The sequence below is a fragment of the Podarcis raffonei genome, chromosome 3, assembly GCF_027172205.1.
Source record: "Podarcis raffonei isolate rPodRaf1 chromosome 3, rPodRaf1.pri, whole genome shotgun sequence".
Taxonomy (NCBI): domain Eukaryota; kingdom Metazoa; phylum Chordata; class Lepidosauria; order Squamata; family Lacertidae; genus Podarcis; species Podarcis raffonei.
The window spans coordinates 30,508,965-30,581,053 of NC_070604.1; the positions used below are offsets into that span (position 1 = coordinate 30,508,965).

Here is a 72,089-nt window from a genome sequence, read left to right on the forward strand (position 1 = left end):
TTACCTTCCTGCCAGAGCGATACGTATTTATCTACTTGCACTTTGACGTGCTTTCAAACTGCTAGGTGGGCAGGAGCTGGGACCAAACAACGGGAGTTCACCCCATTGCAGGGATTCGAACCGCCGACCTTCTGATCGGCAAGCCCTAGGCTCTATGGTTTAGACCACAGCACCACTCACATCCCCTGAACCCCCAGCCTACCTGGCGGCAAGTCAGTATGTCAAATCCTCAGTCCTGGCTCAATCCACATGCCCAAAGTCCAAACCGAAGCAGTCCCACAGAGATCCTGAAGCATCCAAGCTGAGGCCCACCAACATGGGCAGTTGAGCATACACAGCCCCTCAGCTCTGCTTCCCTTTTGTTCTTTGAATGCTGATTGCAGCATCTGGGCTTGATGAGTCAGGTGACCCTCACCTGTCCTGAGCCTACTCCAGCTGAGGAATCACACCCCTCCTCCCTGTTGTCATGCTAGTTCATGACACAACAGAGCTGAAACAGAATCACAGCCCAAAAGTACTGCTAAGGCTGGATCTAGACGCATCAAAGAAGCGTTTCAATTTAAAGCGTTCTAAGTTTAAACATGGAAAACAGGTAGAGAAAAACAGGACTCCATGTCGCCACCTGGTGGGTGGCACAATGTTATATCACACATAAGGTAAAGGGACCCCTGACCATTAGGTCCAGTTGTGACCGACTCTGGGGTTGACGCTCATCTAGCTTTATTGGCCGAGGGAGCCGGCGTTTGTCCGCAGACAGCTTCCTGGTCACATGGCCAGCATGACTAAGCCACTTCTGGCGAACCAGAATAGCGCACGGAAACACCGTTTACCTTCCCGCCAGAGTGGTACCTATTTATCTACTTGCACTTTGACATGCTTTCAAACTGCTAGGTTGGCAGGAGCAGGGACCAAGCAACGGGAGCTCACCCCGTCGTGGGGATTCGAACCGCCAACCTTCTGATCGGCAAGTCCTAGGCTCTGTGGTTTAACCCACAGCGCCACCCGCGTCCCTATATCACACATACAGTGCCTATAAATAGCTTTTTCTTTACCAGTCTAGCTGACTCCTAAGTCTCAGTACTGTTAGCTCTGTCTCTCTCCCTCCCTATGTTCACTAGCCAGACTGGTTGGGCCTAAATATTCTGCACCTTTTTTTCACTTGAGCTAAAGCATGTAATGGTCCAAGTGTGTTCTCCTCCCTGTTCCTCTCCCTGCCAAGGGTTTTCAAAACACATTGTTCTGCTTTTAGGGGGTGAAAGACATATTCTATAGCATGAAGAGATGTTAACATTATAATCCTATATGCTTCTACTCAGAAGTAAGTCCTGTTGGGTTTGGTGGGCCTCACTCCTAAGTGAGTGTATATAGGATTTCAGTCAAAGGCTGTGCAAACCTATGCCAACTTACTTGGAGGTAAGTCCTATTAAACTCGGTGAGATTTACGTCTGAGTAAACATACATTGAATTAGGCTGAATGGCAAGTAATGAAACTAGAAGAATTCAACTGCAGCCACATTCTAGGAGCCAATACAGCATTTTCCCAAAGAGGTGTGATGTATATAAGCCATTTCCTTTTCCTATCTTGAGTTAATGTAATTTCACACTAATTTAATATGGCTTTATTTCATTTTATTTTACTTAAAAACAGGCACCAAAGTTGCTTATTGTCTTGATAGGAAACCTTTCAAAATGCTCCCTTTGTCCCACAAATCCACACTTATTTTTGTGAGCTCTTTCTATAGGATCAGTTGAATTAGGCAGACATTCAATTATTTCTAGAAATATTTGATTTTCAGTCTTCAACGTTCATTGTTTCAACATGATGAAAGCGGGAAGGGGAGAATGACAGCAACTAAGAAAAAAAATGTTTGCACCGTTTTGAGCTTCTCTGTTATGATGAACAGAGAAAGAAATTAGTGCAATTATATACATGTCCGTGCACACAGATCTTGACATATTTATGTCTCAAACATTCCTCCAACACACACACAGACAGAGAGAGAGAGAGAGAGAGACAGACAGACAGACAGACAGACAGACAGAAAGACACACACACACACACACACACACACACACACTTTTTTCACATTGAGGAGTGGAATATTGTCAAGCACAGTGCTGAGGCTACTTGGCTTGTTCCCATACAGAAAGAACCTTTGGCGTTCCCATATTCCAATGGGCAATTCAGTCTTGGCAGAAATGTGCCAATGGATGCTATAAAGCAGCAGGCAGTGGGTGTGGGGTGTGTGCAAGCATTTCAAAACTGCTAACAGCAGCTCCGTTGTGATCCAAACAGCTGTGAGCAAAGACACAGGTGTGCTAACCCAACAAGGCCTGCTTGTGCCTTCGCAGTATCGTGTTGGCCAGGTTTGCAAAGTTGCAGCTGACCACATAACAAACAAGGCTGCCTGAGAAACATCTGCTTGGAGTAAACATTGGGTATGCTTAGTGTTATGTTCAACTCTCCATAACTCTAAAGAGCAAAACACAACAACAGCAAATCGCATTGTCCTAAGCACTGGCTATTATGCTGAGAAGGTCCCTCATCTTGGTTTGTGGACAAGTTGGGGTTTTCCTATAGGTGCAAATGTACCTGTCCAATATTGCTGGTCCGTCATGCCAAGCTGAAGTGTTCATCTGCCATTTTTATTGACACTTCCATTCTCGTGCCCATTCTCAGACATCAGCACAGTTAAACAAACTTCAGAGTAGGGCCTTTGGATATTTGCATAAACAATGCAATCCCTTGCCATTTAGAAAAGAAAAAAGATGTCTTGGCAGTGTAGATTAGTTGGAATTCAACCAGCTTACACTCCACAATAAGAGTTCAAATTGGGTTCCCGCACTCACCCTCTGCAACAATTATCACCACGTTATAAGAGCCTGCTGGATTTGAAGTGGATTGCAGAGCTAAGACTGCATGCCTAATGAAAACGAAAATTTATTTGACTTGATGTGGGCTAGCTATGGCCCTCCAGCTCTTCTTGGGACTACAGCTCCCATCATCCCTAACCACAGGCCATGTTGGCTGGGGCTGATGGGAAGTGGAGCCAAAACAAAACTCCAGAGGGCCGCAGGTTCCCCATACCAAATGTCCAAAGAAGACGCTTTAAGAATTCGTGCTGGTGCAAGCAGAGTGCCAACCTAGCATTCGTTCCTCTCCTTCATGTCATATTCCCCCTTTTTTGTGACATGCCATAAAGCACAATGTACACTGAGGTAATAAAAAATATAATCATTTGTCCATCATCATTCTGCTACCCTTGAGAGATCCATGTCAAGAAAATTATTCTGCCCTGACTAATAGGCACACACACACTCCTTCAACTCTGCAGACAAAAGCCCTTGCACATAAGTTTTGAGGAGATGCAATGACTCTCCATCAACAAACTGGAACTTGACTAGTTTATGCACACAGTTCTCTGCAGCTAGGACCTAGATTAGTCCCTGCAGAGAGTATTGAGTGCAGCAGTTCTGTCTAGGAATTCAGTTCACTTTTACCTAGGAATAACTAATGGCACCCCCTCACAAATGTTACAGGAACAGCTTTTACATTCTTACAAGCATCTGAAGCCAGAAACACACCTCCGCAAATTCACTAAAATTAAATCAATCCAGTTACCAAAAGTAATAGGACCAATCAGACTTGCTTCACAAGAAACAGAGATTTTTAATAATGGTTTTCTGTGCTTATTTTTTGAACAACTGCCTTGAAGAAAATCAGATTTCTAGTTGTGATTTCTTTTCGAAATGTAATTATTGCATATAATAAACCCTTTGTCTCTCACACACACCATTTTTCAACTAGTCAACAGTAATATGATCATAATGTGCCATTAATTATTTTTTTCAGAACAACCTAGAAAACTTGACATTATTTTATCATGAAAGGATATGTCCCAAAATTTGATGGAACTTTTCTCCATCGTGACCCCAATAATTTCATAGATTTCCTTCCATTTACAGATATCTATTCCTGTCCACCCTGCTCTACACTAATAAGCCAGTTCATAGACCTAAATATATATTATTATTATTATTATTATTATTATTATTATTATTATTATTATTATTATTTTGTATACCCGCAGGCCTCAGGGAGGTTTACAACATAAAAACACAATACAAAAACACAAAATACATAATAAAAATAAGAACAAGAACAACCTAGCACATTTTAAAAGTTACTGATTTTAAAATAAAAATAACGAGCAGCACAAACTTCTTCACATTTGCTCAGAACTAGGTCCTACTGTTTTCAGTGGGTCTTACTTTTAGGTAAGCACGCATGGGATTGCAACCTAAGGTTGTCTTGCGAGTAAATTCTGCTGAAGATGGTAGTACTCATGTTTTTTAGTGAGAATTCATAGGACTGAGTGATAGCTGAGCATGGCCAATGGCCAGCGACAATGGGAGCTGGACTTCAGCTCCCTCTGAAGGGCCAAAGGTTCCCCAACACCTGGGTTGGGGGGAAAGAGATTTAGCATCCTGCTAGCCATAGATCTAATTGCCTGTTGAACCTCTTCTTACTGCTTGATGCTTCATAGAGCCTAGAATTTCACTTCAATATAGGAAAACTTGTCTGGATCCCCATGTATTCTACTTGTGTAGAGTCATACTGCTTGTTCCTATTTTCATCAAAACATTTGGTTTCCTTTCCCTATCTTGCATCACAGCCAAGTTCTCTTGCTCTTTAACTTCTCTGTCACATGTCAGAGGGATTTACGTCTATGGATCCAAGATCAAAAGATGCAGAATACAATAACTACAGCAGAAATAGAGAAAGGGGTGGTCAGTTGTGGGGGAAAAGAAGCCCGTTTTTTTTTCTTCCATTCGTGAAGCATGATTTCTTTTTTTCTTTTCTTTTTTAAAATTCCATTATTATTATTATTATTATTATTATTATTATTATTATTATTATTTTGTACCATTTCTGCAAAGCAGACCGCAGAAATTAAAATCAATTCACTGTTATAGCAATTCATGCTAGCATAGTCAAAAAGCATACACAAATCGGCCTCATGTCAGCCTTTCATCATTCAGAGCAGTGAGCTCAGTGGCGACAATAGAGCTCACGCTATTGCATAGAAATGTGAAGCCCAATTAACATCAGAACACACGCTAATGTTCTAATGAAGTAAATGGACTTCAGATGAGGAGGGGAAAAATGCCTATGCACCAATTAGCTGACACCGAAGGCATGTGAAGAAATAGCACGAATAGGAACGAAACAAAAGAGAGGTAAAAGTCACAATTTAAAGTAATTACACACAGGGGCTTATGCCAAGATGTTGCAGTGCCCTTCATCACAGTGAGAGGCCGGCAATTCTTGTTCGTAGGATGTGGGCAATTCACATTTCACATTGTCTTTACGTGGTGCCCACATGCTCAATTTTACAGAACAACAGGCCCCACTGTAGTTTATTTACCTACTGAAGCGAAAACCCACTTTAATGTAAGAACGTACGCCGAGGTGTCGGCTTGAGCAGAAACCAAGCACAAAAGAACTCCTCCAACTTCATTTGAACAGCTGGGGAGAGTCTGTTATGTATCAGGGGAAAAAATTAACAAAGGCCAAAAAGGAAAGAAAGAAGGGAGGTGGGGGGGGGGGGACAACCCAGCAGCTCAGCATAGAACTAGAGAGCTAGCACTGCCCTCGCCCAGCTGTTGCACAATATGGAAGCGTCAGAAGAGGTGGGGAAATGGAAAAGCTGCAGCACATCTGAGCAAAAAGGATGCTTCCTCCTCCCCCGCATGAAGATAGTAATATTATATAAAACGAAAAGCAAAGTCAACTCTGTTTCGATCTAAAAGCGGCCTCGGAAGACTGCGAAGGCAGTAGCTCTAAACAGATTGTGCACCAGAGGAGAGGAGTATTTTGTGGTTGTTGTTGTTGTTTAGTAGTTTAGTCGTGTCCGACTCTTCGTGACCCCATGGACTAGAGCACGCCAGGCACTCCTGTCTTCCACTGCCTCCCCCAGTTTGGTCAAACTCATGCTGGTAGCTTCGAGAACACTGTCCAACCATCTCGTCCTCTGTCGTCCCCTTCTCCTTGTGCCCTCCATCTTTCCCAGCATCAGGGTCTTTTCCAGGGAGCCTTCTCTTCTCATGAGGTGGCCAAAGTATTGGAGTCTCAGCTTCACGATCTGTCCTTTCAGTGAGCACTCAGGGCTGATTTCCTTCAGAATGGATAGGTTTGATCTTCTTGCAGTCCGTGGGACTCTCAAGAGTCTCCTCCAGCACCATAATTCAAAAGCATCAATCAGCCTTCTTTATGGTCCAGCTCTCACTTCCATACATCACTACTGGGAAAACCATAGCTTTTTCTATACAGACCTTTGTTGGCAAGGTGATGTCTCTACTTTTTAAGATGCTGCCTAGGTTTGTCATTTTGTGGTAGAAAGGCTATATAACAAGGCTGACCTGTTTCCTGTCCATGGGCCGTATCTCCCCTACACACACACACACACACACACACACACACACACACACACTGGTGTACTCTTTAGGCAGGAAGCTGGTTTATAGCAAGTCAAACGAAGAGTCCATCTCAATCAGTATTGTCAACCCTGACTGGCAGCAGCTCTCCAGGGTTTCAGGTAAGGGTCTCTCCCAACCTTACCTTGAGATGCTGCCATGGATCAAACCTGCCATGCTCTGTCCCCGGACTATGTATCTTATATGTTTAATATAATTATATGTGCAGTGTGGCTTTGCATTGAACTGGCCATAACTCTTTAGTTGAATCCAGCCCATAAATACTTGGACACGCAGATTCAAATTCACATTTAAGTACAGTGATACCTCGGGTTACATATGCTTCAGGTTACATACGCTTCAGGTTACAGTCTCCGCTAACCCAGAAATATTACCTCAGAACTTTGCTTCAGGATAAGAACAGAAATCGTGCTCTGGCGGCGCGGCGGCACCGGGAGGCCCCATTAGCTAAAGTGGTGCTTCAGGTAAAGAACAGTTTCAGGTTAAGAACGGACCTCTGGAACGAATTAAGTACTTAATCCGAGGTACCACTGTACACTACTGAAATACTAGATTACTTGAAGTCAGGGTGTACAAGAAATATTTAGAACATGGATGGGGAAATCGTGGCCCTCCAGATATTGTTAGAGTCCAATTTCCATCAGCCTGCCTCATCTCTCCCTCTTGGCCCCCCTCCTCTGCAGCCTCCGCTTCTGCCTCTGATTCTGGACTGCTCTCTGCCACAGACTCTTCCTTCTCACAAAACCCTGTTACGTCTTCAGCTTCCAACACCGACTCCTCCCAGTCTGTTCCCTCTTCTCCCTCTGACCACTCCTTGTCGTCCCACTACCAATAACCCGGCTCTGAGCCTTCTTCCCTTGGTGCCTCCCACCACTCCTCTGCATAACAACAAATTTAAGAAGGAAGTCATAAGAACTATTGACAGGGAATCCTATGCATGTCTACTCAGAAGTAAAACTCACTGAGTTCAATCGAAACTCCTCCCAGGTAAATTTGGAAAGGGCTGAAGCTTGAATGCCTGCAGTCCTATAATCCTATAGACACTTTTTGGTGTCATAAAACTCAGAGGGGCTTACTTCCTCCTGGCTAATGTGGTACAAGTGGTTAAAAAAATAATAATCTGAAAACAGTCTTCTTTGAAAATCTGGGACCAGGCTCACTGGTTTCAAGACAGGGTTGGTTTTAAAAAACAAAAAACAACCACCACCAAATATTTAATATAATGAATTCATCCTGTAGATATCTGATCAAATCAAATGTTTAATTAAATAACTGACAGAATATGCTTTTGCACATTAGGTTTCTTATGTATCTTATTCCAGTATTCAATAAGGGGTTTCCTGTTATCTCGAAAAGTCCTGGCCTTTTGTTTCCCTTAATATAATCAAATGAAACTTGACAGTGTATCCATTATATGCTTTGCTGAACCCATTACAAAGATCAGGTGCCTTTTTATTTTGCCAGTTTTAGTCAATATTACCTTCAGCATGATTAATGAATTTCTTACCAGTCCTGCTGTTTTGCAATATCTTTAATTAATCCAAGTAGTAATACCTTGAGATCCAAAAGGTAAGCTATAACTAATAATTTCTTTTAAAAGAAAGTATTGAAATAAGTCTGTAACTCAGCCAAACACATGTGTATTTGTATTTTGTATTTCAAACATGTATTCTATTTTGTATCTCAAACAGCTTAACAGATACTTTCTGACATGCATGCACAAAATGTACCATTAATATACCATTCTATGGGGGAGAAGTTCCCAAAAGTGGAAATCTAATATTCAGACATACTATGGACCATCTCATGAAGGCCCTCCATCTAGTCAAAATAGATTAAAATGGCTGTGAAACAGAACAAGAATTATCCTGATTAGTTAGGAGGATCATCAAATATCAGTTCAGAAATGGTGTACCTTCATTAGCTCAAAGCAATGAGAAAGTGCAAAGCTGTTGAAACCAAGAGTCCTTTTCGTTGGAAATTCCCAGGTGTCAAAAAAGGTTATTTATGTATGCCACCACTGCGGTCCATGTTTTGTTAGCCCAAAAATTGAAAACGAGCAGGTCCCAACTAAAGAAGAATGGCAACTTAAACTGATGGAATACGCGCAGCTTGCGGACCTAACATATAGAATAAGAGAACAAGAAGAACATACATTTAAAGAAGATTGGAAAATGTTTATTCAATAGATGGGGGGTGGGTTGTATACATTTGGAAACGTTGGCAGCGTTGAGATAAATTCAACAGTGTAAACAAGTTTTGTTGTCTAAATGAATATTCTAAAGTGTAAAACAGAAAATTTAATAAAAATGTGTGTGTGTGTGTGTGTGTGTGTGTGTGTGTGTGTAAGTGCACAGCTGTTGCTCATCCTCCAATTCCTTCCCCACCTGCTACATAGCAGGTGAGGGAGGAAAGTGAGTGGACAAATGGAACAGGAAACAACTATAGCACCTCAAATTGTAGTGGTCACAGTGGTTGCCTGTCTTTCAGGCTGCAGCTCAGTGAAATAACCCCTGTTTTGCATGCAGAAGGTCAATCTCAGGCATCTCCAAACCAGAGTTAGGAGGGACTCCCGATCTGAAATCCTAGAAAACTGCTAACAGTCACAGTAGACAACGCTGAACTAAATGGACCAATGGTCTGATTCAGTCTATGGCAGCTTCCAATGTTGCTATCTGGGAGACTTCTTCCAATCACAAGGCCCACTTTACGGCACTATTGTGAACCCAATCCAAACCCACAAATTATGTTTCTACGAGGCTTTGGCCTAGACCTGGTATCGGTATTCTCTCAGGCTTAGTGTTAACATCACACTCACCTCATGATGTAGGGAGTTCTCATGTGATGTCTTTGCTCATTGGCATTGTATATCATGTGCAGGTGACATTCTCTTGCTTTCCACCTCAGGAATCTAGCCCAGTAATTTCATGATCACTCAGTTTGCCATCTTGCTCACATAGTAACTGCAATATTTACCTTATGTTTGTATGGAGAAACTTTCAGGATCAGGAGTGCCAGCTTGGCCCTGCAACCGTGAGTGCCTGGGGCTGTGGGTGCCACACAGCATGGATGGCCCTGGCACCAAAATTTGTGGGTGCCCAGCCCCTTCATGGGGAATTTTGTCCCTTCTCAGGCACCCAGAACCCCATGGAGTTGGCACCTATGTTCAGGAGAAAGATATTTCTCCATCAGAACAGAATACGCAGCACACAGATGGCCAGTAAAGTGCAGGGGCGGAGGAAGGGGGTGTGGTGGCTGCGGGCTGCCCCAGGTTTCACCACTGAGGGGGGTGACAAAATGCCAGGCAGCACTCGCGGGGCCTGCAGCGCACCCGAGCCACACGTCTCTCCTGGGAGAGACGCAGTGGCTTGGGCACTCACAGGCTCCACACTGCACAAACAGTCTGCCCACTGCCTTCCCTCCCTCCAGCTGTAGGGCGGCTGAGTGGAAGGAGGCAGGCAGACTCTGGAGGCCCTGTGGTGTGCACCGCCCCTATGGGCAGCTTGCCCTGTCCCTGGGCGCGCTGCCCCAGGCACCCGAGCAGCTTCCTCCACCGCTGGTAATGTGGAGACAGTCTAGCTTTCTTCTTCTCTGTGGTTTCAGTCAAGGTACTGTCACAGAGGGACTCTGCCAGAACAGAGTGGTCGTATTTGTAAAAGGCAGACACTACGGCCGGGGTAACCAATATGGGACCTTTTGGATGTCGTTGGACAACAATTACCATTGTCTCTGTCCATGACCAATGGCCATGCAGACTGAGGCTGATGGGAGTTGGAGTCCAACAATATCTGGACCATACCTTTGCTCTACAGAAACAGAAGTCTTGACTTCCACTTTATTGCTAACTATTGTTGATGTGATATCTATCCCAGGGGGTTTTCTAAAGAAAGTCACTAACAACAGGGAAGGAAAGTACATTACAGAAGACTCACCTAGGTAGGGCAAACAAAACTGTAATGTTGTGCCAACCCACATTACAGCTCATTTCCTATACCAGCACATCACAATGTGGTAAGGATAACTTTTAAACTTCACCTCAGTATCCAAAGCTGGTAGTTAGCTTCAGTTTTTCACACCGTGTAGTGTTGTTCTAAAGGGATGTCTATTTACAACCTTAACTGTACCCAAAGAAGGTGGTGGTGCTTGTTTTTGTCTGATATTTATAGGCTATACTTTATAGTTAAAATATATAATTACTGAAGAAGGCATAATGAAATCTTCTATTGTTAGACAACACACAGCAATTCTAATTAACAGGGGAACTGATAAAAGAATTTACAGTGGCACTGCTGCAGGAAAATGCAATTTCTTAGTATGGCTCTTGCCGTTTGTTTTACGGCACCGCGGTTCTTTTTGCATTCATGGTTGATTTGGGGAACTCATCTACAGCAAAACATTTTAGGTACCACCAACCGTGTCAAAAATACTACAGTGTCACAAGCAACAGAATTTCTGGTATGACACCACAGCTAGTAGCAGACAGGATGGTGGGACGGAGGCACTTACCTGACCTCCTGGTGGGTGAATTGTTGCTGCTTACCATGAGGACAAGGCGTGACGCAGTGCAAACACACAGGCAGGAACCAGATTGGTTCAGCTGATTCATTTTATGTTATGAACCGCCCTGTGGTCCTTGGATGAAGACATATAGACATTTAATAAAGAAAATAAAAAATAATTTGCACCACATTCCCATTAGCCACATTCCCATGTTGTGAAGTGTGAAAGCACTCCTTTTTTAAAAGTGTCAAGTGTGTTTTGAGTTGTTGTTTTTTGCTCCACTACATCTGCAAGAACAAATCCTTCCAGCTCTACAATTCTACGACTCTATGATTCTGTGAAAATAAAGAGTATGTAAAAATTAATTTCATGATCACCCCATGGTAAGGTTTTGTCTGTAAAAGCTGATTGCACGAACTTACCTTCAATGCAAGGTACTGACAGCAATATCATCCTTTAAATGTTTGTATATTCACCATCAACACAAACTTCTGGATTAAATGAGAATAACCCATCACACCACATTAGATGTCAGAGTGTTGGGTTAGGACTGGCAAGAGCTAGCTTCCAGTTCCCACTTAGCCATAAAGCTCTCTGGAAGGGATGTGCAAATCTTGTCACTTTGGTTTTTCTTTCAAATCTTAAGTTCGGTTTTCTACACTTCCACATCAATTTGCAGCTTTTTTTTTTTTAAGACAGTCCACATAAAAATCCATCAGCATGTTATTGCGACTTTCTCCCAATATGCACAAATGCAATTTTGCCTTATACCCATGTTTTTGCAATTCTTCTCCAAATATTTACATTTTTTACACACATTTCACCCAAGCGTATATGCATTTATTTATTTTTAACATATTACTTGTCTGGAGATCTGCATTGCAGAATTTGGAGAAGTGCAAATTCTGAAGGATATCTATTTTGGTTTATTTTATGTCTTGTTTCCAAAAAGAGGAAATAAGGCAAGTTTGCCTTGGAATGCAAATTGAATCCAATTTCTTCCCCATCCCTGCTCTCTGGTGATATGGGCCCAGTCACTATCTCTTTCCTTTACCCACCTTGACAGGGTTGCGATGAGAATAAAAGTGTGGCATGTACCTTGAGATCCTCAAAGCAAAGGCTGGATATAGCTGAATAAAATTAATAAATAGTGTGAGAATTGGGGTGAGTTTTTCCAGGGCTCTGTTAATAACTCAAGAAACATGATGATGATGATGATGATGATGATGATGATGATGATAAATTTGTATCCCGTCCATCTGACTAGGTTGCCCCCGCCACTCTGGGTAGCTTCCAGCATATATAAAAGCATAATACAGTGGTACCTAGGGTTAAGAACTTAATTTGTTCTGGAGGTCTGTTCTTAACCTGAAACTGTTCTTAACCTGAGGTACTTTAGCTAATGGGGCCTCCCGCTGCCACCGCACCGCCGCCACTTGATTTCTGCTCTCATCCTGAAGCAAAGTTCTTAACCTGAGGTACTATTTCTGGGTTAGCAGAGTCTGTAACCTGAACTATGTGTAACCTGAAGCGTCTGTAACCCAAGGTACCACGGTAAAACATGAAACCTTAAAAGGCTTCCCTATACAGGACTGCCTTCAGATGTCTTCTGAAGGTTATAGAGTTGTTCATCTCCTTGACATCTGATGGGAGGGCGTTCCACAGGGCGGGCACCACTACCAAGAAGGCCCTTTCTGCCTGGTTCCCTGTAGCTTCACTTCTCACAGTGAGGGAACCGCCAGAAGGCCCTCGGTGTTGGATCTCAGTGTCCGGGCTGAATGACAGGAGAATACAAGTGTGCAGTACTGAGGCCCATGCATCAAGCAGCAGTCAAGAGCATCCAGATCTTATTAAAACAAAGAATGCCTACATCTGTTACTCAAGTTATTACAAAGCCACCAGTGTCATACTTAATAAATAACGAGGCAGGCTTTTTAAACAGAAACCTGATGTAAACTTAACACTCACCGGGGGGGGGGGGAATGTAACGTTAAAAGCGAGCTGCCTATGTAGAAGGACTCCAACTATTTTCCACGCAGAGGAGGAAAGTGGAGCAGCCTGTGCCAAAACCTGGCTCTTTTTGCCATAATCGCTGTGCTGGGATAACTGTGCTTTAGTACTATTTGTGTAAAACAGCATCCCAGTGAAATGTGGGCCAGGAGGGAAGGAGGGGAAAAAACGCAGAGAGAGAGAGAGCAGCCCAGACACTGCTGGTTTATTAAAGTGCCCTTCATTCACCTGCTCCATCCAAATCAAACAGCTCTGATTGGCGTTCCGTCTTGTAAAACGGGTATTGTGTGAGCAGTGGGCAGCTGGAGTCCTCTGAGAATCTTCACTTGTCAGAGATGAATCAATCATCTAGAAAGATGTCAGCATCTGCCCAAACCATTTTATATTAGAATAAATGGCAGATGGTGGTGTTTTTATATTTAATCAGTTCCACCAAATGCAGTTTCATCTCTTATAAAACTAAACCATCTGCAGCGTGTAGGTGTACAGATCTAGCTAAATGCCCGCTGCAGAACCCTCTTCTCTTAAAGGTAAACGGTACAAGCTAGTGGCAGCATTTTGGCACCATAAACTACAGGAGGAAGGGGAGGGGGGGAGAGATTTGACTTTTGCTTTTTAAATATCAGTGTGTTCTTGCAAAGGCTTTCAGTGTAATCATGCCAATAATTTATGTGTAGTATCAAGGCCCGTGCTTAATTCATAATTTAGATGGCACATATCTGCGTCAGCCTGCCCTGGATTGCATGAAAAAAATCACCTCCCCCACTATGTATGTATGAACATACTTCTTTTTTTTTTTTTTTTTTTTTTGCAAAGGCCTTTGGCTATGTGCAATGAAGTTTATTTACTTCGCTCTGGGTGTAATATTTGTCCATCTGCAGGCCGGTGTGATAAATCTTTTACTTGGAGGGAAGTCCTGCCAACGTGACAGGTTGCAATGCACACTTACCTGGGAGTGAGCTAGATTGACTAAAACAGGACTTACTTCTGAGTAAAGATATATAAACTAGCACTTACCTTTAAAAGGTTGTACTGTTATTCCCCGATAAGTGAGCACAGAATGAATTTCGAAATGTGTTTTTTTTATCATTGCTTTAATCTATTGATTTTACTTAGCATTTTATTGATCAAATATTGATAAATAGTTTTATCATTTTTCGTCGTGAGCATTTTTCCTCATTGTTTTCAGGGCAGGGCGATGCTCGAATCCTCTACTTCAGGGATAAGGAAACCTGTGGCTGCCAGCTCAACAACTTTGTCTGGATTTTCATGGCAGCCCTACCTAGACTACAACTTTCATTAAGAAGAAGAAGAAGAGTTTGGATTTGATATCCCGCCTTTCACTCCCCTTCAGGAGTCTCAAAGCGGCTAACATTCTCCTTTCCCTTCCTCCCTCACAACAAACACTCTGTGAGGTGAGTGGGGCTGAGAGACTTCAGAGAAGTGTGACTGGCCCAAGGTCACCCAGCAGCTGCATGTGGAGGAGCGGAGACGTGAACCCGGTTCCCCAGATTACGAGACTACCGCTTTTAACCAATACACCACACTGGCTTAATCCTTCCCAGGGGTGCCAACTTGAATAAACTATTGGGGAGGGCCCTAGGTAAGCCCTGCCCTGCATAATTGATTACATGATGCAGTGCATGCACACCATTTGAATGGCAATGCCCATCAACTTGGGGGCCCAGTCCCCTCAAATATTTTATTCGGGGACCCGAAGGGACCTTGGCCCCAGGAGTTGGCTCCTATGTCCCTTCCCATTGGCACAGCTGGCTGGGGCCAGGAAGTTGCCTTATATCAAGTGAGGCTGCTGGTCCATTTAATCCAGTATTGTCTACAGTCTCCCGGGTTCCAGGCAGAAGTCTCTCCCGGCCCTACATGGAAACGCCAGGAATTGAACCTGAGACCTTCTGAATACAAGGCAAATGTGCTACCACTGAGCTACAACCCATCTGCAAAACCGATGGGAGTCTGGAGGGCTACAGATTCCACCCCCCTGCTCTCACCATATACTACAGTGGTACCTTGGGTTACATACGCTTCAGGTTACAGACTCCGCTAATCCAGAAATAGTACCTCGGGTTAAGAACTTTGCTTCAGGATGAGAACAGAAATCGTGCTTTGGCAGCTAAAGTGATACCTCAGGTTAGAACAGTTTCAGGTTAAGAACGGACCTTCAGAACGAATTAAGTTCTTAACCCGAGGTACCAATGTATATGTTTAGCTGCAGAAAGGCACGGTTTCTACCACTCCCAGTTAATCTCTCTTTCTTCCTTTCTTTTTTTGGTCACGATTTCTGAGTAGAGCAGGTTGGGTACGTTGGCTGCATGGTATTTAACCAAGATGAAAAATAAAAATAGACACCCACAACTTTAACGTAGATTATCTTTTGAGCGCATACGTCTGAGTAGCACCATCTGGGTGGGGTTTGACCAACAGCAGGTTAGAGAGCTGATTTCAAATACAAGCAGATGGATTTCCCCTTACTTTTGGCTGTATGAAGCAAGTACACATCTTACCACCAACTGGACTATTTGTGAGCAAGTAGCATCGTGGAGAGATCAACTATTTCAATATATTGGACTGTGTTCCAGCGTATGCTTCGACTGCAGCATTTTTGATGCTTCTCAATTCTTGGCAATCAACTTTTTGAATTGGAGTGTTTAGTATGTTCCAAGTCCAGTATCTTAAAAGTGCCTACAACATGTCAGAGGACATTTCCCCCTTCTTGTTGGTGAACTAAAGTATATGTGCAATAACATAACTAAGTTGCTAAGAAAAGTCTGGATTTCTTTAAGCATGAACAAACACACAAACAAACACACACAGAGAGAGAGACCTTTTTTGGAATACCATCTTAGCTAGAACTAAGCATCACTGAACCCAGTGGGACCTTTTAAGACGGTCAAAAACTAAGGATGCTTCTAGGCCACTACTATTTTTGCTTGGGATTCAATCACATGGCGACAAATTCAGCTTGTACAAATATAGTGGATTTCACAGTCCTGTGCAAAAAGAAAAATCCTGCTTATTGGATCAAAAGATCAGGAAAGAAGAAGAAGAGTTTGGATTTGATATCCCGCCTTTCACTCCCTTTAAGGAGTCTCAAAGCGGCTAACATTCTCCTTTCCCTTCCTCCCCCACAACAAACACTCTGTGAGGTGAGTGGGGCTGAGAGACTTCAGAGAAGTGTGACTGGCCCAAGGTCACCCAGCAGCTGCATGTGGAGGAGCGGGGACGCGAACCCGGTTCCCCAGATTACGAGACAACCGCTCTTAACCACTACACCACACTGGGCCAGGAAAATGCACTGGGAAGTAGGAATGTGGGTTACCATCTATTCAATTTGCATTTAAAGGCAGACATTCATAATTTGCATTTTCCAAAACAATATGTGGCAGGTCATACTCTGGACTTTGTTTTCTCAGCTGGGTGGGAACAGCGTGATCTGAAAGTGGGGGATCAGCCCCTTGTCATGGTCAGATCACTTTCTGCTAAGCTTTAGGCTTTCAGCACCTTTTCCCCTCAGCAGAGGTGGGGGACCTGTGAGATCATCATCTGAGGCCTTCTCCGTGTGCCTCATCCACGAGGGGTCCAGAAGGTGGCAACACAAGAACGGGCCTTTTCTGTGGTGGTTCCCTGTTTATGGAATGCTCTCCCCAGGGAAGTTCATCTAGTGCCTTCATTATACAGGTGGCAGGCGAAATCATTCCTCTTCAACCAGGACTTTGGCTGATTAACATCCAATACCCTTTTAAAAGTGTTGTGGGATTATTGGTGTTATGTACTGAGTTGAATAGGATCCAAAATGCAGAGTCTGATTGGTCCTAGAACAATAGGATTCAGAATGCAACAGTCTGATTGGTCCTAGAACAATAGGAGTCAGGGACTTCCGGGTCAGCGCCATCGATTAATGGCGGATTCCCTCTGAGTCTCGGAGGGACTAGCTCCGCGGGATCGGGTCTTGCCGCTGCGGCAAAGTGGGGACCCTTTAAAAATCACAGGCGGGGGAAGCCTGTGAACGTGGGGACTCGGCGGGCACCATTTGCGCTCCCCCAATCTGCAAAGGGACCCTTTTAAGGGCTCTGGAGCGGGACGGGGAGTGGCGCGGTGCTGAGAGTCGACTGCTTCTTCCGCAGAGCGAAGCCGCACAGCCGTGATCGGAGAGCGCTGACTTTTTCCTGGGACAATTGGATTCTAAAGTAACTACTCGTGAGTAGGATTAAAAATTGGATTGAAAAGGACTAAAACAAGCTAATTTGATACCGAAGCAGGAAGGTATAAACAGGAAGTCTGCCTTCCTTTCTTGTAAATGGATCAAAGCAAAGAGACTGTAAAGCGGAAACTTGGAAAGACATTTTAAAAAGGCTTAAATCCTAACATCAAGAAAGCGGTCTCCCCTCCAAATTGCAGGAGTGGAGGGGGGAAAGTTTGTGGCTTAATTACCTGCAAAATAAGAGGAAAAGGAAGCTAAAATCTGCTGCCTAAAACCTGGGAACAGACTGCCCCCAGGTAAGGAAGCCGTTCAGTGGAAAGCCTATCGGTAAGCAGAGGATTTTTGACTTAGCCCTGCAAAAAAAGATACAGTGTTTCTGGACTTCTCCTGGTTTTAAAGTAACTCTTTAAGTGGACTGTAACTGTTGTCTTCTTTTTAAGTGAATTGGGGGACTTATTAGGACTATATTTGTACTTTAAAAGTTGCAAGTTCTGGCTGCTATTGTGTTTTAAAGTAACTCTTTAAGTGGACTGTAACTGTTGTCTTCTTTTTAAGTGAATTGGGGGACTTATTAGGACTATATTTGTACTTTAAAAGTTGCAAGTTCTGGCTGCTATTGTGTCCCCCTAGAGGAGGCTTGATATTGTTACAATAACAACTGGTTTGGAAAATTCCTTTTCAATGGGAACTTATTTAAAGATAATTATGAAAAATGTTGGACGGAAGTGAAAAAAGATTTAGAAATTTGGTCAAATTTGAAGCTCTCCTTGTTGGGTTGAATTGCAGCTATAAAGATGAATGTTTTGCCTAGAATGTTGTTTTTGTTTCAAACATTGCAGATTGTGGACAAAATGGATTGTTTCAAGAAGTGGCAGAAAGATATTTCTAGATTTGTCTGGCAGGGCAAGAAGCCCAGAATAAAATTTAAGATATTAACTGATGCAAAGGAAAGAGGCGGATTTGCCCTGCCAGACTTTAAACTTTACTATGAATCAGCAGCATTTTGCTGGCTGAAAGACTGGCTGCTTCTTGAGAACACAGACATTTTGGACTTAGAAGGTTTTAACAATGTTTTTGGTTGGCATGCATATTTGTGGTACGACAAGGTTAAAGCACATAAAGCATTTAAAAACCATATTGTCAGGAAAGCATTGTTTAATGTCTGGATAAGATACAAAGATTTATTGGAAAATAAAACCCCAAGGTGGTTGTCACCAATGGAAGCGAAGGCTCAGAAAAAGCTCAATATGGAGGCCAAATGGCCGAAATATTGGGAAATTTTGGAACAAGAGGGAGATAGACTAAAACTGCAGAGCTTTGAGAAACTAAAAAACAAAGTGCGAGATTGGCTTCATTATTATCAGATAATGGAGGCATATAATTTGGACAAGAAAATTGGCTTCCAGGTGGAAAAATCAAAATTAGAAACAGAACTGTTAGAACCCAAAACTAAGATTTTGTCAAAGATGTATAACTTGCTGTTGAAATGGAATACTCAGGATGAAACGGTGAAATCTGCTATAATTAAATGGGCACAAGATGTTGGACATAACATTATGTTTGCTGACTGGGAACAGTTGTGGACCACAGGTATGAAATTCACGGCATGCAATGCCTTAAGAGAGAATATTATGAAAATGATATACAGGTGGTACATGACCCCAGTCAAGCTTGCAAAAATATATCATTTGCCCGATAATAAATGTTGGAAATGCAAAGAAACTGAAGGTACATTCTTTCACCTTTGGTGGACGTGCCCAAGAATTAAGGCTTTCTGGGAGATGATCTATAATGAAATGAAAAAGGTATTTAAATATACCTTCCTGAAGAAACCAGAGGCCTTTCTTCTGGGCATTGTCGGCCAATTGGTGCCAAAGAAGGACAGAACTTTTTTTATGTACGCTACAACAGCAGCAAGAATACTCATTGCAAAGTGTCAGGGAACTGACATCAGAGATTAGCGGAGAGGGAAGTCGCTCCAATGATGCAGGGGAGGGAACTAGCAAGGGGAGAGAGAGAACTTCCGCTGGGGAAGGAAACCAAGATGACACCAGGAAGAAAGGGGAGGCTGAGAGTACTTCGGAGGGAAGGCTCCGAGACTCTTCCAGTGAGATCAGTGGGGAGAGCGCAGGACCTCCGCTTGGCACGCCTACTCTGCGCAGAAGGCTTCCGCGCAGAGAAGCTAGGCGGAGACTGGCTGTCAAGGAATTTTTATGTTGGAAGAAGTTCAGGAAACGCCCACTGACGGATTCTGCCAGTGATTGAGACAGTCGCGTTGTAAGGGGCTGTCAAACTAGGGAAAGGTTTAGCTATACAACCCGCTTGGAGCAGTTTGGAGTTTTACGCATAAGCAACCCCAATTCCCATTACACAAAGTATTGGAAGACACAAGATCTACCCACTTTGGAAGAATGGCAGATGAAGGTGATGGACTATATGGGATTGGCAGAAATGACCGGCAGAATCCGAGACCAGGGAGAAGAGTCGGTGGAAGAAGATTGGAAGAAATTTAAAGACTATCTACAGAAATACTGTAAAATCAATGAATGTTAGAATGATGTTGGATTGAAATTAAGTGGTTTCCAGCTGTAATGCTTTAAGAGAATATGAAAAAAAAGGATTATAAATAGGTAATAATATAATGGTAAGGATTTGCTGAACTAATAATTTGTGGTGGAATACAAAAAAGGGAGGTATGAGGAGGTCCGGGAAACAAATTAAAGGAAAATAAGCAATTGAAAATTTATGTGTTTTTAATTATTTTTATTTTGTATTTTTGTTATTTATCTGTTTTTTCTTCTTTTTTACTTCTTTGTAATACTTTAAAAAATCTTAATAAATATCTTATAAAAAAAATAGAACAATAGGATTCAGAATGCAGCAGTCTGATTGGTCAACAAGAGCCACCCAATCCAACTCCACGTGGAAATGAATCCGCAACGTGATTGGCCTACAGGAGAATCCCGGAATTAGCCAATCACGTGGGGCCCATTGTGTAAATAATGTATATAAAGCAGACATTCTGGGGGAACTTCCATTCCTCCTCACCACTATGAGCTGAATAAAGAGCATGAAATCCACTCTCGACTCAGAGTATATTTCAATTGGTTTGCTTTGTTCTTATTTTTTATTATGCATTTTGTGTTTCTAAGGTCGTATTTTTATGTTGTGAACCACCCTGAGATTTATGGGTTAAGGGCGGTACACAAATTTCATAAATCAACAAAATACAATAAAATAAATAAAAAGCCAGGATCTTCAGAAACGGCAAGTTTTACTCTCAGCTACATATAATTGTGTATCTTAACAGCCTAATGCATATAAACAACACTTCCGATTGCCAAATACATTTCGACCATACGGATGTAATTTACCTATCAATATGTGCCACTGAGGAAGACCGTATGGTCAAAATGTATTTGGCAACTGAAAGTGTTACTTGCATTAGGATGTTAAGTGGCACTCTTTTCTGTCATTAAAAAGACCCCTAAGGATCGGTATTGGGGTCTGTGCTTTTGAGCTTGTTCATAAATGATCTGGAGTTGGGATAGACAGCGAGGTTGCCAGGTTTGCTTGTTCAAGGTGGTTAGAACAAAAAGGGATTGTGAAGAGCTCTTAAAGGACCCCGCCAAACTGAGAGAACGAGCAGAACAGTGGCAAATGCAATTCAATGTAAACAAGTGTAAAGTGATGTTGGGGCAACAACAACAAAAATCTTAATTTCACATGTACACTCAACTGGCGTTGACTGATCATGAACAAGACCTTGGGGTCATAGCAAACAGCTTAATGGAGACGTCGACCCAGTGGGCAGCAGCTGTGAAAAAGACAAATCACATGCTAGACATTATTAGGTCGGGAATTGAAAAACAAAACTGCCAATATCATAATGCCGTTATACAAATCTACGGAATACTGTGTACTGTTCTGGACACCTTACCTCAAAACAGATATTGTAGAGCAGGAAAAGCTTCAGAAAAGGGCAACCAAAAGGGATGGCGTGACTCCCCGATGAAGAATTGTTGCAGCGCTTTGGACTTTTGAGTTTAGAGAAGAGGCAAATAAGAGGTGACATGATAGAAACTTACAAAATTATGAATGGCTTGAAGGCAGGAGGTTCTTGTTATGCTAAAACATTTGTAATTCCTCCTTTGGTTCAGAAGCTGTTTTTGATTGGTATATACTGTACAGAAATACGTTGAGCAAAATTTACAGGGTAGGGTTGGTAGGTCTTAACTTTGTACATTTTGTTACTCAACCAATCTGTAGATCAAGCAACAGGTCAATAAGATCTGACTGCTCAAGACAGCAGTCCAATCAATGGAGTCTGGGATTAACTCAGAGCACTGAAATTAAATCCAGCTCCTGGAGCTATATCTGCACTGATCACCCACTGCCCTGGAAGATAGCCTTGTATGTGGGTGAAGCTTGGGGCAGCCACCCTTGCTTTCCCCCAACACCACTCCAAATGGCCTGTCACGATAGGCCATGGGTAAGCAAACTAAGGCCTGGGAGCCGGAGCCGGCCCAATCGCCTTCTAAATTTGGCCCACAAACGGTCCGGGAATCAGCGTGTTTTTACATGAGTAGAATGTGTCCTTTTATTTAAAATGCATCTCTGGGGTATTTGTGGGGCCTGCCTGGTGTTTTTTACATGAATAGAATGTGTGCTTTTATTTAAAATTCATCTCTGGGTTATTTGTGGGGCATAGGAATTTGTTCAATTATTATAATTATTTTCAAAATATAGTCCAGCCTCCCACAAGGTGTGAGGGACAGTGAACTGCCCCCCTGCTGAAAAAGCTTGCTGACCCCTGATCCATAGGCACTGGCTCCTGGGAGTCAAGGCACTTTGGGCCCCCCAGTGTTTTTTTAGGGGGGCAAACCCCCTTAATGTTCAGAGGGCGTTCAGCTCCTCCCTCTGGGTCCTCACAAGCTCGTGTGTGCAATGTCAGGACATTGTGTGACCTCAGGGTATTGTATGACGTTACACACATAACACCAGGACGTCGGGCCCAATCGGTCGTCTGGAAAAGCTGGCATCTCTGCCTATCACCAACTCTCTTCGTCCCCAACCACTAGCAATGTACAAGGCAGGGGAAGGCTGGTGTGCTCTAGCCAACAGTGGCTCTTCAAGGTCTGAACCGGAAAGACCTTCTTAGCCTGTCAGCTAAGATCCTTTAAGTGGCGATGGAACTCTGCTGTGACCTTGTTCTATCTGCCTCTGTATTTTCCTCCAAACCTGATGGAGCTTTGATAGTCTGTTTTGTGCATCCTCATCTATGGCATTTTCAGGACTCAAATAAAAAAGAATACTAATAATTGTGCAGAGACACCCTAAAGAGAAATCACAACATCAACCAGCAGTATGTGGGGGTTTGAGTTTGGTTGGTGGTTGTGTTTTTTTTTAGGAAATTCACAGCTTGCAACTTTTGGCTAAGCAGGCTCCTACCAGCACACCCTTTAAGTGAGCCAACCAACCACACAGGAAGGCCACCACTGCTGAGAATTCAGCGCATCTTTTATAGAAAATGACAATATGGCATGGGGATTATCTAGAGCTCTCCTGTTGTCCTAGTGAAACATGCAGTGGCCCTGTGATGCACGTCGCAGCAAAACTTTGTGAGCCCCCCCCCCCAAAAAAAATGATGCAAATAAATTGCAAAGCCTACTGGCTCAGCTAGGGGGGCAAATCAAGATAACAGAGACAAAACCTTTGGTTCTGTGCTCTGAGCCAAAAAGAGACCAAGTGCATCATTGATTTGAGGTGGGGAAAAAGGGATCAGTGAGAAATGGGGTTACATTTGCATTTAAATACAGACCTGTCTAATTCACATTTTCTGAAACAATATGTGAACCGAAAGAGCCATCCTTCAGAATTTGCACTTTTCCAAGTTTTGCAATGTGGTTCTCCAACGTAGCTATGTGTACAAAAATGCATATACTAGAGGGGAAATTGTGCATAAAATGCACTTATTAGTGAAAATGACATACAGAAATGCATTGTATCAGGGGAAATTGCTTTGCAAAAAAGTGTATATTAGTCCAAATTGCATAGAAAATGTATATATTGAAATAAATTAGCTCTAAAATACTGGTGAGTGTACATGAGGACATTTTTATTATTAAAAACTCACATGTGGACATGTGGAGAACTGAGCGTACAATTAGAAAAACTAGAAACTGAGAGAAACTGAAATTTATGAATTCTCCCAACATGCTATGGAGCAACAAGACTAGCAATTGAATCTTACTTCGACACTGGTAACAGGACAGCAGGCTAGCATAGTGGGCACAGAGGAGGCCACACAACAACCACAGCTCTGCCTTCACATCATGGATCTCTAGACCTTTTCATCACAAATTACTAAATTTGGTACAATTCGATGGTGAGCATGAGACTTTGCATCTTTGAATCTGGCTTTGAATGCTCCCTAATGGGGAAAATAACCCTGACGTGTACATTTAAACAATCATTTTGGGGATAAGACTGGTCTAAAGCCTTCTCTCACATATGATAGTTTTAGCTCTACAAATACAGTGGTACCTCGGGTTACATACGCTTCAGGTTACAGACTCCGCTAACCCAGAAATAGTACCTCAGGTTAAGAACTTTGCTTCAGGATGAGAACAGAAATCGTGCTCTGGCGGTGCGGCAGCGGCGGGAGGCCCCATTAGCTAAAGTGGTGCTTCAGGTTAAGAACAGTTTCAGGTTAAGAACGGACCTCCAGAACGAATTAAGTACTTAACCCGAGGTACCACTGTAGTCTTTTGTTTTAGTTCAAACATGCAATCCCTGACCTACAATCCAAAATGGCGCAGGGAAAATATTTATCTTGTGATTCTACCGAGTACGTAAACTTCCCCGCAGATTCCAGAAGGGAGGCCATTTTGAAATGTACCGAATTTCATTACAGCTGCAGTTCGATATGCATTTCCTTTGGAGTAAGCCACATGGAACTCAATAGGGTTTACTTTTGAGTAAGCATGCATGGGATTGGACTGGTAGAGGTCAATCCCGAAATTGTCGAAGCACTCATTACACCGTGCTTCAACAGAATACATGCTGTGAAAATTTGCCGCTGATTGTAAATATGATTCGCTAATGTTCTCTGGGTTGAATGTACTGTGCTCTTTCCCCTCCCTTTCCATCTTTCCCCCTGCATGTAAATTGATCTACTGCGTCAAAACAGTACCATTTAAAACAAAAGGGGTTGATTTATAGCCGGTCCCTAGACTCATAAATCACACCTGCAGTGTGGTGCTCCAGAACCCCTGTGTTCTGCCAGCATTTACCTTTTATAAATGGTCGGGGCTTACCTCCCATTGTGACGGAGCCTAATACAATTGCATTCTTCTCTCCCAGCATTCCCTCTCATTATTCCCACTGGGGAATTCAGACCTCAATTTTGCATCCATGTCAGGTTTCTTTTCTTAAAAAGAAAAACAGGAAAAGGAATGTTAAATTAAATATGTAAACTTGTATTTTGTAGCTCTGCCTACTCTCAGACATGCGAGGTTGGGCCTTTGAGTTACCTAACAAAAGAGAGGGAAAAACAAACATATTATTTTACTGATAAGGTAACTATTTTGAACAAAAGTGGCCGTATTTCAAAATATCACATGCAGAGAGTTTGCGATCTGCAACTAGCTGAGATACCTGCTTTGGCCTTGATGCCTTTAAATGCTGGTATTTGACCCTGTATCTTTTCATTTCCTTGGTCCTATTAAACAGGTTTTACCTGCAAGGTGTGTAAGAGAAGTGGGGGGAGGGAGATACCAATCTACTGACCCTATCCAACCCTTTTCTGTATTGTGTAACGCAATAGATAGTTGCTAGGCTCCTGAGAAATTTCTACCTGCTTTGGAACCAAGCATTTGCCCACCCAACTGCTGATAGTTTAGGAGCATTCCTCACACACAGGATCAACGGGCAAGAATGTGTATTTATTATTGCTACTGGTATTAAATTCACAGGCCACTCATCATTCCACAAGAGCCCAGAGCAGTACAGGAGCCTAGGGCAGGCTTCATGATGGACTTGGCCAGGCTAACCTATATTCACCTTCTTACGGACTAAGACCTAAATGCTAAGGGTTATATCCCATGCTCCATGAGCAGAGTTCCACTCACACAATGGCGGTATCCCTTCTTCTCCTTGAGCTCCCCCAAAATCTGCTCTGGAGGGTCCCCCAACCCTCTAGAATACATTTGGAAGAAGTGTTGGGAACAGCAGGAGAGGAGAGAAGAGGGATTTTGTTGTTGTTGTGCAAACTGAAGTCTGCACCCCAAGTGGAAAAGTCCCCATTTCCCTGCTCTTCCAGCAGCGAAGGAATGCTTAGGCCTTCCAAAGTGGCATTAGGTGTGTGCATTGTGTGTATGCCTTCAACAGCATACAATCAAGTTTGTTGAGCATTCGTCCTGATTTGTTTGCACAAAGTTTGCACAGAGGTTAGACAGTGTTAGCTATTTAGTGAGCATTCCTTTTTATTTGTTTGCACTGGGGGAATTATACAATGTTGCATCAAGCATTACCCTGCACTTCCAAGTGCAATTATTATTATTATTACTATTATTATTATTAATAATAATAATAATAATATTACTACTACTACTACTCCACCCATCTGGCTGGGTTCCCCCAGCCACTCTGGGTGGCTCCCAACAGAATATTAAAAACATGAAAACATCAAACATTAAAAACTTCCCTAAACAGGGCTGCCTTCAGATGTCTTCTAAAAGTCAGATAGTTGATTATTTCCCTGACATCTGATGGGACGGCGTTCAACAGGACGGGCGCCACCACCGAGAAGGCCCTTTGCCTTCCTAATCACAAAAAGTGAGTTTGTTGCTCCAAAGCACCAAATCAACTTTAATTGCACAACCCAGCTCTCAAATAGCAACAGACTGGAAGCACCTCAGGAAACCTATGTACATGGCTTGTACCATGATGGAATCTCCTCTCATGTCGGTTTCAAAAGACTAGAACTGAAAAGCTAAGGAGCTGGGTACAGTACCCATATATATCAAGAAGCAAATTCTTTACTCAATAGAGGTCTTTAGCCTCCCCCCCCCCCACCATTCACACATTAAAATAGCGGTATTCTTCTGCATTCTTCAACATGAATGAGTGGGGCCAGGGGCAGAGAGCTGAAGGAAGGATTTCCCTTACTCCTTCCCGCATTTAATTGACACATGAAAAAGATAGTCCAGCTAATCTCTAAAAATGGTAATCCTTACAGTCTGAAATTGTTTTAGAAGAAAATCCAGGCGCCCTGACAAACAGGCTGAAAGGCTTTAATTGAGCAATGGCCTGGATCTGACCCTTATCCTGATCTCAGGGCCTACCATACGTGCTCCAGAAGGGCTATCCAATAGCAAAGCAGGATTCCATACTCGGCATTCCATTTCACTTACAAAATCTTTATTCGGGAAATTTGTTCTCTCAGCTATGGTGATGGGAATACACTGGGGTTTTGTTTGTTTGTTTGTTTTGCTTATCTAGACTTCTATGTCAGAAATGGCTCATTCCAGATTCTGCGTTTGGGCATTATAACACCGCTGACGTATATATCACACGCAGGGCCGGATTTAGGTTTGATGAGGCCATAAGCTACTGAAGATAATGGAGCCCTTTATATGTCTAGCTGTCCTTTGCCAACAACAAATTGTCACTGTTTTTTGTGTTGAATATATGCTATATGGTAATTTATGGACCTAATAGGTATCTAAAGCCATTTGCACATGCAGAATGTAGGCATCCTATATATAGAAATGAGCAAACCAGTGATATTTTAGGGAGCAGGCTAGGAGGCAGGGCCCATTATTAACATCACAGCAGCCTACACAACACAAAACACTGTTGCTATACGTAGGTTTTATTTTACTTGTTTTTTATCTTATATTTTGGAAATGTACATCCAGGTGTTTTTTTCCCTTTAATTTTTTGGGGGGCCCCAAGAGAGTGGGGCCCTAAGCTATAGCTTGTTTAGCTTATATGTAAATCCGGCACTGATCACATGCACCATGTAGGCGTTGCTTACAGCTCCTCTGCCACTACCACCCCAATATATCTTCCAAGTTACATGGGATTATAAAAATGCCTGGCACACTTTATCACTTAAAGTGAAACCAAAAAGGGTGAATAATTTGCCATAATGTAGATTCCGTCACATCTGCATAGCAAGGTACAGATGTAGATGTAGATATATCCCTGAGAAGGACCATACAGTATGTGCAGTGATGGCTGGATGCTGAGTGACTTTGAGTGGGAAGACTACGAAAAGGCTGGGGTTTGATTGGCATGAACGAAATCCTGAATACTGACTGACAGAGGCTCTACAGAGTTTCAGGCAGGGATCTCTCCTCCTACCTGGAGATGCTGGGGAATGAAACTGGGACATTCTGCATTCAAAGCAGGTGTTCTACCATTCTGCTAGGCCTCAGGAAATGATATCCTTCCTAGAATCAGTCTCCACTAGGGATGGGTGAATCTGTAAATTTTTGTTTCTCTCGGTTTCTCATTTTTCCAGTCTTAAATTCAGTTGTCCACATTTTCACATCAGTCACTGTTTTCTTTTTTTTCTTCATTTCATGACAATTCATCAGCGTTTTAGTGCAAATTTACCATGACATGCATATTTTTGCAAATCAGTTTTCCCTTATATAGTGCATTGTGCATATCATTTTCACTAACAGATGCTTTTCTGTGCATCTCTCCCCTAGTGTGTGCATTCTTTCAAACATTGCTTGTCCGGAGAACTGCAGTGCAAAATTCAGAGAAGTGCAAAATCAGAAAGTGCCTGATGTGAGTGATGCACTGGTCACAAGCAAACACTTACCTGTGGAGATTTTATATGCAGCCAAAATCACTTTTTAAAAGGCATTTAATCTTTATACAACTGCTCTGTGGGCCTTGTGTTTTATTTCAACAAGTGATCCATTTGGCAAATTTGGGCTTGTGTTATATCCCTGGAGAGTGAGTTTGGTAGATATTGTCATATCATCACCACCACTAATTTCAAGGCTTGGTTTAGGATTGAACAAGCTGTTGCACCTTTAAGGATTAATAAAGCAGAAATTCAGACTGAAGTGGCACTGTGAACTTCTTCAGAACAAGTTGTGTTTGTTTCCTTTTAGCACAGAAGTGGCATAGCAGTGTAGACTCCCTAGAGATGCCACAGCTATTTTCAGTGGTGACAGGCACCCACCCAGAGCATGACTTCTAACCTGTTCAAACCTCTTGGAATACTAAGCAGAAACTCTTCCTCCATAAAGCAAACAGAACAAATAACACACTCACCCTTTTATTCCTGTAGCATCTGCCTCTCTTTCTATGGCATGCCAGCTCTGCAAGCTGATCGTGTGGTTTTCCACTCATAGATTTCAAAGGGAGCTGGATTAGACCAAATATGCTCTCAATCTGGGGCATGAGATTCCGCAGGGAACTGCGCATTTAAACCAAGGGCGATATACAGCATCTAATTAGAAATGAACAACAATAGAAGAGCAATGATTCATCCTCAATACATTATGATAACTCTTATTAGGGATGCAAAGCCATCTCATCTATGCTTTGGTTATCAACTCAGAAATTATGAAGTAAATTAGGTCTTCAGCAAGCTGATGTAATACTGGGGGGAGGAGGCGTGTGTGTGTGTGTGTGTGTGAGAGAGAGAGAGAGAGAGAGAGAGAGGAAAAAATAAAGTTCAAGCATATAAAATGTTATTTTACATTAAATGAACCTGCTTGATAGGAGGAAGGAATGCATCTACGAACTGCTAAAACATGTTTTAAAGGCACAGGAAATTGTTTATGAAGTTCAAATGGAAGTTTGAATGTGTATTAAACAACCACAATTACCCTAGTAGATGGCAGGATCCAGACTCAATCCAGACTGAAAGCAGCACGTTGAGGATGAACGTGAATAATTCCAGATTGTGCAAAGACTACATTTTTTTGTGTTACCGACAAGTTAATGCATATGCAGCATGAGAGTAGAAGTCTATCCCTCTTCCAGGAATTCTGGAATTTGTAGCTCTTTGGGGGGAATAAGGGCGGGTGGCGCTGTGGGTTAAACCACAGAGCCTAGGACTTGCCGATCAGAAGGTTAGTGGTTCGAATCACCGCGACGGGGTGAGCTCCCATTGCTCGGTCCCTGCTCCTGCCAACCTAGCAGTTCAAAAGCATGTCAAAGTGCAAGTAGATAAATAGGTACCACTCTGGCGGGAAGGTAAACAGCATTTCTGTGCGCTGCTCTGGTTCGCCAGAAGCGGCTTAGTCATGCTGGTCACATGACCCGGAAGCTGTACGCCGGCTCCCTCAGCCAGTAAAGCGAGATGAGCACTACAACCCCAGAGTTGGCCACGACTGGACCTAATGGTCAGGGGTCCCTTTACTTTTAACAACTCTCAGCACCCTTAAAAACTACAGCTCCCAGGATTCACTGGGGGAAACCATGACTGTTTAAAGTGGTATTATGCTGCTTAAAAATTACAGTGTACACAGGGCTCGATTTTGGGAGCGACGGGAACAATGGAAGTGGGAGATAGAATTGAATATCCTGAAAGAGGGCATTGGCTAGTTTGCTGCAACCCTGAACAAGATTGCTGCACACTGGAATATTTAGTTGCAGATCTTGTCTTTACTGTTATCTTTTCTGTGGAACCAGTCTACACATTTTAAATAGAGCTAAGCATATCTACTGTGGCAGCAATAGGTCAATGTGTCTGGCTGTTAACGAGAAGGTTGGTGGTTCGAGGCCATCCAGCAATGACTGAGGGCAGGGTTTGGACCAGATGATCCCTGAGGTCACTTTCAACTCTACAGTTCTATGATTCTGTGATTCTACTTATCCTTTGAGTTGAGTAAGAAGTGATAAAAATGAATGTGGTAAGACACAAACTGGCTTCAAGTCCACACTGAGTCATGGGCCAGTCACTATATTAGATTATAAATGTAAAAAAAAAGGTAAAAGGTAAAGGACCTGGATGGTTAAGTCCAGTCAAAGGTGACTATGGGGTGTGGCACACATCTCGCTTTCAGGCCAAGGGAGCCAGCATTTTCCACAGACAGCTTTCTGGGTCATGTGGCCAGCATAGCTAAACCGCTTCTGGTGCAACGGAACACCGTGACGGAAACCAGAGTGCGCAGAAACGCCATTTACCTTCCTGCCGGAGTGGTACCTATTTATCTACTTGCACTGGTATGCTTTCAAACTGCTAGGCTGGCAGGAGCTGGGACAGAGCAACAGGAGCTCACCCTGTCGTGGGGATTCAAACTGCCAACCTTCTGATTGGCAAACCCAAGAGGCTCAGTGGTTTAGACCGCAGCGCCACCTGCATCCCTGCATTATAAATGTAATGAATAATAAACCAACAGATCCTAAGGAAATACAGAACTGCATTATTCTGCCAACTATGTAGAACAACTTATTTTCCATTGTCCTCTCATCAACACATTGTTAATTCTTGCATACTGTTTTATTGTCTTTATGGCAATAATTGCCAACGTGGCTCTCCTTGAACTACGATTCCCATCCTAGTTGACCACTGACCATTTTGGCTGGGGCTGAAGTGAGCTGGGTACAACAACATTTTGAGGTCCCCATGTTGGTTACCCCTGCTTTATAGCACAGAACTACTCAACTGAATCTGTGAATGAAATATGTCTATTGCCGTGGTTCCCAACATGGGGCACACACTCCACAGGGGGGCAGTTTGATTTTTAAGGGGGGCAATTCGAGAATGAGTTAGACCAAGCTAATGGCCTCTTAGGCTTCCTCCACGTGAATATGAGCTCACTTTTTGAAAAATAAGAATTACAATGTCTTATTAAATCCGGGGGGGCATCAGGATTTTAGAGATCCTTAGGTGGGGCATGGCCAAAAAAAAAGGTTAGAAACCACTGGTCTATTGCAAGACAAATCATATACTGATAGTGATCATCTACAAGTCAGGCACCATAAAAATATTTTTGTACAAATGCATTTCCTTCTCTGCATCGATTCTGACAGGGCTATAAATGAGGTGGAGAGAGATTTGCTGGGATTCTTTTTTATAAACTGAATATTACAAACATATAAGAATTTGCACATGTTTATGTCACGTACTTATATTATGGAAAAAAACATAAATATTTGACCTGCTTCCATAATGCAGTGCTAATAAAATCTTTTAAACAACAGGCTTCAAGAGGGATTTGCAATAGGAATGAATGGTTGTCTTCCGTAATTGTGTTAGTTTTCTTGGTTATAGTACTACTGCTTCTGTCTTTGTTTCCAACGTCCTTTTACACTGCGTTACTTGTGGCATTACGCAACTGTAGCATTTTGATCAATATGCTCCCATGTCACACCTAATTTCACTCACACCAGCAGATGTGGTGTGACACGAGGCGTGTCACCATCACCACCCTTTATGCACACTTGTGCTTCTGCCCCCCCAATGCATCACATGTGAAAATGGCAGGAAAGAACTGCATGCTGGGATACCCTCCCAATCTTCATCCTGCGATTTCCCAGGTTAACGGAGATGCAAGCAATCCCTCCCCCCCCCCCCGGAAGCAGTTAACAGGGAAATGAGTGCTTAACGTCCACTAGAGTCACAGAAATGGCAATATTCTGCCTCCCTCACAACGCTTTGCAATACTCGCTGTTCAGCAAACCTGCACGGCATGAAAAAGATGGCCCACTTGCGTTTCCCAACTTATTTTTAGCCCCAAGTTCAGTTCCAATCTTTTTATCTTTTGAAATCATGAATTTCCAGTATGACAGATAAGAGATCAGATATGTGTGGAGTTTTTACCCATCTCTTCAAAAGGAGAGCTGCTGACTGTCTACTGTATTATAATAGAAGTGGCGCTTGAATAACAATAGAAGGAACAGGCCTATTATTGCCTTAAGCTATAATTAGTTTTCTGTCAAAGAAGTAAGCAGATTTCAATCAGAACTGGGTTTTTTTTTCTAAAAAGAAAAGGGGGGGGGAGAATTCAGGATCTTTGCAACAGAATAAAGTGATTAATTCTCCTCCCGCAGAAGTCATACCCCTAGATTGCTTTTACGGGCCTGTACAAATGTATATAACTTTTACACATTTCTAGAATGAAAGTTGTTGTTGTTGTTGTTGTTGTTGCCTACTTAACTGTCACAGCTATCCACAAAGAATCCTGGGATCTGTAGTATTACCTGATAGAGATCCATAATTTCCCTCACAGAACTAATGTTCCCAGAGTTCCGAGAGAGAGAGAGAGAGAGAGAGAGAGAGAGAGAGAGAGAGAGAGAGAAATGTTCGAATCAATTTAAATTTGGGTAGTGTAGGGACACCCTTAGTGACACAGGTGGAATCTTTTGTTTCTGTTTAGTCGTTTAGTTGTGTCCGACTCTTTGTGACCCCATGGACCAGAGCACGCCAGGCACTTCTGCCTTCCACTGCCTCCCCCAGTTTGGTCAAACTCATGCTGGTAGCTTCGAGAACACTGTCCAACCATCTCATCCTCTGTCGTCCCCTTCTCCTTGTGCCCTCCATCTTTCCCAACATCAGGGTCTTTTCCAGGGAGCCTTCTCTTCTCATGAGGTGGCCAAAGTATTGGAGCCTCAGCTTCAGGATCTGTCCTTCCAGTGAGCACTCAGGGCTGATTTCCTTCAGAATGGATAGGTTTGATCTCCTTGCAGTCCATGGGACTCTCCAGCACCATAATTCAAAAGCATCAATTCTTCAGTGATCAGCCTTCTTTATGGTCCAGCTCTCACTTCCATACATCACTACTGGGAAAACCATAGCTTTAACTATACGGACCTATAAAAACCGTTTTTAAAAATACATTGAATTTTCCATAAGGCTCACCATCGCCTTCTAGTGTCACATTGTATGTTGCACTTAAAACACACTTAAGATGTGTTTTGCAACTTAGTCCAAAGTTCAAGTCTTGGGAAAGGCAGGGCAAACAGGGGTAGAGAAATGACTGCCAGGTTGTAAATGGATTCCAATGCCTTAAGCATTTCAGGGTTTATAAATGCTGAAAGTCAGCAATGAAATCATGGATCACTAGGAAGTACGAAGGAAAGAAAACTGCTGTGTGTTGTTTTTTGCAGTGACTGAAACTTGAGAATGGAGACCTTCATCTCTCTTCTGCCAGCTCCTTTGCTAAAATATTAGTTTAATATTATTTGAGAGATTCATCTCCTTCTCACCCTCCCCTCCCTGCTCTTTGTTGGCATCTCATTAGAGCCCATTAGTGCAATACTTGTTATAGTTCATTTAGGGAGGGGGGGAAATCATTAAACACATGTCACTTCAAAACTGTGCGACATAACATGAAATTGAAATGACCTTCGTTCTGGCACGGAGCAGCACTGACTTAGAGAGAGCACTCCTGAATTCTAAAAAAAAAATAAAAAATGTTACTTAGCCTGATAATAGAATTCCAGCAGCATGCCAAGACAGCGAAGACCATTACCTACTGCTTGATAGCAGAAGTCTGCAGATTTCAGCTAGAACAAAGGCATTAAGGGTTAGTAACCTTTCCTTGTGAAAATGAACTAGAAAAGGGTGAGGAGAATTGCAGGGGGGACTAGGAAGGAATATAACAGAGAGAGGACAAGGATGAAATTAAGAGTCTCCAAGCTGTTTTTACACCATGCAGTTAAAGAATCCTGGGAACTGTTGCTTGTTAAGGGTGCCGGGAGCTGTAGCTCTGTGAAGTGTAAATCAGGATTCTCAGGGAATGATAACCGATTTAAAGGCATGGTGTGTCCGCGGCTTCGATTGAGGGTTTTTATTCTAAATTTAAGGTTGCGGTTGCTTCGATTTGTGTTATAGGTTTATTATCGCATTTTTATCTGAAATATACTCGGAGTCGAGAGTGGATTTCATGCTCTTTATTCAGCTCATAGTGGTGAGGAGGAATGGAAGTTCCCCCAGAATGTCTGCTTTATATACATTATTTACACAATGGGCCCCACATGATTGGCTAATTCCGGGATTCTCCTGTAAGCCAATCAGGTCGCGGATTCACTTCCACCTGGAGCTGGATTGGGTGGCTCCTATGGACCAATCAGACTGCTGCATTCTGGAGCCTATTGTTCTAGGACCAATCAGGCTGTTGCATTCTGAATCCTATTGTTCTAGGACCAATCAGATTGCTACATTTTGGATCCTATTCAAGTCAGTACATAACATTAGCTATAACCCTTTCCTCAAGAGGAGCTCTGGGAACTGTACGCAGCCTGTTACTCCTCACAGCAGCCTATGAGGTAGATTAGGCTGAGAAACAGTAACTGGCTTTGCGCAGACAAATCAAGATGATTGTTCAATAAGCAGGTCATCTGGAAGCAACCCCAAGTTGTAACACTCCAAACACAACACCACACGGGCTTTTATTATCATTGTATGCAGCGCATTGGAGAGATCGCCTTGAGCACTGGGAAATGTGGAAATATGATTTTTGATTTAGTAAAAAAAAAAAACAAAGAACAAATGCATGAGGATATAGATCTAAGCCCAGCAATCAATTGAGCCGATTGTCGTCATTTGATTAGACTAAAGTTGTTTCCACATGGGAACACTCTGGAAGCTTTGATTTTTCTCAATAAGCTGGAAGTGAAAGAAAAATAGGGGTGCCAAGTAGTATTTAATATAATGCCCGATTATTTCCTTCCCCCATGCCCAAGATCCTTCTACAATGTTTACCCACAGGTGATTCCCACATGCTAAAAGTCCTTTTCCAATTATAATTAAAAGCTTCCGGTTTGTTGATTTTGCCCATTTTATTGCTTCCTGTTCTGTGTGGTTGTGTGATAAGTGACAAATTACCCAAAGGGTGCAATCCTATACATTAGGGATTACCAACCTGGTGCCCACAGGTGCCATGACACCTGTGAAAGCCTTCTTTGGCATGCCTGGGCATCATGGAGAGAAGCAGCACTGACTATACTCTCTCTAATTTTGTGTTATGCCGCCCAATGGCAGCCATGTTGTGTTATTCCACAACTCCATGGCAGCCATTTTGTGACCAGCACCTGCAACACTTTCCCAAAATTCAAAATGTACCCACTGGTCCAAAAAGGTGGGTGACCCTTGCTATACATGTTTACTTAGAAGTAAGCCCTACTCATGTCTATGAGACTCCCCAGAAAACATGTTTAGAATTGCAGCCCGAATTGCCCCTTATTAATTAGCTTCCGATCCATGCTGGGAAAGGTGTTAATTACTGGTTTCTTTGCATTATTTTTATTTTATTTCTTTGCAGTTAAGCAATTAACCCTGACTTGCTAATTAGAATCATCTGTCTATGGAATTATATGGTTGAGGAAATGGCACAAACCCTAAATCTCCTGCCTAAATCTTAACACGGGTAAATCATGTAACGGTTTGGTGATGAGCTGGCAATAGTGGAATAGGAGCATTGAGTCTTCAGGGGGATATTCCTTTTTTAAATAAAACATTTAAACACTGCTTTTCAGGACAGCTGTCCTCACAAGGCAAGATGTGAGGAAATGAACAGAATACAGCATGAGGGCAAAGTGAGATGATATTGTAGGTGTGAAGTCTCCAATGAATGCATTTATTCTGTGATTATAACTACGTTTAATAACTATCTGCCTGTAGACAGAAGGACCATTTAAATAAAAAAGCTAAATCTAGATGTAAAAGTCACTGTACGCCATATTCAGAGTAGCGCCACTGAAATCAGTAACTTGCCCATTAGTTTTACTGAGTCTACTCTTGAGTATGACTGACATTGAATATATCACCCATAGTCTCACTTGGCGCCCATGTGTGGGTGCCCTTTTTATTTCTTGGTATCTGTTCACTGGTTTAAACCATAAAAACAAATCAATACATTACTCTCATACAATTGCAGTGCAATCCTAACCCCTGATCTGTTCTGTTGGAGAAGGTTCATATGCGGCAGAGATGAGCCATCACCAGACTCAGCTATACAGGTGCAAATAAAACGTTTCAAGTGTGTTGTAAAGTGCAATATACAAATGTGACACTAGATGGCGGCAGTGAGCTATGGCAAATTCAATGTATTTTTCAAAACTTTTTTTAAAAAAGCATTTTCACAGCGTTTTTTAATACATGTGTAGATTCCACTTAAATGGTGTGGAGAGCTCCACTGCCATGAAGACACCTTCTGTGCCCAGCATAGCAAGAAAAGCCATTGAACAGGGTGTTTTGGAACAGAGTGTTAATGGCTTTGGCTCTGCTGGATCCAAAGAATTATGGATTTCCAGAGTGACCCATTCCTTGGGTCATATTTCTCCCTGAACAAAAGCTCTGGTCGCTTCAAAAACTCAACAGTCTGTGGAATGGGCAGAACAGGTACTAGTGCAATTAAAAACAAAACCAAGTGTCACAACCTTGCCAAACTGTCCCCTCATTGCCCAAGGCAGGCACCTCAGAAACATCCACAAATCTTGCATCATGTCCACCACATCACTGAAAGAGAAGGAAGGAACGTGCTCAATCTGTTCCCGAAACTACCAATGCCATGATTATGCAAACTATCACAAGTCCCCAATTGTTGCTAAACAATTTTTAAAATAACGGGAGGACGGGCCTAACCAACAATAAAGCGAGGACAGACCATGCTAGCTATGCCGTAAGTTACTTCAAAGCTCATTTCAAGCTGTCATAGATCTTAGAAGCTGCAACTTCAGAACTCAGTCTAGGCAAATAAGAATAATGTTTAGACTGTGCAGAAGATGTTCTACAGCTTCAGGAATGTCACTCCGATGCTGAGGGTCAATAACTTCCTGCATAATTCGTTCATTTCCCCCCTCGGCTTAGGATCTCCCCTCCCCACTGTCAAGCTTCAAAACTCCAAGATAAAGACATGATTGGTTCCTCAGATCTGCTTGAATGAGGGGGTTCATTGCTACTCCACCGGGTGCGCTTTCCATGCATTTCTGACAGTGGCCCTTCTCTTAAGGTCTAGAAACACAAAAGACATTTTGTAATTGCCAATCCTTGAAATCGAATTGGTGGTATTTCAGTGCATGACCCATAAAGGAGAGCTGTGGGGAACGCACATGTGTTTGACATACACTTTCCACCTCTTCGAGACTTACAGATGGAATCAAGATGTGCGAACAAGGCTTCCCAAACAGAGACAAGGGGATCTCAGGGTACCTGGCAGAGTGCCATGTGTCAGAGTTAAAGGAAGCAGATACGCCATGGGGTTTGGGACCCGCCTAGGTGCTGCTGACGATATCAGATTCCAGAACCTTGCAGCAATAGGACTTTGCGAATAATGAAAAGCAACACAGCAATTCCTTTGGGAGAGGCTGGCTGCCAAATGGACGTGAATGTTAACGAGAGTGTCTTCTCCATTTTGGAATGTAATAACAATTGTTTGATGGGGCTGTGTGCATTCCTTCATTTGGTGTTCTTTATTAGAAAGAAGAAGAAAAACTCCATTCCAAATAAAAAAAGAGAGAATAATTGTGTTATTAGCGTATGAGCTGTGAAACCACCAGCAACTATTTCCTGCAACAAACAACCTCTGTGGAACTTGTAGCAGAAATTTCATGTGCGACTGTGAAGTGATAGGAGAATGTTATAGAGCATGAACGTGCCATTATCAGCAGCCTAAACTAATCGACTGCACTGTAGTATCACTGAAGTCAACATGATGGCCCCAACAATAAAGGATGAGTTATTCACAGTGCAATCCTGTGCATATCTACTCAGAAGTCATTCTTATTAGGTTCCTTTAAATTCAAAGGGATTAACTCCTGGGTCTGCTTGTATCCAGCAGCCACCTTAAACACAGCACTTAACGCTAGATGCCAATTTGTGCACACCTGCCACGCCTTCCTCCTTTTTGCCCAAGGATATTTCTGGATGCAGGAACAGTACGGGCAGAACCAATGACATGGTTCTTTCCTACGTATATGTGTTTAAGAGACTATTATGCCTATCAGCCCCATAGGTAGTGTGAGACCTAAAGTGTACTCACAGTAAATCTCACTAGTTGGAGCTAGTGATATTAATGCTATAAATTTTAGGGTATAAAAGATGCACCAGGCAATATTTGTCTGTTTGCACAGCACCCACAGCAGCACATTACAGGCAATTCTCTCAGTACCATACTAGAGAGGACATTTAATCAGTACTATTTTACTAGAAAAAGAAGTTCCGGAACTGAGTTCCGGCGAGATCCGGCTGAAAGAAAGCCCTGCATTTAACCCTTCACACCCCATTTTCTTGCCCTAATTTAATGTGCTATTACTTTCTCAGGCATATTGGGGGGGGGGGGGACAGCCCTAATATGAAGTAGAAATTTCCCTACATTCCTTGCTTACATAGCATTCAAGAGTGAATTAGCCATCACTGATCCAACAGGATAAAGGCTGAGGGGATTTCTAGGCTTCTGCGCTTGATTGACAGGCATTGAGCCACAAAGGAAATGAAACCCACACATGCAAGCAAACAAGGGCTGGAGAAAGGGATTTGGGGCCATAGAAATATGACGCCAGCAGGTAAAGTTAACTAGACCTTATAAACATCCAGCCGATACGAGTAATTTCCATCTCAGTACATGTAATGTCCCTCCCATGTAGGGAGATGGGGCACGTAAGCATTAGAGCATTTATTTTATAGGAAGTTCAAAATATACAGTGAGAGAAAGCAAATGCATACATATCCCAGATCCTTAGCTACAAATGCAGCTCCCAAGAGTCCACCTGCAACTTTTAAACCCGCCATGAGAAACAAGCAACCCTCATATATATGAAGTATTTGTAGAAACCAGAGGGCACCCTCCAAATGCACTGTCGACCTCATTAAAGCAGGACGTTGCGGTCTTGAGCCTTCTACTTGTTTTCCTGCCACTGGCTATTCTCAGCTGATATGGTGGTAAATCTATGTCCCGGTTTTACCACTTCAGAGGCTGGAGCTCACATAATGGAATGCTCCTCCATATAACCAACTTAGGACTCAGCTACACTGGCAAAGAAAAAGCGCTTGATAAGCGTTGTATATGCATTATAACATTGTGACACCGGATGGTGCTGTAGGGTTCCATTTTTGCCAAACCCGATTTTTCATACAAAGTTTACAATATGGTTAACGGAAACATTTCTTTGATGTGTCTAGATCCAGCCATAGTAGCAGTAGCTGTAGTATGGTAGGGCTGCCATCTAAACACCTGAAGTGACTCCACTTCATTGGTTAATTGGTTGAAGGGATTCCTGTTCCTAGCTTGAGCAACATGGTCTCTTCCTGGGCTCTGTTGCATTCCTATATCCTTGGTTATTCTGTGGCCCTGGCTCACTCTCTGACCCTGTCTCCTAGTTTTTCTTTGATTGGCTCTTTTGGCCCAGACTTCTGGCTTGTTTCACATCTTTTGGCCCAGGGCCCTGCTCTGATTCACCTCCCACGGAAATCTAGTGAAGGGCCACGGACAACATGGTGCTTCCAGATTTTGCCGGCTCCCATCATCCCTGACCTTTTGGGCATCCAACAATAACTGGAGGGCATTGGCTTCCCCAATCCAGATCATAGGCTTCCCACTTAGGGTGTGGGTGCCAAGGAAACCATCGGGTGGAAATCCAACTAAAGAGTCCCATCAGCAGAAGTCCTATGCAAGGACTTCTGCTTACGCAACATAGATTCTCCCCTTCCTCCTTCCATATGCCCCTGAAATTGGCCAGGGGTGTGTGGGGTGGGGTGGGGAGAAGCCCCAGAACAATGTGTGGGAAGAGGAGAGGCTGATTGTTCCATATGGCAATCTGCAATGTTTGCCCTGATGGACTGATGACTTTAATGCAACACTGAATTCCTCCCCATGTGAGGTTGGGGGCAGGGCTAGCACTGAGTGAAGGTGGCTCTCCTGTTTGCGAGAACTAGGCTTCTATCACTGTGGGGAATATCCGACATTTAGCACATTCTCCCATAAGCTGTGTAACATCATCAGAAAGCCAGTCCAAGATAAGGGCACTGCAGGATGACTGAATAATATATGAAAGCAGCTGCTCATCAACAAATATGACAAAAGTGCATGATTAGCTATGATTTATTACTCATTTTTACAGTAATCATCTTTACTTTCCCACCTTTTTCCCAAGGAACAATGCACAGTGGTTCAAACAATCCCTGTCTTGAACTGATTTGGTGCCAGTTTTATGGTGTACACTGCAGACTTAGGCAAATAAAAGGCTTAACCGTTTGTTTCCCTTCATGACGATTAAGCATTACATTGGAATACCTAGTTAAGCATTGGCTATAAGCCAGACTAGGAAGCTATGACAGGAAGCTATGCCTTTATACCATAAGCAAGACAGGTTCCTCACCTCCACAAGGTGACAAGCAGGTGTCTTCTTATACAAAACTTCTCAGTAGGGGCAGGTGGGGTTAAGTCCTCAAGCAAAAATCATGGTTTAGGGTCTCAAGCAAGGCTGAAAGAGCAAACCATGTTTTATTTATTTATTTTTAAAAAAACATTGTATACACTTACACAAAAAGACATTAGTAAAGTAGCAGTAAATATAGTTAAGGCAGATGTCTGCACAGGGCCCCTCTGTTGGATTTGAACTACCATAGTTTTCCGTGTATAAGACGAGGATTTTTTATGAAAAAATAATCATAAAAAGGGGGAGATCGTCTTATACAGGGATAGTGCATAGGGGTGACAGTTGATTGGTTGCTGCCGCGAGCTGAACATTGTCAGTGTTGTTTTGGCAGGTGATTGGTGGCTGCTGCAAGGGCTGGTGTTGATTGGCTGTCGCAGTGGTAATTGTGCAGACAATCGCTGGCAAACCCCTCCCCCAAAAAAGCTTAACAACTCTGCACAATCTCCCCCATTTTCCTAAATGTGAGTCCCTCAAAATTTGTTGTTGTTTAGTCATTTAGTCGTGTCCCCATGGACCGGAGCACGCCAGGCATTCCTGTCTTCCACTGCCTCCCGCAGTTTGGTCAAACTCATGCTGGTAGCTTCGAGAACAGTGTCCAACCATCTCGTCCTCTGTCGTCCCCTTCTCCTTGTGCCCTCCATCTTTCCCAACATCAGGGTCTTTTCCAGGGAGTCTTCTCTTCTCATGAGGTGGCCAAAGTATTGGAGCCTCAGCTTCAGCATCTGTCCTTCCAGTGAGCACTCAGGGCTGATTTCCTTCAGAATGGATAGGTTTGATCTTCTTGCAGTCCATGGGACTCTCAAGAGTCTCCTCCAGCACCATAATTCAAAACCATCAATTCTTTGGAGATCAGCCTTCTTTATGGTCCAGCTCTCACTTCCATACATCACTACTGGGCACACCATAGCTTTAACTATACAGACCTAGACAGCATCTTAAAAAGCAGAGACATCACCTTGCCAACAAAGGTCCCAAAAAATAGGGGGCGTCTTATACACGTGTTATACACAGAAAAATATGGTACAGTGGTACCTTGGGTTACATACGCTTCAGGTTACAGACTCTGCTAACCCAGAAATAGTGCTTCAGGTTAAGAACTTTGCTTCAGGATGAGAACAGAAATCGGGCTCCGGCGGCGCGGCAGCTGCAGGAGGCCCCATTAGCTAAAGTGGTGCTTCAAGTTAAGAACAGTTTCAGGTTAAGAACGGACCTCCGGAACGAATTAAGTACTTAACCTGAGGTACCACTGTAGTTCTATTTGCCTTATTAAATTAGCCTTCAGCTCTGTATCTCAATCCTAACCAGATTTATGTGGAACTAAGTGACACTGCCTCCAATTTCCCCCAATGGGAACAGGGCAGGAGGAACTGCATGTCAACAGCAGCAGAGGGATGGACTCTCAGCCCCTTTCTGCATTCTTCCATTTCATATGAATAAAGTCCGAATTGAACTATTGATGTAAAGCTCCTTTTTAGATTTTATTTTTAAATATATATATATATATGCAAGAAAATGTGACTGCCACCAGCTTTACCACTTGCTCTTGTTCCTTCCCTTGCTTCCCACCCTAAGGAACTCCTCCTGGATGATGCTGGAATGGCATCATTCCTGCAATGGATCTCCACTAGCTCTATAATGAATACATGCCAGAAACAGCAAGATGCAGGCAATTCTTCTTGCAAAGGGGCTGGATTCCCAGCTGCTGGAATGGCTGGCCGTTTTGACTGACACAATTGACAAAACGGGTAAATAAATTATAAAGTACGAGAGCCGCTCCGGTGGACGAGTAGGGCTAATTTTAAGCATGTGAAACTAACCGTCTGCTCTCTGATTCTTGGCTTTTCTCCCCAGCTCAGTTCTTGGTTTGGCCTCAGCCATGAAAATAGCCTGTTTTGTTGGAAAGCCACATAATACCAGAGCTCTCCATTAGTACCAAAGATCAAAGAATTGGTGCTCTTCCCACCCTATTGTCATAGTTAAAAGCCGGGAAGAGCACACCATGTAGATAGAGAACTGCTGGAAAATCAGCTTGATGGTTTATAAAAGAAGAGAGAAAAAGGAGGCAGCAAAGAATATATCTGCAATGCCACCAGTAGTACCATAACAGTAGAGGAGTACATTATTATTTTTTTATACTGCCCCCCGTTTCGAGAGGAAGAAGAAAAATGTGGCCACAACAGCTGTGTTTTGAATGCCGAATGGTATTTTTGGTCCTCCTTCCTTGCTGAATCCATATTTGGTGCTGAGGCAGCCTCAGCAGGGTGAAAAATAATTCCATTCTTGACTGGAAATTCCATGAGATAAAACATCCTTGCACTTGGTCCAGTAGAAATAACTGCATTTCCATTGCAAATTCCACAATAGTTATCTTGCTTCTGGTGTTTACACTGAACTTAAATATTACAGATCTCCTCCCCACCCCCTTCTCTCTCTTTCTCTCATCACACACAGACTGATTTCTGCGATTCGTTCACACCGCTAAAGTTATCTTCTTCAAGCCAGACTGTGGGTTGATCTATTCATTGTTGTTTATATCCCACCTTTCTTCCAAGCTTGCCGATGTTAGGCCTATCTGTCTTCAGAAAAAGTGCAGCATCGCACACTGAAACCTAGAGCGTGACCAACAGCCCCTCTTCCACTGGCAAGTTGAGACTTCATCTATGTATTGCCACTGACCACGCCAGTGCCCGTCCTACAGTAGCTCTTCGTGTCCTATATTTTCAATAGGGAAATAGAGCGGAAATTTTAAACAGCTGATTAAATGTCCATTCTTTTCTGCTAGGAGTTACTTCATGTACTTACACAAAAGCCTTTAGGAGGGGGTGGGCGATAACTGAGTGTGAGCCATAGCCCTATGAGGAAACACATATTTTGTGTGGAGAAAGCTCTCTATGGTCAATCCGTAGCACTTCCAGTTAAAGCAGGGGTGAGCAACCTCAGCTTTAAGGCCATGATCAGCACCAGATTTAAGGGACCCTCAGCATAGTGCTGGCAATAGGCCCCCACACTATCCAACATACACACACCACCACCACCCCAATGCAGCTTTATAATATTTTTTTGCCCCTCTCTGGGGACCCAGGTGGCTATTTGAGTAGTAGGTGGGCAACAGTGTCACTTCTGAATGGGAGCCAACTTAGTTTGCATCCTGGATGGCTGCCTTCCACCTTAATTTGCCCAAATTGCAGCACTCCAGTTTACCAAAGTATGAGGCAGCGTTGCGGCCTGCCTGCCACTAACGTAGTCATCCAGTGGGGGTGAAAATGAGCATCTGGGACCCTCAGTCAGCAGACCCCACAATCACCAAATCTAAAAAAAAATGATCTGGCAAATTTAACTATTTTAAATTATGAGGAAATTAACTGATCTAATAATAATTAGATGGTGCCTTTGTGAGAAGAATCTAATTCTGCAAAAGGAGAATAATATTATGAGTTAATAAAATGTAACAGAAATTATACTACTTTGGCCAAGGCTCTGGACACTATCACTGATGATATATGTTACTTGGTACTCAAACCCTATGAAATTAAAGATTTACTTTTGGGGAGCGGGGGATATATTCCTATCCAGATTATTAGATATGCAGACACTTTGCATTTTGCTGAAGTAGATTTATGAAGACCTATCAAAATACCTTTTCAAGTTGCCTTCCTTGAGGGCTGCCATTTAACAATGTTAATTATTATACTTCAGCTCAAAATAGATATGGAACATAAATGTAAAAAGTTCATCATTTGCAGTCATACAGCTGGGGAAATAAGATTACACACTGAGGAAGGGGGAAAAAGAGCAAGACAAGTTAACATAATACAACTCCCCCTGGTATTACTGAGCAAAATCTGTGTCAACAAAGCATTCCTGAAGGAAAGGGAGCGGGAGAGATCATTATAATGGAACTGAAAAACTGCAACTAGAAAAGCTAAGTTGAATAGTAAGTAGTAAGAACCCAATCAAACTTTCACACCATTTTCTTAAATTGGCCAAATTCAGAATGGTGAATCCTGAATTTCAAAGGTTTTTACTTTGGATTTCAGAATTCAACGTTAAGGGGTGCTTAAAATATCAATTCTTGAAGCCTAATAGTAGTAGTAGTAGTAGTAGTAGTAGTAGTAGTAGTAGTAGTAGTAAAAATAATAATAATAATAATAATAATAATAATAATAATAATAATAATAATAATTTACTTATACCCCGCCCATCTGGCTGAGTTTCCCCAGCCACTCTGGGCGGCTTCCAGACGAGTGTTAAAAACAATACAGCATTAAATATTAAAAACTTCCCTAAACAGGGCTGCCTTCAGATGTCTTTTAAAGAGAAGATAGCTACTTATTTCCTTCACATCTGAAGGGAGGGCATTCTACAGGGCGGGCGCCACTACCGAGAAGGCCCTCTGTCTGGTTCCCTGTAACCTCACTTCTCGCAATGAGGGAACTGCCAGAAGGCCCTTGGCGCTGGATCTCAGTGTCCGGGCTGAATGATGGGGGTGGAGACGCTCCTTCAGGTATACTGGGCCGAGGCCATTTAGGGCTTTAAAGGTCAGCACCAACACTTTGAATTGTGCTCGGAAATGTACTGGGATCCAGTGCAGATCTCTCAGGACCAATGTTATGTGGTCCCGGCGGCCACTCCCAGTCACCAGTCTAGCTGCTGCATTCTGGATTAATTGCAGTTTCCGAGTCACCTTCAAAGGTAGCCCCACGTAGAGTGCACTGCAGTAGTCCAAGCGGGAGATAACTAGAGCATGCACCACTCTGGCAAGACAGTCCACAGGCAGGTAGGGTCTCAGCCTGTGTACCAGGTGGAGTTGGTAGACAGCCGTCCTGGACACAGAATTAACCTGCACCTCCATGGACAGCTGTGAGTCCAAAATGACTCCCAGGCTGCGCACCTGGTCCTTCAGGGGCACAGTTACCCCATTCAGGACCAGGGAGTCCCCCACACCCGCCCACCCCCTGTCCCCCAAAAACAGTACTTCTGTCTTGTCAGGATTCAACCTCAATCTGTTAGCCGCCATCCATCCTCCAACCGCCTCCAGGCACTCACACAGGACCTTCACCGCCTACACTGGTTCTGATTTAAAAGAGAGGTAGAGCTGGGTGGTGAATTTTAAAGTTGATATGGTTAAGAATCAGCTTCCGCATTCAATAGATCGACGTATTAAAACAAACACAGCCTCCTCCTTTGTCATTCAGAATGTTGAACATTTTTTAATTAGGAAAATGTTTTTTAAAATGAATTTGTAGAAGTAAAGTTGATGTAGAATTTGCATGCATATGCCAAGCTTGCCTCCTACGGGCACGTGCGCGCACACACCATTTCAACTCAGTAAATTATCAGGGGTATGCTGTTGTGATAATATGACCAATGGTAACATCTCGTGTTCCAAGTTGCTTCTGGGAGCATTTAATCAGAAGTGCTCCTTTGGTACCCTCAATTACTCTGGAAGCTCTATAGAATGTCAGGAAGTAGGACTGTCAATGATACCATTTACCAATGGTCGCTGCAGAGGGCAGGGAAGGGTTAAAGCTGAGGGATCTCTCCCTCAATATCTGGCCTCCCCATTTCCCAAAGATGCTTTCCTTTTTCATAAACAGCAGCATGGCTTTGTTTCACGCATCTGTGTGTATTGTGCAGTTAGCCCCTGGAAGGCAGTGCTTTGCCAAGGCCACCTCTGTGTGAGATTGACAACTGAAAGAGGACTAGAATCAGTATTCCCCAGAGCCAGGCAAACACTTTAGAAACTATGCCACAATAAAAGAATATTTCATGAAGGCCTGACCCTGAATCTTGGTTATGATCACAAAATGAGATGCCTTTCATGCCCTCCAACATTTCTCCGATGTAAATAGGGATGTCCTAGTCAACAACAACAACAACTATAATAATAATAATAATTTTATTATTTATACCCCACCCAACTGACTGAGTTGCCCCAGCCACTCTGGGTGACTTCCAACATCTATAAAAACATAATAAAGCATTAAACTTTTTTTAAAAAAACACACCCTATCTGGCTGCCTTTGGATGTCATCTAAAGGTTGCATAGTTACAGTGGTACCTCTGGTTGCAAACGGGATCCGTTCCGGAGGCCCATTCTCAACCTGAACAGAATGCAACCCACGTCTGTGGGTCGCGATTAATCGCTTCTGCGCATGCGCGTGACGTCATTTTGCACGTCTGTGCATGTGCGAGCAGCGAAACCCGGAAGTAACCCGTTCTGTTACTTCCGGGTCGCCGTGGAACGCAATCTGAAAATGCTCAACCTGAAGCAAACGTAACATGAGGTATGACTGTACTTATCTCCTTGGCTCGGGAGTCGCATAACTCCTTACCCTCCAACATTCCTCCAATGAAACTAGGGGCATCCTAAGGAAAAGCGGGACATTCCGAGATAAAATCAGAAACGAGGATGGCTTCTGTAAATCCAGGACTGTCTCTGGAAAATAGGGACACTTGGAGGGTCTGGCCTTTTATTGGACCAACAAGTCTTTATACCAGATGAGCCCTGCCTTTGACAGAGAAGCCTCCTCCTAGAGCAGGGATGAGGGGATCTGTTGCCCTCCATACGTTGTTGGATTCTATCATCAGCCTCAGACCAGCATTTTCAGTACAGTGGTACCTCGGGTTAAGAACTTAATTCGTTCTGGAGGTCCGTTCTTAACCTGAAACTGTTCTTAACCTGAGGTGCCACTTTAGCTAATGGGGCCTCCCGCTGCCGCTGTGCCGCCGCCACACAATTTCTGTTCTCATCCTGAAGCAAAGCTCTTAACCCGAGGTACTATTTCTGGGTTAGTGGAGTCTGTAACCTGAAGCATCTGTAACCCAAGGTACCACTGTAATAAGAAACGATGGGAGTTGTAGTCCAACAACCTCTCAAGAGCCCCAGGTACTCCAACTGTGTTCCAGTAGCTACTTTCAGAAAAAGTTCTCTCACACATTTTGGTTGAGATGTCGTTTTTAAAAAAAAGAAGACAAAAAAACACAACCACCTTCTGCTGTCATACTGAGAAATGGAGCCATCATTTCTACTTACAGGAATCCCTTCATATATATTGATTTACACACACACACACAAAGCAACTGACATAAAGTCAGTTCTTAAAAGCCGTTGGAGAACGTTACTTTAAATGTCCCAATACACCTTAAAGAGTGTGTGGAGCCAAAGGATAAGATGTGGTTAAATATGGTGTGACCCCAAACAGCATAAAGCATATTCATTTGCGCTCATGTGCACACACACAAAGACTTCATGTGCATACTGATATTCTACCAAATTTCCCGTCTTTCCTCTCTGGTGGTTATCCAGGCATTATAGTTAGCTATATGTTATACTGAGGCATGTCTTATCAGTCAAGCCAGACAATTTAATAAGAGAAGACCTGTCAAGCAAATAGCATTAGCTCTTGAGAAACCCTTTCACCATCGTTCCCCCAAAACAGGAAGGTATTTAGCAAGAGGTGTGCAAACTGGCTGTAAATGCAATACTCGGAGTCAAAGGTGGATGTCATCAGTTAAAAACAGGTTTAGGAATGTGCAATTCCTTGCAGCAGAAATACTTGAGCCATATGTTGAAATCTGTTTCTGTAGCTTAAGAACACGCATTACCTTCCTCCTCTCTAGAGTTGCATGTTGTCTAGTCCTATTTCTTTTATTGATCGGAAGGCTCTCCCCATATATATGACCATAAGCAGCAATCAGTCGAAACAAACAAGACATGAAGTATTTTCAATTATTTTGTTGCCAGCATACATCAGTTTCTGTTTTATTCACTCATTCCAAGGCAAAAGACAGAATAGGTTACTCCCAGGAACCAGTGATGGCTAATTTGAGCTCAAAAACTACAGCTCACATACAACAATTCATACAATGTGATTTAGGTGCGAAGAAATGTCTCTGTGTTATATAAGTGAATTGGAGGAAAGTTCTCTATTACTTTGGCTGCAATTCTACAAACATTTACCTAGAAATATGCCCCACTGAACACAGTTGGACTTCTATAATGCTGTGCACACACAACATTTTATTCTGGCACCTTCATTATATAGCTTTCGGTGAATGCTAAAGATCTACCTCTTCACTCTGGCTTTTGACACTTGAGATGTATACTTTTAGGACCCACCCTATTTATGTAGCTTTAACTTGCTTTAAACTATTTTTAATATTGTGTACTATTGTACTGTATTTTAATATTAATGTTGTGTTTTAATTGTTATAGCCTGCCCTGGGAATTTAGGGTGAAGGGCATGTAATAAATTGTAGCAGCAGCAGTAGTAAAATCAATGAAGACATGGGCTAATGTGGACTAAGTACATAGTCCACACACAATCTAAACCTCTTGTTTTGCCCCTGAAAAGTTCTTGGGAGTCTGGTTTTGTTTAGAAATAAAAGCTCATTGCAGATGGATTCTGTTATTACCCTGCAGCTTGACCGTTTCAAAACATATTTATGTGGTCCAGGCCATTGTGTGCAGGGTGAATCCACACTTGCCCAATGACATTGTGGGTGGACGTATACCAATATTGTGTTACGTGTATGTGTGTACACATATGTTACGTGTACATGCACGTATGTTTTACGTGCAAGTCAAGGGGCAGGAGAAGACAGAACAACCCAGTGCCTTCCCACACTGTATTCCATACACACCCTGTATTTAGATAATCACACTACATGTGTGGCTCAGCATTGCGGGCAATGACTTCGCCTTCATACCTGTCCTTTCCCACTGCCTCTCCCAATGTCCACTGCTATGCAAGGACTGGGGGCAGAACCTGCAACTGGACTAAAGGGCATATTGTCTCTCTGTGCCAGTGCTAAGCCCCTCTTGTGAGCTGCTGGCTCAGGTCTTATCCTACATACATCTGGACTTTGCACAGAAATGGCACTGACCTCCTGTACTTATTACATTCCATGGCCTTTTGGCCCCACTATTGACAGTTTTTTCCTGTCTGCCTTCTTCGACCTGGTGCCCTTTACCTGCTTTGAACTACAACTCCCATCAACCCCAGCCATTGCTCTCTAGATCCCCAGCTGCAGATCCCTAGCTGAACAGAGATTTCATGAACATGACAAAGCGGGGCTGCAGTCCGTGGATGTTTATACTATAATTAAACTCTCTTTAAGGTATCACAGGACTCTTTACTGGTGGTTTTTGTTGCTGCCTTGGGTGGAGGGCGGGGGCAGCTCCCGGGATGAGAGTGGCAACCTCCCAAAGCCAGCTGAAACTATGGTGTTTTGTAAAGCTGTGTCCGAAACTGCTCAGAGTTTTGCAAGCCTTCAAGAGGAAGGAGTTTCGATGTGGGAGGGGAAAAAACCCACCATCTTCTCCTAATGTAACCAGTTTCTTCAAGGTCTGTCATGAGCATTAGCTACCACAAGCTCCTCAGCTCTGCCACATAACTAAACCCGGGGTGGGAGGGGGGAATCCAAGAAATTATCCAGCAAGCTTGTTAAGGTACGCCCTATAATAAACTCATAAATAGTGCCATAACAGTCATAAAGTCACCTTCATGTTGGTGGAGAGAGCCAAAATGAGATTTACACACCTGTTTACCCCACCCCTTGTATTCAGGATTAAGTGGGATGTAAGCCGTGTCTGGACCTTGCGCTGGCCTTCTCTGTTGGTATGGACTTCACTCAGGGATAACAGTGTTTGCTCAGGTGCACTATCTTGGGTGTTCTCCTGAATTCTAACACAACAACCATTCTCTCTCCCGGCTAATAAAAGCCATTGACAAGGCCAGCAGCCTATGAGTTTTCTCTCATGTACTTCTTCTCCTTTCATAAACCCCTTTGAGTATACATGGGTGTCAACCTTTCTATGGAAACACCTTAGTTGGAACACACTTGCATTTTCTTCATCAACTTTTTACTGAGACGTGTAAACCAATGACATGACATCAAAGTAGTGAAAAGCACATGCTGCAATCACTTAAAGACTGCATATTCCTTTAAATGGTTCCCAGTTATGTCTATCATCCACTCCCTTTCCTCTTAGATTCTTAAATAACTGGTTGATTTGTCTGTTGTGTTTTAACCTCTCCTGTACTATTGAGCTTCTTTTGTTTTCTTGCTTCTAGGCAATAAGCATCTTGGCTTCAGCACAAAGGCTATGTATCAGACACATCGGTTATCTGGAGACGAAATATGCTAAGGTCATGGCTATATAATACACAAATACACCAATTAGAGAGGAGTAAAGTAAAACCTAAGTTGCCCCCCCCCATCAAGAAGATGTAGGCATATCCTGTACTCCCCAGTACCATCTTCCGAATCACATTGTTCCCATCCATGACATGCACAGCCTGAACAACTGGAGGGGGGAGAGATCACTGGTTAGGAGATCCCCCTAAAAAAAAAAAAACTGGACCCCCCCACAACCCTGAAGGATGTGGTCTGCAAATTAGGAATCTTGAGTTCAAGGTTGCAGTTCAAGGCCAGCAGCACTTTTGCTCAGCTTCAGCTTCTACACCGGCCTTCCCCTTTTCTTGGAGAAAACCAGTCTGGCCAATGTCATACATGACTTGATTACACCCGGATTAAATTACTACAATGCACTCAATACAGAGTAGCCTTTGAAAAGCATTTAGAAAATCCAATTGGTTCAGAATGTGGAAGCAAGAGTTGTAACAGAAGCCCCTTTTTTCAGGTCACAAAACACCAATATGTACCACTTTATTTGCTCCTGTTTTTCCGGGCAAATGGAAGTTCTCGTTCTTACCTTTGAAGCTCTGAACACATGTGAGGCCGGGAGAATATCAGAAGGACCAGCTCCTCTCATATTAACCTAACACATATGATATCTTGATCCAACATTGTCTGAAACAGATTGTGCTGTGTATATAAAACTCTTTGACAGGACACCCAGGGTGTGGAGTTTGTGATCTTTAGAGTAAAACTTAGTTCCATACTTGCTTTGGTTTAGGTGCCAGTCCAGGATGCTAGTATTTAAGCAACCACCTGACCTGAGCAGTGGTTGAAAATTCTTGCTCTTTTTTGTTTGTTTTACTGCCTCTGCTGTTTTGTTTATTGTTTATTGCTGTTATTGGCAAGTGGTCATTTTAAGAATATTTGTATTCTATTTTCCTAGTTTTCTGTTTATCATGAGTCCAGTGGCGTAGCGTGGCTTGTCAGCACCCGGGGCAAGGCAAGTAATTTGCGCCCCCTAACCCTGGATTTTAGCACTCGAGTGCGAGCGCGCCCCCCAGATGTTGCGGCCGGTGCGGCCGGCCCCCCCTGCACCCCCCCACGCTACGCCACTGGGGCTGGGGGCGAGTGAAGGAGCCAAGGACCCCCCCCAAAGGCTCAGCAGGAATTTATTAAATTTATTATTTGCGGAGCCCCCGCGGGCCGAGGCAGCCGAAGCCCCCTCCCCTCGGGCGCCTCCCCGCCCCCTCCTCTCCTTGGGCTGTAGGTGGAGCCCGCGCTCCGAGGTGCTCCAGATCCGGGCTTGGCGAGCGCCTCTCCTCCTCCCGGCTGGGTCCGGGGGCTTCCAGCCGCGCTCCGTCCTCGCCCCCCCCCGCAGCTGAGACTTGCGCTGATGCCGGAGCCAGCGGCGCCCCCTTCCGCCGGGAGACCCTCGCCCGCCCGCCGGCTTCCTCTCGGAGGGTTTTGGGGAGGGCAGGGCACGTCGAGGCCCCTCGGAGCTCTCCTCCCTTCCAGTCGGCAGAAGCAGCTGTGGCTGGGCCGAGGGGATGGCGGCGGTGGTGGGGTGCGGAGGCTGCCCGTGCCCGGCCAGGCGTCGGTGGCGGCGTCGGCGCTGCTGCAGCGGCTGCTCCTCCTGCGAGCAGTGAGTGAAGCGCAGCCGCAGCGGGGGGCACACGCGCGCTAGGCACAAGGCTAGTGGCGGCGGGGAGCCCAGCGGAGGAAGGAACTTGTCCCTTCCCTCTGGACTCGCGCCCCCCCAGATGTTGCGCCCGGTGCGGCCGGCACCCCTGGCACCCCCCACGCTACGCCACTGCATGAGTCACCTTCATTGCCCCTCATGGACATAAGGTAGGACAGAAATATTCCAATAAAAAGAATTCCCCTTCTCTTTTCTTTATTGTCTAGGGCAGGGGTAGGCAACCTAAGGCCCGTGGGCTGGATGCGGCCCAATTGCCTTCTAAATCTGGCCTGCGGACCGTCCGGGAATCAGTGTGTTTTTACATGAGCAGAATTTGTTCTTTTATTTAAAATGCATCTCTGGGTTATTTGTTGGGCATAGGAATTCGTTCATATTCCCCCCCAAAATATAGTCCAACCCACCACATGGTCTGAGGGACGGTTGATCAGGCCACGGCTGAAAAAGGTTGCTGACCCCTGGTCTAGGGGGCTTCCAATGCAAGTAAATTTTTACATGGCAAAAATGTGCTGGAGGATATTTCAAGAAAGATGGAGGGAAGAAACCTGTATTGAGAATGGAAAATGAATGCAGCAACAATGCTTCTCTGTTATTGTTTTGTTGGGGGGAAAGCATATTGGAGGCTGAGAGGTGATGCTTTTGATGAGACAAAGAGACAGCTTGGGCATGGTTGGATCAACAGCACTTCAGAAGGAAAATCCAAGGAGTGCCGTCAATAACAGTAAGACCAGAGAGACCAAAGGAGCAAAATTTGGATTTGTCCTCCCTCAGCTTCTCAAGATGATCATACCGTCATTAAAGAGTTCCTTTCTGTCAAAGGGCATATCCTCTATGGTCCACCACCATGCTGTGAAACAGGTACCAAAAGTGGAGATCGTGCTTTAAGGAAGAATAGCACATAGCTGAATGTACAGTAAGGTTTTGTTTCACCATGCTTCATACAGAAACCTTGGTCCAAGTGTTTTTTCCAGTATATTTTCAGAAGATTATAAGGATTCTTTTAAAAAAAGGAATATAAAATTGCTACTTTTATAGAAACTGCTGTCCAGTAATAAGCCTTCTGGCCCATAATGCCATATTTGCAGGCTTTGTTGTAAAAAGGAGTGGAGCACTGGCTAGATTTCCCTTAATCTGTGTAGCATTAATTGTTAGAGGAAGCAGGAGCACAGCTTCCAATTCCAGTGGGCCTCTATCATTTGACAACTCGGCCTTATCCCAAGCATGAGAGGCACAATGGCTGAAGGTCCCCATCCTCATTTATTTCTTAAAGGACTAACAGATGAAATTTGTGAACTTCACTCCTACAACAGTAGGAGATTTAAAAACAAACAGCACTTGCTGTTGCGCCTGTTGGAAAGTTGACACAGAATGGAGGGGGGGGGGAGTCCAAAGGACAATGGTTTTATGAAGGAATAAGTGGCTCTCACAGGACATTTATTGGGAGAGGTCCCAATAAATGTCACCTCACCTTAAGTGTGGGATGCTGTTGTGTATGGGAGAGACAGGAGAGGCTGATAATCCTAATCTTCCAGAGCTTTGTAGAAGATTTTACCTGTGGTCTGCACAGCCACATTCCCATATATGGAATTGAACAGAACCTACAAAGAAGAACACCTGTATATTAGAACAGCTTATGGTATCGGCTGGTCTACTTTCAACAGCGAAAATGAAATTTGCTTTCTTACATTTATTCACCACCATGTCTTACATAAATGCCCACAAGCGGTGACTGGAATGTAGAGAGGATCCCGTAACAGAGGAAGTGCATGGCTTGTGAGGAAGGGAGAAATCTTCCCCTTTTGTTTTTATCAGAAGGCTTCCTCTTTCTCTTCAACTCCTCTCCAGAACTCACTGTACCATGCACAGGTCATGCAATCCTATCTGTGACTAATACAGGAGACTTTTGCCAAATATTTTATTTTGAACTTTTGACAGTGTGAGGATAAAATATTGTATGTTTTAATCCAGCAATGTATCCTCCAGAAGGTTGGTGGGGATGAAGATATTTCATATATTTGGGGCCTTAAGATATTTATGGCTTAAAACACCAATATGAGCTTCTTGAATCAGCCCCAGGAATAAACTGGCAACAAATGCAGCTGTTTTAAAATTGGGGGGGGGGGGGTTATGTGAGTTCTAAATGATTGAAGTTACCAAATCACCTTCAAAGCTAGTACTAGTATTCACATGCTGACTGTGTATAACTGGACTACACTTTTCAGAAAAAGGCTTTTTGAAGCATATTTTTCTGACTAAAAATTGCAGCTTCACTTTAAAATAAGGTCTCAGCTAGATGAATGGCTAATTACACTTCACAATTAGTAATATTTCACTTTCTCGATGAACTCATCAGAAAGTGCTGCAAGGTACTATGGCTGTTCCGCGACAATGTCAATAGGAACGCATTCAATTTTCTCACACGCATACACACGGACGTTGTGAGAAACAATTAACACTTCATTAATATGATATAAAATGCTAATTTACCTTGCATCCCAAGGGACCCAAAATACCCTTTTACCCGTATGGGCAAATAATTGTTATCGTGATGCAGAGTGTTTGAACCAGGTTCACAGTGCGTTGGGAGAAATCATTGTATACATTCTTTGTACAATAGCAATTAGTTAATGAGAAAGAAGAGTGGCACATCTTTAACCCTGTGACAGATGAAAGCACCCTGTTATTCCACTTGGCTAAGGTACTCTGTGCCACAGCAGGCCCAAGATAAGTATGTACATTGGTGAATGGCTTCTAATCTCATTTTTAAGAGTAGATTGAAATGAAGAGCTACAAGCACTGCAACGGTAGTTGTTACAGACAAGAATTGCCCACCGTAAACTGCACAGCACAGACATTCACTGGCAGTTCCCAGTGATCAAAGTATTTGACTTAAATAATTGATTTATTTACACTAGTAAAAAAGATATTATCATACCACTGAGGAATTAAAGACACTCACGCACGCTTTGCGCTTCGCAATGCCCTGCGGGTGTGATTAGGATATCGCACATCAAAGAGGATTCGCTCTGAAGGATTTCATACAATAAATTAATAAAAATAATTGAGTTAAATAATTCCTCTGATTGCTGGGATGCCTTCTGCAAGATCTGGCACAAGATGCTCTGTGCAGAGTTAACAGCTGCGCAGCAGTCAGATATAGACCCATCTAGGAAAATTTAGAACCCCGCTCAGTTTGGGGCTCTGGCATTCCAAATTGCTCTGCTGAAATACACACACACTTTGCAATATACACAGCACCACAAGCGAAAATTAGCAGCTGTTTGACAGGTTCCCTCACCCCTTCTTAGGGTGTAGTAAAATGTACCCATGTCCAAACACAGCAATGTTTCTCTTCTCCCACCTCTGTTCTGCATGCTGCTGCCAGGATCAGAGAAAGGCCTCGTCATGATGAAGGAGACATTAATAACTAGATATTATGAAAGGGAAGGAAGCCATTTTTACTGGCGTGCTCGAGTGTATTGAAACATGCTGTTCCTCGCATAAGGAGTTCCCTTTCATTCCTCAGTAAAGAAATAAGATGTCTTTGCATGATATCTTGTGTGTGTGTTACAAGACAACAATACCTAGGCCCCATCTGCACTATAATGCAGCATCATGCTGCTTTATACAGCCATGGCTTCCCCCGCAAACAATTCTGGGAACTGTGGCTTGTTAACACTCCTATTGTCCTCAGAGAGGTACAATGGTCAAGAGCTTCCTGAAAAGAGGAGGTGGTCATTAAACCATCCTGGACTTGTAGCTCTGTGATGAGAATAGGGGGGGTCTCCTAGCAACTCCCAGCATACTTAACAGCGGTGCTATTTTTCTAGAAAAAGGGGTGCTGGAATTCACCTTGTTCTCTTATAAAATGGCAATGGTGCCCACCTGAGAGGTGCCGGAACTGAGTTCCAATGAGTTCCAGCTGAAAAAGCCCAGCTTAACAGCAGTGGTTCACAGGACTCTTTGGGTGAAGTAATGGCGGTTTAAAGTGGTGCGATAATGCTTTAAATGTATAGTGCAGATGGGGTCCTAGTGTGGGGTTACTGGGCAGAGCGTAACCTAGTAGAAGGCTTGAAATCAAGATCCTGTTCAGCCATGACAGTCACTGGATGACCTAGGTCAAGCATTATCTCTCAGCCTAATCTGCCCCACGGGCTCACAAGGATGGGCAAAAGTGTGGAAAGCCAATGGATATTGATCTGCACCCAGGTCTTCAAAATCCAGTAGATAGATAGTCCTGGCACACTGTATGGAGAGAAACACTAAGGGAAAGACCAATGGCCCATGCTCAATGAATCCAGCTCCTTGTCATTCTGCCTAGGCTGGCGAAGCCAAAGCAATGAAATTGCACTAGTTCTGGTTGCAGAGTAACGACAGCCCAAAATGCTCCACATGTGAATTTGGGCTTTATTCTACTTTGCATTATTTCAGGGAAGGTCATAGTTCAAGTGACAGCTGTTGTTGTTTTTTTTGTTCTCTATGCTTATGTGGACCTACGGAAGTGAAAGTAGTTCTCATCAGCAGTTTGGTGCCTGTGATAGGAGCAAATCAATCTATTTCTAGTCCACACTATTTTCACATGTGCTCCGTCCTAAGCCCATCCCATTTCTGCATTAATCCGCACCCGTTATTATTTTTAAGTTCAGGCTGAAATTCACAAAGATCAAATTCCTGAAGCCTCCCTACTCAGGAACAAGAGTGGAGCAGAACTAGCGGATTGTCCTCCCCACCCCCACTCCAATACCATTAACTATCAAATCTTTGGAAGTCATTAAATGATTCACTCGCCCAACATTATTGACCTATCAAAATGCTTTACATGGAGTCAAACATTGTTTTCTTTGGATGGTGGCCACTGGGATAACACAGAGACATAGTTCCCCTTCCTTCTTAATAGGAGATGTTAGGAACTGAACCTGTACTTATGTGGAACTATGTAGAAGGATAGGGACGCGGGTGGTGCTGTGGTTTAAACCACAGAGCCTAGGACTTGCTGATCAAATGGTCGGCGGTTCGAATCCCCGCGACGGGGTGAGCTCCCATTGCTCAGTCCCTGCTCCTGCCAACCTAGCAGTTTGAAAGCATGTCAAAGTGCAAGTAGATAAATAGGTACCCCTCCGGTGGGAAGGTAAACGGCGTTTCCATGCACTGCTTTGGTTCCCCAGAAGTGGCTTAGTCATGCTGGCCACATGACCTGGAAGCTGTACGCTGGCTCCCTTGGCCAATAAAGCGAGATGAGCGCCACAACCCCAGAGTTGGTCACGACTGGACCTAATGGTCAGGGCTCCCTTTACCTTTTTATGTAGAAGGATGAGGACAACAGTCAGAGATAGAAATTTAGTGACCACCGAGGGAATAGCTACCCAGAAATGAATTCCGCACAAACAGTGCAACAACAGAACAGCAGAGAAAGAGATGAATGCAAGTTTGTTTAAATAAAGTTATTCATCTTATATTACTCCTGCTTGATAACAAACACCACTTGAAATAGCACCTGATCTTCAGAACTCCTCCCCAACCCATCCCATGTCAGACAGGCTCCATCTCTATCACCTGTTCAGCAGCCATGCAAAGATTTCTCCTTTTTCAACAAGCCTTTTAAGTGGAAATCTTAATTCTCACCTGTGTCTCTATTGGATTTGGAATAGGTTTTGCATACGAAATGGCTTTTAATTTTCCACCCACGTGGAATTGTTGAAATTGTTTTTACATATGGGATTGTTTTTTTAATTGTTCTTTTTGTTGATATTTTCACTGTGAAATCGCTGTGAGGTATTTTGTGAGGTGTGATCCATAAATGGGATCAAATGCATAAATAAATGCTTGCGTGACTCAGTTTATTTTTTGAACAACTACCCTGGGCTCAGGCCATACAAATATACTCATTTCTGAAGCTCAGGCTTGAGAAACATCACGAGGTGCTGGTGTGCTTTTCAGTTGCTTGGGTGGCAGGGGTTAATTAAAACAACAGAATTTTTTTTTTAACTCAACAACAATAAAATCGGCTCAAAACCTGTAGAAGCAAATTAAACATTAAAAAAAGCTTCAAATATTAAAAGTGAGCTGTGTGGGCTGACAGCTGTTCCCATGACAAGGGTCTTTAAAAATCTCTTTCAAAGGTTTCTGAAACAAATCTCTGTGGCAGTGTGGGAGCAAAGAGCTCTGTTAAAGCTTTCCCAAGCGGAGGGAGAGGAAAAGCTGAGAGCAGGCTAGGTAAATAAAGGAGGACTCCTATGAAATCAAAATGATGCCTGTCACAAATCTGAGAACCTTCGTGTTTACAAGGACTCACAGTTAAAGGGGAAAGGGATTTTACTTAGAAATGTCGGAAATGTTTAATTAGGCCCAGTTCAGGTGGTAACAGCAACCAACCACTTTTTGGCTCCACAATCCTGTGGAGCTGTCTTTTCTGAGAACTCACACCGCCACATGGAGCCATAGAAATCCCGTTCAGACCATTAACAGGCAGTGTTGAATTCATGGAAGGAGGAACAGGATCACAGCTGTAGTTCACACACACCCTAACCTCTGGGCATTGAGCCAGACCTCCGTTCAGAGCCTAAACACAGAGTGTTGTGCACATGGGCCCTGTGCAGAATTTACACAAAGGTTGGGGTGGGCCGGCCATTGTCGCCCCACCGTTCTTCCCATCCATCCAATGTACCCTGTTCTTTTGTGATGTAGGCAAATTGCTCAACAGGTTGCTTCAGTCCCAAACCTGCAATCATACAAATCATATTGGACATGGAGACCACACTCACAAAGGCACAAAGGTAGCACAAAATTGTTTCGGACCAAGTACTGTGGCCCTATAATCTCTCAGTAACTTGAGCGGGAGTGCCAGTCTTTACATTTTTAACAGATCCTTAATCAGTTAACTATAGGGATGAATGAATCTGTTAGCTTTGAGGGGGGTTCCATATTAAATCCAGTTTGCATATGAGCTTATGATTAAAAAAAAAACACCTCACAAAAATTCATCAGCATATCAGTACACATTTCTCTTAATATACACATTTTGCAATAAATTTTCCCCAATATATTTGTAATGCTATTTTCCTAATTTTTGTGCACATTTTGTCCAAACAGGTGCACTTTTGTACACACATTTCAGTCGGCAAACTGTATCACGAAATTTGGGAAAGTGTGAATTTTGAAAGATTCGCTTTGTGTGTTGTGCATTGTGCCGAAGAGCAAATTAAAATGCAAACCAAATCAAAAGCCTCCCCATCTCTAATGAGGAGGGCCATTTTGTATACACAGTGAGAAAATATGTTCATTATATCATGCCTTACTTGGGATGAGAAAGGAAGACTGTAAGAAGCATTCATAACACTTTTAAATAAGGAGGAATCATCAAGCTTTGCACTTAATTCTGTTTCGACTGTGAAGCTGTAAGCATTTTGCACTTATTACAATAATACTTACAACAGTTTTTTAACACCAGTAGTTTCCACCCCCATTACTGTATAATTCTCTGCTATATTGCCAAATTGCACGCTAATATCTGAGGGGGGAAGTTCTCGTGCTGCAAGACACCTAATTTTCACATGAAGAACCGTTAGCATGAGGTGGCTGAAAAAACAAAGGACTCATTTTCAAACATTTTCCCTGGCTTTGTACTTTTCCTCTCTTCCTTGCCCCCAAATTAGGATACGGCTCCCACACACAAGCCGCTCAACATGTAAAAAATGAGGCAGTAAAAAGTCCCCTCATGTGAGAACATAACTACCTCAAAAATAAATGTGTGAATTGGTTGCAAGCCCTCACTGGCTCGCAGAATTTGCTAAATCCTTGATGTTTATGGAGGATATCAACACTGTCTTTGACAGCCACTTTGTTGAATACCTGACTGAACTGTATAATAATAGTAGCTAAATTCTAACTACTAAAAGAATCAAAATACCCCCAAGCCAACCAGCCAACCATCTTGTTCATGTGTGCAATGGTGTTTGGGCTAACATTATTTGCTCCACGTCTGCCCATTCTGCCTTATTCTGTCTTCATGGGAGGGTAGAAGGTAATTAATGCCTTCTTGAAGAAGAACATGGTCCCAGTCACATTGAGGGAAGTGTTCATGATGAAGAAGAAACTCTTTCTGGACCTTAACAGTCGGTGACAAATATCCTTTTGAGGAGCATGGTACTTGAGCAGAAGATGCCTGTCTGCTCAATTCCAGGATGAAACAGATTGCCTAGACCAGTGACAGGGAACATGTGTTCCTCCAGATGTTCTTAGACTCCAATATTCAACTGCCCCTGCCAGCAAGACCAATGATCCCCGGGCCACAGGTACCTCATTACTGACCAGTCTTGAATTGGATGCGGATTGGGGACTGAAGCAACTTTGGTTGCCCTGTTGGACAGTTATTGCTCAAGTAAGAGTGTAGCTGCTGATTTTCTGGACCTCTCATGGATTTTCAATACTATCAACCCTAGCATCCTGCTGGATTGGGGACCATTCCGTGGAGGTGCACATTGGCGGATTAAGGGCAGGCAAAAGGTGGGATTCTGATTGTGCGGTGGGCTTTTGCCCTTCTCCTCTCTCTCCATGCCACCCCAGTTGGTTCAGGGAGGGGTTCAGGAGAACCCTCAGGACAGTGCATAGGGAAGGAGAGGGTGGGGATCGGTCTATCTGTCAAGCCGAAATGCTTGCCCTTATGGAACAAGCATGCAAGGTTGAATTCCTCCCTGTATATTTAAACTTCAGAATCCACTGCTGCAAGGTGTGTTGATGGCCCCCAATTTCGGAAGCTTTAAAAGGCAACTGGGTGAACTCACCATAAGAGCTATATGCTACGTGCAGGATCAGAAGGAGCAACATGCTTCTCTGAATACCAGTTGCCACAGAGGGCTATTGTCTTTATATCCTTCCTGTGGGTTTCCTGGAGAAGCAGCTGATTGGCCGCCATGGGAGAGAGGAGGTTCGTCTTGATGGACTTGTTGGACTGCTCCAATAGGGCTCTTCTCGTGTTCTCATGAGAACCAAACTCAAGCAAGGGAGAGAGAAAGTGAGATTACTTTTTATCAAACAAGAACACACACATCCCAATCCATAGAACGTTAAGCAATAATTGGCTTCCATTTTGGATCATGCCCATAAAAAAAACAAAAACAAAAATGGTGAAACTTGAAACCGGGTAGAGTGGGGCAGGGAGAGGCCTGAGTTCTAATTCCTAAACAACGCTTCAGTGCCAGTTGTGAAGTTGGCCAAAGTTTTGCCATCGTGTCGTTTGCGCTTATCAGAAGCCCTCAGGCAAAAGGAGTAACAGGAAGTAGGTAGGCTCCAAATTATTACTGATAAGAAACTCTCGTTCTTTATAGTGCCTGGATAGGTACACTCCATTAACTGGGGAGGGAGGGAGGGGGGACACAGAAATGGTGCTGGGAGTTTAGTTCTCCATTTCCTCCCCCTCCTGAAGGACAAAAGTCAAGTGAAAATGATAAAGGTGGTAACATTCCCATTTCAAAGAGGTGTGATCCCATTTATTCTGGCATGTGCCCCCCAGCTTCCCACTATCATACATACAATTAAGTTTAAATCTCTAAAATCTTACCTGTAATTGGAGCCAGCTGCAACCTTCTGACACGTGCTAATTGCCAGTAATGATTTAAGTGCAGTAAATCCACATGCTGCAATTGTTTTAAATAAGGGAATCTCTTGCAGCTTTTTTTTTCGTGAGAAGGGAGGGGCGGGGGAGAGAGATGAGGACCTGCTAATCTTTCCTTCTGACTTATCAGATCCTCCAGTCACATGTTTGCCATCATTTTCATGACCTGATAATGTGTTTATTAGAGCCATAATGTGCAGGTGGAAGTATAAAGGTCTCAGTAGCCTATGAAACCCGCCTATAATGTATTTACTGTGGGAAACCTTCAAGTCACTCTCTGGGCTTGCCTGTTCTTAAAAACAAGGGCAGCCAAACTAAGCGCCTTTCAAGTTAAAAGTTCTTTTGATATTAGTGACCTGCTCCATATGCAGAGCAAAAACAAAGGGTTTTCTTTAGGGTTGCCAACTCTTTTGCCAGACCCTGCTGTTATTTCAACAGAAGCTTCATCTAAAGGAATTAGCAGGCGATAAAAACTTATACCATGCCATGGAAAACACATCCGCTACATCATGCCAAGATGTTTGTAAAGGCACAGGAGCAGACCAGGTCATCTTTTTTTTCCCCTGGTCAGTTGACAGTCATTTTCTTCCTTCCCAGTCTCAGGCAATGCCTTCAGCCACAATGATAAGTGTTTAGTCTGGTGTCACTGCAATTTTGGAAAATCCCTTTAAAAACAAACAAACAACCATTTAGTGGGTGGGTGGGTAGGTGGGTGGGTACAGTTCAAGTGAAACCCTGCCAAAAAAATCAGGGAAGAGGGTCACAGTGGTACCTCAGGTTACATACGCTTCAGGTTACAGACTCCGCTAACCCAGAAATATTACCTCAGGTTAAGAACTTTGATTCAGGATGAGAACAGAAATCGTGCTCTGGCAGCGCGGCAGCAGCAGGAGGCCCCATTAGCTAAAGTGGTGCTTCAGGTTAAGAACAGTTTCAGGTTAAGAACGGACCTCCGGAACGAATCAAAGTACTTAACCCGAGGTACCACTGTATTACTTATCATGCTTAACCTAATGAAGTGGCCATAGGTTTTCCATTCCCTTTGCCCCTCACATTTTCTAATGTTAAAAAAAGCTGCACACGGCTTGTAATGGTGGGTGGCTCTTTGTACAGCTGGTAGCCAGCAACTCCTTCTACCGCTGGCTACACACCCTGAGAATATCCCAAAAGGGAAGCAGCACCCACCCACCCACACACACACCTGAAATAGTTCTTCCCCAGCAGAAAAGCAGCCTCCATTTTCAGAGGGGAAACTATATTCAATAAACTGAGGGTGGAAAGAGATTTTCGGTCCCAGCCTGAGTTTGTAAACATGTTGATCCACTAGCATTCTGATTTCTCTCTGTGTGTGTTTTTTTCCGAGCAGATTTTATTTTTCTTATTAGAAGACTTACCTGACCATTGACCTGCTAATGAGGACAAGTTATGGGCTGGCGACATCAGAGCCCATAGTTAAGCTATGGAACTTGCATAGGATGCAGTGTTGGCCAGCAAATTGGATGGCTTTAAAAAAGTAGACAAATTCTTTGAGGACAAGGCTATCAAGGGCTACTAGCCATGATGGGCACGATCCACCTGCAGGATTGGAGGCATCGTGCCTCTGAATGCCAGCTGCTGGGAACTGCAGGTGCGCAGAGTGCTGTTCTGCTAATGTCTGACTTGCAGGATTCCCATAGGCACCTGGTCGGTCTCTGTGACTAGATGGGCTAGATTGTTTATGACAAAGACTCCTCACCTATATTACAACACGCATAGTATTTATTAGCTGGGCTAGGTAGCCTGAGGTAAAATTGCAACATTACAAGGCAGAGATAAAAACCCTAAGTTATCAGGGTGCATTGGGATCTTATCTTGCAATGCAATGTTTAGGCACACGCATGTTCTTCTGGTACATACCTTAAGGACTGCTGACTTCTAATTTCCCCCCCTGCCCAGATGTTAGGAAATCTTCCTCAGATACCTCTGGCGTCAAAGATGACACAAGTAGTGACCTTTTCAGTGGTGGCATCCCATCTCTGGGATGCACTATCCAGTGAAGCTAACCTGGCAGTGCCACTGATGTCCTTCTTGGCACCTTTTAGCCAGAGTTGGAGAAACTGGTCCTCAAGGTGATGCTCGTTCACATTCCCATCAACCCCAGCCAGCAAGGCCAGTGGTCAGGGCAGATGGGAGTTGGAGTTCAACAATGTCTGGAAGGTCACAGGTTCTGCACCCCTTGCTAGGCATTTAAATCTCCTGTTTTACTTGTTGGGTCAGACCAGAGATTCATCTAACCCAGCATTCTGCTTCCCACATGTCCACAAGTAGGACGTGAAAGCAGCAGCCCTCTCACACTGCCTTTAACCCTGAAGAAAGCATATGATATGACAAATAAGCATTAGTACAGTGGTAACTCGGGTTACATACGCTTCAGGTTGCATACGCTTCAGGTTACAGACTCCGCTAACGCAGAAATAGTGCTTCAGGTTAAGAACTTTGCTTCAGGATGAGAACAGAAATCGTGCTCCGGCGGCGCAACGGCAGCAGCAGGAGGCCCCATTAGCTAAAGTGGTGCTTCAGGTTAAGAACAGTTTCAGGTTAAGAACAGACCTCCGGAACAAATTAAGTACTTGACCCGAGGTACCACTGTAGTAGCCTTTGACAGGTTTCACACACACACACACACACACACACACACACACACATGCCTAATCTCATTTTAAAGCCATCTAAACTGCTGGCCATCACCTCATATTGTGGAAGTGAATTCCATAAATTAGCTGTGTGCTGTTTGTCTCAAGAAATCTGTCCAGAATCTCCTTTTGTCTGAATCTCCTCCAATTTCATTGGATGACCCTGAGTTCTGGTATTACAAGGGGGAGGAAAACATGTCTCTTTCCCCTTTCTCCATGCCATACATAATCACCATCTTATCTCCCTCTGTTGCCTTTTCCCCGCTTGCCCCCTAAACTAAAAAGTCCAGTCTTAGGGATGTTGGCGTGTTAATCCTAACCTAGTTCTAGTTTTTATCTCTGTTCTCCTGCTTTTGAACCAATTGTTCCATGATGATGAATAATTTTATTATACGTATTGGTTTTTAATTAGCGTACTGTACCCTAAGTACCCCCACTTTTTAAACTTTTTTTTTGCTCAGTTGACAAATGGGAGAGAAATGTTCAAAACTGGGAACCTTTATGTAGCAGTTACCTTTTTCTACGTTTGTTCTCCTTCACCATGGCAATGTGGGCTCAGTGACCTCTTGCTAAGATTTCCTGAAATATTTTTAAATTTTAAACAAAGTAATAATAATAAATAAAAACATGCACCCCCATCCCCAAGACCACTCCATTGTAACTATTCAACTTCCCAAAATGTCGACATCTCTTGCGATGGTTTGACCCCTTTCCGTTTTAACAGTACAAATTCTGCAAACCTTCCATATCTCCTCAAAATCATTTCTCCTCCATATTCCCCATCTTACCTTGACAGCACACTTTAATTTATCATTAATAGCTAGGTTCCTGGAATATATTTGCAGGTTGTGTATCATCATTTATCAGCAGATAGGTTTTTTTTAAAGTCTCTGAATAACTGATTCTTATTAGTATTGGACCTGATCTTGCAAAATACACTAGGCACAAATCAGCTTCAGCTCTCAAACCTTCATAGTCAGTTTACATGCAAGCACAGGGCATGGGGAACATAATTAAAATAATAATAATTAAAGAAAAGTCTCTGAGAGGAGACATGCCATTGTGTACTTTGTGAACATATTGAACCAGTATAATAATTCCAGCAGTATGTGAAGCAGTTGTGCAAGGAACTGGGGTGAGCGAGAGACCCCCTCCAATGAATCATGTTGGAAAGAGGCTCTGCTAAGTGTGTACCCCATTCAATGCCAGCAGAAGACAGACAAAGGGGGCAAGTGGAACAGTTTAGCTCAACAACGATGGCTGAGCTTCTGGGGTTAACGTGGGATTTCTGTCTTCATGTAGTTTGGTTCACAGCTTGAACAGTGGCAATGTTGGGTCCTAGCAAACAATTGGTCTCTGAAAACTATAGAGGTCTCTGCCAAACATATCATCAGTGGCTGCCGGCCATCTCACAGCCCAGTCCCTGAGGACAATGAGACACTGTCTTGGCTGTTCCAGAACAAATGCCAAAACTCTCTTTTCCAAAGAGGTGTTTAGAATGCTCAGAGCAAACGACAATCTTGCTGGCTTAACATTCTTAAGTGCTTTAACATTTATAATGTTCCTGAAGCCTGTTCTTGTGCCCAGTAATCTCCCGAATCTTCATTTTATGTAAACTCTATGCCAGTGCTGACCATGCCCAGACTAACACCTCTTGGAACAGGGTTCCCTACAGCAGAAAACCATGCCAATGTAAATAAATACACCAGCTTATTGGGCGATCTATTCCAAATCTCCTTCCAGCTTTCACTACTTCCAGTAGTTTCGAGACCTGCAACAGCAGCAGATTTAATGGCTCCACCTGAACAAACTGTTTGTTCTAACTTTAATTTTGCAAATTGCTGGCAAACTGTTGCTCTGCATGCAGGGCAGAAAACACAGCAGTGGGGCGCTGCTAGACTCCTGGAGCCAGTTTCCAAGAGTGGAGACTCCATAGCTCAGTTTAGGAAGGTAATAGCAGATAGATGGGCCAGCTACCAGGTTGACCCAATGCCCCTGTTGTAGATGCTTGGATTTCTGCAGGGCTGGGCCTATCCAACCAACTCCATTTCTTCACACTTGGTAAGAAGTTCGGGGCAGTTCCATCGCTCAGTGGTAGAGCACATGCTATGCATACAGAAAGTTGCAGGCCCAATGTTTGGCATCTCCAGTTAGATCTAGAAATACGTTGGCCAGGTGTCCCCTGTTATTCTGGACAGTTTGCTATTTTAAGGTTCTGTCCAGTTAGAAATTAGTCCCCTGAAAATCCGGGAGGAACTCTGTCCATGTGGCCATGATCCCCCGCAATTTGTTCTTTGTTATTGGGAGAGCACACTGCTGAGACTGCAAATTTTCATCTGGCACATGTTGCAATGATGAACGCTATGCTCATAATGCTCAACTTCTTACCTTTTCCTGACATGGCTCCTGCATGCTTAAATCATTACCTGAAAGAATTTCAAGGAACTAGTTGAGGTTGGTCAATGAAGGCAGATGGGTTGGTGTCCTATCACCTGGATTTGTCCTCAGCTAGCTACCTAACCTGCCTTCCTTCTTATTTACAAACTACCTAGGGGCCTGTCACTGCCTACGAGCTTCATCCTCCTTATTCTCACTGTTGCCTGTATAGAACTCAACAGAGAGGAAGATCAAGACAAAACTAGAATTAGTTAGCTCCCCTTGTCATTGGCTCCAGCGCCATCTAATGCTGACCTCCATGCCTTCCACGCTTTCACTTCTAATTTGCATGAGCAAGCAACATGACTTTTCCTGGCATGGAGAAAACTGCGGCAATGGAGAAAAACTTCAGCAGTTGTTCAACTTCTACTTGCCTGTGGAGGAGCAGCTTTTCTATTGTCTCCTTGGTCACCATTATTGCCATCCGTGATTGCTGGCTGATGAGAGATGAAACATGATGTTCTGTAGTGGGAAGTTCTAAATAATTACGGGGGGGGGGGGCAGAGAGGAGATACATCAGCATAGCAACAAAGGAGGGATGCATGTCAGAGGCCACAAATATATTGAGGCCCAATGTATTTCAAGTTATAAGAAGAAGAGTTTGGATTTGATATCCCGCTTTATCACTACCCGAAGGAGTCTCAAAGCGGCTAACAATCTCCTTTCCCTTCCTCCCCCACAACAAACACTCTGTGAGGTGAGTGAGGCTGAGAGACTTCAGATAAGTGTGACTAGCCCAAGGTCACCCAGCAGCTGCATGTAGAGGAGCGGGGAATCAAACCCAGTTCACCAGATTACAAGTCCACCGCTCTTAACCACTACACCACGCTGGCTCTCATGTGCTGGGCATATATACTGTCCATGAATTTGGCTCTCACAAAACATGAACTCCAGTTCCAAATGCTTCTAAGAAACAACTGACAATTAAGCAAGGACTAAACTTCAGGGACCCCCCTCAATACAATACAACTTATTCATTGTAATCAAATTCCAGGGGAAAGTGGAGGGGGAGTGGATGCCTCAACAACTAACACTGAAATTTAACTCACAGAATTTTTGAATACAGGCCTAAATTAATTTATGTTATTAAACTGCTTTGAGATACTTGCTTTGTATAACAATGCAGACAATAAATTGTAGCCTGACAATACTGTAATAAAAACAGCAAGAGGGAGGAATGTCTTTGTCATATCATTGTTTATAAGATTTAATGCTCGGTTTGAGCTTGACATTCAGGGCCAAGGAAAGTGATGTTTTCTTGCCAAAGTCTCCCCGACAATATATGTTATATTTTGTCTATTAAGAGCAAAGGCATGGAAGAACAAATATGATGAGTCATTTATGTGCTTAAAAAAACAGGGAGTAGGGAGAGAGAATTGTGAAGCTTGCCTGCCTAGTCACCTGGCGGCCAAATATTATTCACCAGAGGAGACCAGGTAAAAGATTATCGGGTGAGTGGGGATGGAGCAGGTCAAGTGAAGATGATGGTGATGATGATGGATGAGGATGATGATTTTATTTATACCCTGCACATCTGGCTGGGTTTCCCCAGCCACTCTGGGCGAATTCAGACTTTAGATGAGTATGAAGTTCTTTAACTTCTCACAATGTTCTAGCCATGGAATCCCAGGGCCTTCCTAAACTTTAAGCTCAGGAAGGACTTTGGTTTGCTTACTTGAAATGGCTTTTCTGTGTTCAGGACTAAGCTTTCAAATGCCTGTGGTTGTAGCAGATATTCCACTCCCCCAGGTGGTTCTCACAAGAATGTTCATTGCCAGTTGAAACACACATTCAGTGATGGTTTGCATGTGCAGATCCTAAGCACCATGTAATGGTTATGGGGTTGCTCGTGCGTAAGTTGCCGCCACTCCTGGGTAGGTGGCCTGGTTAAACCTTTCCTGGCTGGACAGCCCCTCACTTCGTGGCTGCTCAGTTGCTGGCAGAATCCGACAGTGGGCGTTTCTTCAACCTTTTCCAACATAAAAGTTGTTTGACGCCCAGTCTCCTCCTAGCCTCCCTGCGCGGAAGCCTTCTGCGCAGGGTGGGCGTGGGTAGCGGAGGACCTGTGCTCTCTCCACTGGTGTCCAGTGAAGAGTCTCTGAGCCTGCTCTCCGCTTCCCCCATTGGCCCCCCTCCATCCCTGGTGTCGCGCTGAATTTCTTCCCCAACAGGAGACCTGCCTCTCTCCCTACTTGGCCCCTCTCCAGCATCGTCGTGGAGCCTCTCCTCCTCCTCTCGTTCCGATGGCAGTTCCCTGACACACCATAACAAGTGTGTGCTTCCCATTGAATTCAGAGGGACCTTCTTTTTGTGTACTGCAAACGACAACAGTTTAAATTTTCCAGTGTGAACATTTCACACATCAAGTAGTGATAAATCAGCTGATGGGCTCAAGCAAAGTATATTTGTATGTGAACCAGTCCTATGATTTTTTTTCTCTCTCTCTAGATATTTATATGAAAATTGAAACATGCCAAGATATCAATATCAAAGCACTAAAATATAGGCAACAAATTAGTGGATGAACCCTACTCAAAAGAGTGATTATTAGGTTGGACAGGGATATCAAGCGGAACTCTGCAAAGCGCTGTCACAGTTAATCATGATTTTGCTGGATGGCTACAGAATATTATTCTACTAATAGCCTACAAAAACTTGTGTGGAATTGCAAGCATTTTGGAAGACAATCTTGGAATTCTAAATCAGAATCATACCCTAGACAACTGGACTGAACATTTTAAGAACAATCATTTTCAAATCTAGGAGATCCAAATGCATGGGGGTCAGGATTGAATTAGTTGTCTTGTTCTTTTCCTTTTCTTACAAGGCTTCTATGTCTACATGTATACAGGATCGGATCCCTTGTTCGTTTCAAATGAAGGTTGAGCCTGGCAAAGTAATAAAAATAGAGAATAACAAATTTAACTGCATGCTTGCAATACTTCATAAGTGGGCTGCTGAGAGCCATACGTGTTTACACTCCTCCCCTGCTTATGCAGTCAAAGTAAATGTGGGGGGCAGGGGCCGTCCATTCACCCATTGAAAAAAATGATTTAATAGCTGTGATTTTAATCCATACATATAAGTTCACATCGGCAAGTGTTAGGTGGTTCTGATACTGATGCACTGTGAGATAACTTTTAGGTTAGGTAAAGGTAAAGGGACCCCTGACCATTAGCTCCAGCCGTGGCCAACTCTGGGATTGCAGTGCTCATCCCACTTTATTAGCCGAGGGAGCCAGCGTACAGCTTCTGGGTCATGTGGCCAGCATGACTAAGCCGCTTCTGGCGAACCAGAGCAGTGCACGGAAACGCCATTTACCTTCCCGCTGGAGCGGTACCTATTTATCTACTTGCGCTTTGACGTGCTTTCGAACTGCTAGGTGGGCAGGAGCAGGGACCCACCAAGAAGTACTTCTACCAAGAAGTAGCTAATCCAGAAAACGGTTTTGACAATATTGCAGAATAGTGATTTTAAAATTGGATTGACCCTTCTTAATGACTATGATGAAGAGAGAGATGCAGGAATCTTTTGCCCAACATGGGGCTTGAACCCACAACCTTGAGATTAAGACTCTCATGCTGTACCGACAGAGCTATAAATACATACATGACTAATGCATGGCCTTGCTCATAATGTAGGCACAACTTGCCAGCTTGTGTAATGTGCAATGACTATTGACTATTGCAGTGAACTACTTGAGCGTTGCAATGTGTGATGTACACTGTTTCAGCTCTGCTTGTGGAAACGGACTCTCTTGCCTGATTGGTGTGAACAGTTGCTAACAAGTATTGAGGAAACTCTTACAATGCTGAGGCCTAATGTTCACAGGAGGACTGTGGGACATGGCGAGGGCACCTAGAAACTGCTGTAGTAGCTTCTTAAAGTTGGGTTTTATTTGGTCCTCATTTATTGCCTGCATTTATGGGCCCATAAATGTCCCAGCATGCCCCTCACCCCCTCGAAGGAGACCAGTCTGCAGTGAGAAATAGCATTGTACTATAAACTGTTCTGTCGAAACAGCCTCACCGTTAAAAAGTTCTGTGATATTTATCATGAAAAAAATCCCATGTAAACAATAACTCGCCAACCCCAGAGGACCTTCATATCAACCACAAAAGAGAACTGATGATTCAAATCTCAAGGGACAGTATGAGGGAGAGAAGGGGAACTTGCGATAACCATCTTTCCCAAGGAAGACTGAATTATGAGTCATTTTGATAAGCCCTTTATTATTGATGTGGTATGGTCCATGCAGCCATGATGCTAACTGGATACTAAAGGGTATGTAGACCAGTATATATCAGAAACAGAAACTATGAATAAGTACATTGTTTTCTCATGTTTGCCCCAACCTACCTTCAAAAGATTAAATCCAGGCAGTTGCTCTAGTCTAGCCATTCTTTATTGGTGGCGTGACATCTGATGAATACAACCTCCCTCCATCCTTCAAGCAACTAAGCTGAACACAACCTGTTGTTTCTTGCAGCAGCACACATGGAATTCCTGGAAGACACCACAGCATCTTCTAAACTCCTGCTGCATCTCCTGCCACCTTAAATTTTATGTATGCTTATGCATGTATGGGTCAAGATGAGCAGTGCTTTGTGCCCAGTCAGACTATCTAGTTCAGTACTGTTAGGAATTGGGCTGTGGGGGAGGGGAGGGTCGGTCTGGCTGGTATCTTAGGTCCCTTCCAGTTCTTGGGATCCTGTATCCCAAGCTTACCAAACCAAATCCCTTTGCCAGTTAGCTTTGGCTGGCTAGTTAAGGACCACAATTTAGCACAAATTAGTTGCTCTGTGCCATAGAACAAATGGGTGGGCCTTTCCCCCAACACTGCTCACCTAGCTGCTACAAGGAGAACGATAGCCAAGGTGGGTAGGTTTGAATCTGGAAGCAAGCTAGAAGCTGCAGGTAGAGGACATGTTTCAACCTTCTGCTGAG

General features: G+C 43.4%; 1 long non-coding RNA gene across 1 annotated transcript; it reads right to left on the reverse strand.

The window, feature by feature from the left end:
• Positions 1-10,475: 10,475 nt before the first annotated feature.
• LOC128410147 (uncharacterized) lies at positions 10,476-40,623 on the reverse strand. Its single transcript, XR_008329397.1, has 4 exons — positions 40,523-40,623; positions 28,526-28,703; positions 24,544-24,656; positions 10,476-11,333 (listed from the first exon to the last, which is right to left on the reverse strand). It is a non-coding gene; the product is annotated as an uncharacterized LOC128410147 (long non-coding RNA).
• Positions 40,624-72,089: the final 31,466 nt, after the last annotated feature.